General features: G+C 38.3%; 3 protein-coding genes across 6 annotated transcripts in view; 2 read left to right on the plus strand and 1 right to left on the minus strand.

Annotated features, from left to right (window-relative positions):
• Positions 1-9,097: 9,097 nt before the first annotated feature.
• Positions 9,098-17,742, plus strand: LOC117408807 (guanylate cyclase soluble subunit alpha-1-like). Its single transcript, XM_034014128.3, has 8 exons — positions 9,098-9,528; positions 10,060-10,121; positions 10,774-10,874; positions 10,973-11,682; positions 11,995-12,474; positions 13,275-13,418; positions 14,284-14,438; positions 17,210-17,742. The coding sequence occupies exons 1-8, from the start codon at positions 9,283-9,285 to the stop codon at positions 17,415-17,417; spliced, it is 2,106 nt and encodes a 701-aa protein (XP_033870019.1). The 5' UTR covers positions 9,098-9,282; the 3' UTR covers positions 17,418-17,742.
• Positions 17,743-20,912: 3,170 nt separating this feature from the next.
• LOC117409573 (guanylate cyclase soluble subunit beta-1) lies at positions 20,913-54,483 on the plus strand. 4 transcript variants are annotated; one of them, XM_034015830.3, is made up of 13 exons: positions 20,913-21,034; positions 21,396-21,469; positions 27,937-28,037; positions 28,353-28,471; positions 30,360-30,557; positions 35,247-35,477; positions 36,228-36,344; positions 37,057-37,190; positions 38,789-38,986; positions 46,940-47,177; positions 47,721-47,861; positions 52,660-52,814; positions 53,625-54,483. In XM_034015830.3, the coding sequence occupies exons 1-13, from the start codon at positions 21,032-21,034 to the stop codon at positions 53,755-53,757; spliced, it is 1,842 nt and encodes a 613-aa protein (XP_033871721.1). In that variant the 5' UTR covers positions 20,913-21,031; the 3' UTR covers positions 53,758-54,483. The 4 variants fall into 4 exon arrangements, with proteins under 4 accessions (XP_033871721.1, XP_033871722.1, XP_058858266.1 ...); XM_034015831.3 differs by having other exon boundaries at positions 27,941-28,037; XM_059002283.1 differs by lacking the exons at positions 20,913-21,034; positions 21,396-21,469 and adding an exon at positions 24,324-24,423 and having other exon boundaries at positions 27,941-28,037.
• Positions 54,484-68,706: 14,223 nt separating this feature from the next.
• Positions 68,707-72,089, minus strand: part of ctso (cathepsin O) — an 8,077-nt gene continuing 4,694 nt past the window's right edge. The window contains exons 6-8 of the mRNA XM_034014110.3: positions 71,845-72,008; positions 70,887-70,979; positions 68,707-69,031 (exon numbers count right to left, since the gene is read on the minus strand). Coding sequence (XP_033870001.3) covers positions 68,997-69,031; positions 70,887-70,979; positions 71,845-72,008 — 292 coding nt within the window. The 3' untranslated portion in view covers positions 68,707-68,996. The remainder of the gene's footprint in view (positions 69,032-70,886; positions 70,980-71,844; positions 72,009-72,089) is intronic.

A 72,089-nucleotide genomic window follows, 5' to 3' on the forward strand; every position in this document is an offset into this window, starting at 1 on the left:
TGAATAAAAGGACACCATTTCCAAGATGCTACTGTAAAAAATGGATTTTAGGAAGACAGTCAAAAACCCCTGATCATGGGGGAGTATCCCACTGAAAAATGCTTAGTCCTGAAAGCGTTAATGGCAAAGAACAACTACGGCAAAATATACTCCTCCTATTTTATGAGGTTGTCTAGATGCAATGCACTACTAGTCAATTCAAAAAGTATTTTCCCTATTCACTCCCTTATGCTGGGTGTGAAAAGTGACTGACATGTCAATATGGGTATGTGGCAAAGTGGCTGAGTGGATACAGGTGCAGGAGTGATGCAGTGCGTTAATGAAGCAGACAGAGATGGTTATAATCCAGTTTGGAAATGGCTTTATTGTTGTATCTTTTTTTATATCCGGGTCTGGTGACCAAACAATAATACCCCGGCAATACACAACAATGTGTACTGCACGGGGTAAATAACAACGGGGTTGCAGTCCCAAATAATAAACAATATATATATATATATCCACCCCACAATATACCAACACGGTCACCAGTCCTGGTTGCATGCAGTAGTGCTCGTGGTGGGTGTTGCAAGTTTATTAGTGACAGTAGTGGAGCTTTTGTGCTGGTCCTCGGCGACAGCTCCGGAACGTGTTAGCCGTCTAATGATCACAAACAAGACACTCACAATACATATAAGTCACAGGGTCTCTCACGGTCCTTTCAGGTTCAACAACACAAACCAAAACGGGTTGCGTCTCTCCGCCCCCATTTATGCCGTTACACATGACCCCTTGGTAAACGAGTGCAGCCGCCCCTCCAATCTGCGACTGTCATGTCGTTTCCCTTCCGGGTCAATGAGTTAATGCAACGGAGTTCTGCCCCCTTCCTAGCTGGCCGACTTCCCTTGAACCTTGGAAAAGAACTGCCAGGCCAGCCCTTCCTGGGAACTCTGTTCTCGCTGCTTAGCGTCCTCACAGGTGGGGAAGGAGATTTACTACCAAGAATCATTGTATTTCTGTCACATATCCCACCGCTCAGAGCGGAGCCGAAGCAACACTCGGCTGAATCTATCTTTCCCATTACTCCCCCCCTACATGAAGGGCTGCAACAACCATTGCTGTCCTTCATTGTGCTTAACCACTTGAGTGGGGCATGGTCTGTTACAAGATTAAATGAATGTCCTAGCAGGTGATATCGTAAAGAGTAAGTAGCCCATTTAATGGTCTAACACTCCTTTTCGACCATGGAGTAGTTGTACTCCCAAGGAAGTATCTTTTTTTTTTTTTTATTAGCTACTTGCCTTACAGACATCAAGCATTGGATGTCACAGAATTTTCTAATGTTAAATTCAGATAAAACAGAGGTTATGCTAGTGGGCTCACAGAACCAACTAAAAGGAAATGTGGGATTACATGAGCTTGACCCTTTCAAACTTAAACTAGAAATTAACAGTTTGGGGGTCATCTTTGATCCTGATCTCTCATTTGAGGCTCGTATTAGGGAAGTTACTAAAGTCTTATTACCATTTGAGAAATATAGACAAACTTAGACCAATTATTTCTGTATCTGATACAGAGAGACTAATGCATGCCTTTGTTTACTGATTATTGTAATGCACTTTTTTCTGGTGCCCTAAAACGTGTGATATCCCACTTGTAGCTTGTTCAGAATACTGCCTCTAGAATTCTGACTAAAACCAGCAAAGTGAACATATTACCCCTGTTTTGGCCCCTGTGCAGTATTGAATTGATTTTAAGATTTTGCACGTAGTTATTTGCAGGTGTTACTGACCCTGTATCTTCCAAACCTCACTCTGAGATCGGGGCTGCTGGTTATTCCTAGGGTCAACAAAAGCAACACAGGAAGAAGGGCTTTTTCCTAAATTATAGAATGCTCTGCCTTCATTTGTCAGGGAAGCTGGGACTGTTACAGTTTTCAAGTCAAGACTAAAAACGCACTTTTATAAAATGGCTTTCTTATCTTATCTTATAATCTCGTCACGCCCCACTCAAGTGGTTAAACACGATGAAGGATAGCAACACCCGGCATGCATTTCATGACACACCGTGCAGGAAAAGATCACCAAAATGCGGATTACTTTTCCCAGGAGGGGGGTGTAATGGGGAAAGTAGATTCACCTGAGCATTCCTTCAGCTCAACTCTGAGCGGTGGGATATGTCACAGAGAGCGAATGAATCCGAGTCAACAATCTCCCTCCCGACCTGTGAGTGCACAGTATAACAGGAACAGTGTGCCCCGGACTGGATGATTTGACAGGTATATCAGGGGATGTGGCTAACTGTTATTATTTGTCATTGTAGATGGCTAAATAAACGGGAGCTGTCGCTGTTAAGCCAGCATCAAACCCGGACTGCACTCCACCACTGTAATCACTATTACTGTGTATTCACAACATCACTTACACCCAGAGCACAGACTATTGCACTGGTGACCGTGTAGGTGTTCTAAAGTGTGTGTGTTGTTTTGGGACTGAACCCTGTGGTTTTGACTGGCTGCATACATCTTTATGTATAGTCAGTCTTATTAGATAAAAGCAATTAATATAGCTTTGTTTTCACCATTGTAACTGTTGTTGGGCTGTTGTTATTAAGCACTGCATCACCTCTACACTTGTGCACTATAGACCACTTTGCCACAGTACCGTACTCCCTTTCACCTTCCTGTGCTGTTTTTCTGAGTCCATAGGTGGCCACTGCGGGTGACGGGCTATTACCGAAGACGTGTACCCTCATCCTGTACTCAATGATCTTGTCATCGATGTCATTGCCATGGTACCACAGGAATCTTACTTATTTATATTCTATATGCATTTTTTTACTTTATCAATGTGGAGTAGTTTGTGTAGATTCTACACGTAAAGTCTAATTTGAAAGCGTCGTGGAGTACGCTCAGGTGCCAACAAAATGTGAAAACTTTGCAGGGGATGAATACTTCTGCAAACCACTGTATGTATATAAAACAAGCCTTCCATTGGACCTCCCTAATTTCACTGCATATGTGTTGTACACATGTCCCTCTCCAATATATCACAGTATAAAGTTATTTTACCCAATAGACGACCTACCTTACTCTTATTATGTTACATAACAAGATTCTACTATGAACTATGAACATTCAAATGAAGGATGTTGTAATATCACATTATTGTGACATTCCTACAACCATGTGAGGACATCCACATGACATTTTCACAACCTTCTGATGACTTATTTTATAACATTCCAGCAAGCTTATTGTTACTTCTATATGACATTTTTATTACCTTGTGGGGACATTTTAAATAGTTGTAAAAAAAAAAAAAAAGAAGTCTTGTTTTTCTTTTATTATATATATATATTTTTATAAATAACACAAACAGTAAAATACATTCAATACAGACTCTGTTGATTCCTGCATAGCAGTCAAAAGTATTCCCACACCATCTTAATCTTTACAATTATCTCTAGGTTGAATCTGTGTTCAACAAACTCTGAAAATATATTTTGTTGGCAAATATCATATATTTTAATAAATGGTGCTGACAATTTGAACAGCTACTCTTATTTAGTTTCATAAAGACTGCCCCTGTTTTCATTTACGTCCCAAATTCTGGTCCGCTTTGCTTTTCAGATAACGTCCCAAATTCTGGGCTGCTCTGATAACATCCCAATTTCTGGGTCGCTCTGTTTTTCAGATAACGTCCCAAATTCTGGGCAGCTTTGCATTTTCGAATTCAGCCCAGTTTTTGAGATATTCTGCTCAGCTGACAGCTGAGTTTTTAAGTCATGCATGCACAGTTTACCATAAACTGGATTGTGAATTCATTTAGAGTAACCCTTAGTATATGAATCAAAGTTAAAGTATTTTTCACTCTCCCCAAAAAACATTATTAAACAGGAATAAAATGTAAATGTTAAAAAAACAAACATATTTATTACAATTGTGAAAAAATGAAAAACTACATTGCACTGAAATAGATACATGAAAATGAATTAAAGCAGTCATTTTCCTTTATTAACGGATAATATTAAAACACATTTCTGAGAAGGAACATGGTATTCCAAAAGAAAGGACATCTCATTTTCTTATGTAATGTCCATCAATATATTGTAGCGTTTCAGATTCTTTTTTGGACAGAAATGAGACTGCAACCGTGAATAGATGAAGGCTGTTTAGTTTTACAATAATGTAATAATCACAGAATAAAATCATAAAGTGAGGGAAAGGGGACTGGGAGTCGAAAATGAAAATAAATGATTGTAGTAGTTTTTATTTTACCCTACCCTTCCCAGTCTTTTCCCTGCACCCCCTTATATGCCCTTGCTTCCCCCTCTTTTGTGCCAAACCTGCACTCCAATTCCCCTCCACACACATCCACATGCAACCCCTGCATGCATACACCACCATGCAACCCCTGCATGCATACACAACCATGCAACCCCTGCACACACACACACCCTCTACACGATCCTGATTTTCTCCCATCCCCCCCCAGGATCGCTACAATATAGTCATGTGTAGAGGTTTGTCAGATCTCAAAATGAATAGAATGGCAGAGATCAATATATTTTATTCACCTATCACATGCAAAAAAAAATAAAAAATACAATAAAGGCCTATATCAGCGACCAGTTTAAGAGACCAGTGCCCTTCAACAACTTAACATGAGTATTATTATATTGTACTGGTCAAATAGTCCTTATCTATTTCTGATAGTTTATACTAGGCGATACATAATGTTTAACAGTCGGACTATGCAAATATAATGGCTAAATTCCAATTCAGGCACTTAAAATCTGGCCTACCTAAATTTCCTCACGTAGTTCAATTGGCTAAGCAATTCTTCACTTCTCCCACTTTAACTGCTGTGTCAATGTGCTGGCAAAGTAAACAGCTGCCGCGTGTAAAGAGCTTTGGTATCCTATGGGATGAAAGGTGCTATATAAATCCAAGGTATTATCTTTCATTTAAATAAAGAGCTTTTTAAAACTAGGGGTATGGTAATTTCGGGAGTTCAAAGTGTTTGAAGACCCTGGGTCAATCCAATTCCTACTGTACCCTAAATTACTTAATTAAGTAATTTAGGGTACAGAGCACAGTTGGAACAAAAAGCAGGAGGGACACCAGCCTTCCAGGACCAGGATTGAAGACACCTGATCTAGACAGTTATTAGATGGCACAGGTTGATACATTTAACCTTGTTTAACCTGTTGTCATCGACGCTGTTTTTGGCTATTTTTACAATGTTATTTCCCATTTCAAGTTAAATACACACAAATATACTTTTTTTGTTCTTGCAATACCAATGCTCTTTAAATGGAGACATGCTTAAAAACATGGAATTGTGAGGGTCTGGAACCAACTCCCCAGTAATGTTGTTTGACACCCTGGGATCCTTCAAGAAGCTGCTTGATGAGATTCTGGGATCAATAAGCTACTAACAACCAAACGAGCAAGATGGGCTGAATGGCCTCCTCTCGTTTGTAAACTTTCTTATGTTCTTATGGAATTTTCAACTTTAATCTTTTTTCTTTTTTTTTTGCCTGGGAGGTATGCATGGGAGGTAGGGTGGGCTCTTATTTGAACCCTAACCCTGCAACCCACTGGTCTTAGCTATCCATAGAGCCCACGATCGAGCCTCTACGCACGTGCAGTGCGGAACAGCGTGCGCGTTTGTTTATTTAAAGTGACATACACACAAAAAACGTTTTTGTAAAGTATTGTTCTGAAATTGGGCGTGCAAACTCAGGCTTTTGATCACAAAACACTTTGAATGGAGCATCTACATGCCACAGTTCCAGAAATAGGCCTGAAAACTTGCTTTTTTCATATCACCCTTTATGTAAAAACAGTAGTTTGTATGTTGTATTTCTGGCTGTGAAAGTGTTAGGAGGCTGAAAAGAGCACCTGTAGTACATGCAGATAATGAATCCAGAAGCGCCTGTCCTTAGGTGGCACAAATCACACGATCTCCTTATACTTAAAACTATCACTTTCAGTGCAGATTTCTGGAACAGAACCACCATTTAAATGGATCTAGACTCAGAGTACCAGCCTGAATTTAACATGGCCAATTTCGTAGCAATGCTTTGCAAAAAATATTTTCGGGTGTTTAGCCCAATTCATGTCTAAGGCAGTGTTAAAAAACACATTTTCAGGCATATCTCTCGAACCAGAACACCTACAACCACCATTCAAAGTGAACTAGACTCAGGGGAGTGCCCCAAGCCAGGAGTGCCCTAAAAACTCGAGTTGTCACAAAAATCACTTTGCCAAGCCATCCTGGCACCTAGAACTGTGAAAATGGTGACTCCTTGTGCAGGGACCTCATTCTTAACCCCCACAGAGATATGCCCTGTCAAAAATGTCCAAAAACGACCCTTCTCGGGGTCATATCTCCATGACTCCGGGGCCTAGAACCCAGGTTGAACTTCCTATGGTTGAACTTCCTGTCTGGGGTCCCTCTTTCACAGGGAGCCATCCGTTTTCAAATGCTACATTTTCAACAAATGTTCACGTTTCAGCATGATGGGGTGTCAAGGTTGGATTTCCAATAGCTTTTGAGCTACAGGTTGGCAAAAAAATTCTAAATTGGGGTCCTTTCCAGCTGGGGACACATTGCTTGGAGAGATCGACAGGGGCCCTGAGGTGGACCCCCGTACCAATTTTCAAGTCTCGGGGACCCCCGGTATCCAAGATATAGCGCCCTGAAATGGGAAATCCAATTATAAAACACCTTCGGGGCAACGCCCGCCATCTGGCGGAATGGTGGCATATGAACCCGTGGCTGGTGATTTTCTTTAGCTGAGTGTTGTGTGCACATGAAGAGAGTGCTCCCAAGTTCCTTGGCCCAGGGGTCGTGGAGATATGGGGTACGACAGGAGGACCCACCCACCCCCCCCACCGCAAAAAAAAAATTGCAAACAGCATTTTGCATTATATGCAAAAACGGGCTTGTGTCAAACAAGCTCTAAATGTGGTGGGAGGCTGAGAATTGCTACAGAGTACCTGTGGGACATGCAGATAATGAATCCAGAAGCTCGAGTGTCAAGCTTATGTGGTTCCCATGCAGTAGCTGTCCTTAGATGGCCAAAACCACTGTATCGCTGTATAAATGTGTACCCTATAAATATCATTTTTTATTGTGTATGTGAGGAACACAACCACTCACGAACTTCATATTGCTGTGTTATCAGAATATCAGTGTACAACTTTGCTGGGTATTGCAGTGTATGCTGGGTATCTAAAGGCAGTCACTTTTATTTGAACAGCTAAAATTAGACAATGCGACATATAGAAGAATAAAAGAGGGTAAATGGATAAATAGGCTGAACACAATTATGCCAGCAGGACTCAACAGAAAAGAATGAACTAATTAACTCCAATAAATATATAATATTTAAATAAAAAAATAAACAGAATTCACTCAAAAGTTATGCATGCTGATGCACTGGGGAGGCCAAATCAAGGCTGATCCTCAGAGCCAGCATTGCATGATAATATAAATATATGTTTATATAAAATAATATTAATTAGAATTAATACAGATTTAAAGATAGAAGTAAAATGATGTCACAATATATAGAACATCATTATATCATGGATTTGAACAACAAGAAGTAGTTGTCATTGCCTTCAAAAACCTATAAATACTTCCAATGATTTGATTCAAACACATGCTCCCTTGAGAACGATATGTACACATATTGAAACGCTGGGCAGCTGCCTCTTTGAGCTAATACACACACACACACACACACACACACACACACACACACACACAGACACGTTTTTGGTCAAATGCATGATTTCCATTACACGAGAGTAGATGTTAAAACTTCATTCTGATTTGAACCTCGGCTCTCGCCAAGATAAGCACCAACTAAGACGTAGCTTTACAGTAAACTAATGTGATCCATCTGTGTCTCCATCCATTTGCGCTTCCTTCCATATGGTGATGTAGATATCCTTGTGCCTGGTGTTGATGGCTGAAGTGTGATGCTGGCTCCAGGGATCAGACGATTTTGCCTCCCTAGCGCATCAGCACACACAACTGCTGCGATGCTGGCTCCGGGGATCAACCACATTGCGGTCTCCCTAGCGCATCAGCATGACAATCGTCTGGATTGAGCTAAGTAGGGTACCTCTGTGGGGTCTTCAAGTGGGCACCTTCCATCCTCGTTGTTTCGTCGACTATCCCACGACACCTCAAGAGGGCTCGACGGTGATTCTGGCGTCCCAGCATCACCCCCCTCCGCCCACACTCAACTCAGCCCAGCTTACTTACCCATACATCAGCGTTTCTTTCTTTCTATTGTGCTTGAGATCCCCAGCCAGAGAATATTTATAGTAAGCAGCAAAAATGTCTGTTCTCAATAATTTAAGCAATATAGAATCATCTTTTGACTGTGTTTCAATAAGCTATTAGATTTCTTTCATACTTCTTTAATATTACTTTTTTCATTCTTTTTGAAAATGTATGAAAGTGTATTTCACCGCTCGTTTTATTCAATGCAATTCTAAATCTCTCGGAGTGAAGGATTTCACTGTCTGAAACAGGGAAACGATCTATACAAGTTAAGCAGCTGATTTGTGATTTCCAGATAAGTGTCTGATAGCTTGACAGCAGCAAAATGTTTAGGTGTCACTTTCGTTTGCGGGAAGTCAACAAAATTGAGTTACAATGTATTGTTTTTACCATGAAATAATAATAATAATAATAATAATAATAATAATAATAATAATAATAATAATAATAATAATAATAAAACATTGAGTTACAATTTAAATGTTACCTGCACTTTAGCAAATCATTTTATGAAAACTGAGAAATCGAATGGAGTGCTGTTTTGTAGTATAAAGGGTCGTGTCTTCTATTGTTGACTGCGCAATTTAAATCTGCTTTTTGCACTCATCTGCCGAAAGACATCGCCGTTCACTGCACTTCATATTTTCTATCAGTTTCAGTTAGCTCTTCTTGTTTCCTTACATGGAAAGCTCCACCTAGAGTACTCTTGATTTGTCCGATTGGGTCCTGTGTCGTCTTTCATTGGCTTGTGACTTCGGCGATCACTTGCCTCTGTCTATGAATATGTGTATTTGGTTTCTCCAGCGATGTTTGCTCACTGGAAGTAGAGACAATGCTACATAAGAGAGTAGTGCAACATTTTGGGTTTACTTGATAGGAAATGCTGTTGTTTGGGAATTGTATTTGCCATATATGGGACAATGGATTGCGTTTGAAAAAAGAACATTTACGTTTTAAAAAATAGTATATACAAGGGAATAGGACACAGGTTGGGATGTTTTGTGCTAAACTCAAAGAACTCAAAATTACCGGAGAATGTCCATTCTCCATGCTGGTGGGAAATGAGGACCCTGGTGATTTTGAGGAATGTACTGGTATAAATCAACTAGATGTCACGTTACCAATTTCGAAAGAGGTGTGTGGAACTGTGCCTGGGATACGACCACAGCGCAAAACAAGCCAGAGCAAAGTTAATCTGCATACACTTGGAGAAAGCATTCGCAAATTAGTGTGTCCCGAGGTAAATACAATCACAGTAACATAATGCTGTCTTGTAATTATGATTAATAATATCCTTGTTGCATTTCTGTCCAAAAATCTCATCGATATGTATTCCTATGTGGCTCTGCTTGTTATTATCCATAGCATTATGTAACATTTAGCTTCACCGATAACTGTTTGTTTATGAACTCTTAAAAAAAAAAATCCTTTTAGCAAAATAGTTTATTTCATATACGTGCTCCACAGCTCAACTATTAATCGTATTTCAAGTAATAATATTTAGGGATTAAAAAATTGCATTTACATTTGCCAGCAGTCACGTCAAAGCAAAATTGATGTCTTAAAATGATGTGGTACTGTTACGTTCCTCAATTGGAAAGGAAACAAAATCTATATAAAAATGTAATAACTGAAAAATATCAATATGCCTTAGATGGAGAGACAGGCAAGATATATATATCTATAGGCATATTGACATTTTTATATTTTTATATATATGTAGGTAGATAGTTAAATAAAAGCCTTTGATATATAACAATATTTCTTTCAGTTTCAGAGGTTGCATATTGCCTTTCAAAGAATACTTAGACAGCATAAAACTGAAGCAACATGGTAAGATTGATTAATTTATGCCCTTATGAAAATCTCACCTACTGAAATTTTGTCTTCATATTTGTTTTCATTAAGTGTAATGTGGGAAAATACATGTTTAACATTATCATGGCAAAATACTATTCTAATATTATTTACTATATATATATATATATATATATATATATATATATATACATGAGCAATTCAACATGGTACTGAAGAATATTGTGATCCACTTAGGACCTTTGGTTTTTCAACAGAAAATCACACTGGTTATGACTCAAAACGCAACAAATGCGAATACATATATTTACTTATTGTAGCATGGTAGACTCTTGTGGCACTTGGAGTTCCACAGGACGCCTGAAGCCTTACAATACCTTAAAGCGAGACATTCAGTCATTAGCCAAAGCCACTTGGTTATTCTTGAGAATTTTCATCATTTCAGTACCTGGCAAGATCTGTGGTTGTTTGGCAAACCAGTTATGGTTCATCATGACCCAATGTGTCTCAAATCCTAGTAAGCATACATGTGTTTATTTTTTCAGTTATATTTAAGTAAAACATGAGAATACAGTATTGGTATTCAGCTTATATATTAAATAAGCTATATAAAAACAATGAATACTGCTATAGAATAAAACACATTGTATTACCCTTTTTTCTGCAGTTCTGATACTGTTTATGTAGATGTTTGTCAGGATGCTTGCAGGAACCTTGGGAATACAGAGACATTCATAGAAGTAATAAACACTTACTCTGAAAAATCAGGTAAAGTACTGGATCTTATTCTTCAGATTTTTGAAACTGTATCATGATCTTTAATTCTGTTTTTAAACAATGTATTTCTTCCTTCAAATCAATTTCAGGAATACCAATGGATGCTATCAAACTTTTACTTGGTGAAGAACTGTTTAAAATATGCTATGAGGAAGATCATCATATTTTAGATGTTGTCGGGGGAACTCTTAATGACTTCTTAAACAGTTTCAATGTCCTGCTTAAACAAAGTACAGGTACTTCACAAAATGCAGACTGTAATGAAAAAGAAGCCTCAATACTTTGTTTGGAAAAAGACCCAGGACTTCTAACTGTGTACTACTTCCATCCTAATAAAACAACAGGGTTATTCTTCTCAGGTATCGTTAAGGCAGCAGCCTGTATACTGTACCAGACAGATGTTGAAGTTTCTTTGGATCAAGCATGCTTCAAAGAGCGCCTCCATGAGTTTTACCAGCAGCCCTATTTGCTGTATTCTGTTTTGGTTAAGAGCACCAAGAGCTTTGCTCCTAGTCCATTAAAGACACACTCTTCGGTTGAAATCCCTGTGTCTCTGTTTTGCCAGACTTTTCCGTTTCATGTTTTGTTTGATCAGGAAATGACTTTACTTCAAATTGGAGACGGTCTGAGGAGGCGCTTGCACCGAAAAGATGTTCAAAGGAGGCCTACTTTTGAGGAATATTTTGTCATTGTGTCCCCAGGAATCCAAAATACCTTCCAAGGGATCCTGACCATGTTAAACACACAATTCATTTTAAGGATAAAGCAAGGAAACAATAACACTGACGGTACTCCTCAGGTATTTAGACATGCAGTGAATGATGTGGAAATCGCCACAGCTGCTTTACTTCATATATTTGAACTAATTCTGTTTAATGTTGGATAAGACTTTTTGAACTTATAAATGTATACCAAAACATTTGTGGGTTAGACCTATAATATATATTTTTTTATGTTGGTTAATAAAAAGGTATACAAAAGAAACTTGGAGAAGTGGACACTACAAAAACCACAACACATTTAACCTAATTATTTTAAATTACTGTGTTGTATCGTAAACCAAATCAAAACATTATTCACATACTCTCTTTTTTCCCTTCCCCTTCTCAAGCTCATGGATCTGAAGGGTCAGATGATCTACATTTCTGAGTCCATTTTGTTCCTGGGATCCCCTCGTGTTGACAAACTCGAAGAGCTGACTGGTCGAGGATTGTATCTCTCAGACATACCGATCCACAATGCACTTCGGGATGTGGTTTTGGTGGGTGAACAAGCCAAGGCACAGGATGGGCTGAAGAAAAGGTTGGGAAAAGCTAAGGCAGCTCTGGAACAGGCCCACCAGGCCCTGGAAGAGGAGAAGAAAAAGACAGTTGATCTTTTATTCACGATATTCCCAGGCGTGGTTGCCCAGCAGCTATGGCAGGGGGAACATGTTCAAGCCAAGAAGTTTGACAATGTCACAATGCTTTTCTCGGACATCGTAGGCTTCACTGCCGTCTGTGCCAAGTGTACACCCATGCAGGTGGTCACCATGCTGAATGAGCTCTACACTCGTTTTGACTACTATTGTGGAGAGTTGGATATCTACAAGGTGTGATAACATTGGTCTTAACACATATCCTTCTCAGTTTAGCAACTTTGAGTCAGGAAGGTTTGCTTTTTCAAATGTGGGGGTGAATTTAGTGAATATATTTATATTTGATATTAAGTACTGTTACTAATGTATTTTGAGCATGCAGCCATTCTCAGAAGTGGTGGGGAGTAAAATGACTTGAGTAACATTATTCCAGCTGATAATAACCCACGATAAAAAATATCAGAACAATCACAATGTGCAACAATATGTAGTGCACAGTAGCAGTAAGTAGTGAATATGCTGTGAAAGTAAAGGGGTGGTCACTAATTAATTCATGTAACAGAAGGAAAGTAAATATATATTTTTAACATTAGTAAATTATCCCATATTATCATTATGATATTATAAAATGAATATACAACGTTGGCCTAAACGTATTTTCCATATGGGACAAGAGAAAACTTATTGTAGGTTAAGAAGATGAATTTTTTTCAGAACACAATAATGTAATTTATCCTTTGCTTTTTTTGTTTATTGTGTTTCCCATGATTTCCTACAAGAATAATATTTGAGTTAGTGAATAACTTTAACAATCATAAAGGCATGTTTTTTTTTTATTTTATTTTGTTATTTTCAAGTTCAACTCAAGTTCAAGTTTTTTTTTTGTTTTTTTTTCTGGGAAGGAAGACAAAACGTATATCTCAGAATATTACAGAGTGGAAACCTGGAATGTAAATGTGTTGATAGTCAACCAATCCGGACTGCTGTCCACTTACTTTACGTGCCATTTGCAGCTAAAACATTATTTATTTCAGGTGGAGACAATCGGGGATGCATATTGTGTGGCTGGTGGATTACACAAGGAGAGCCAGACTCATGCTGTTCAGATAGCGCTTATGGCTTTGAAAATGATGGAGCTATCAGGTGAAGTAATGACCCCTGAAGGAGAGCCTATCAAGGTCAGTACAAAGCACCATTAAACAATAATCATGCTAGCAGTATGCACCTACTAACAAAATATATTTTTCGAAGAAATAAATGTACTGTAGAGGTAGGTTGAAAAGTTAAGAGGAGCTGTGCAAACAGACAGATGTGGTACATAATTGAAAGTAAAATATCAAAAGCATTACAGTTGACTGTAATAAGCCATAAGGACAGTGTACCAGTATGTTTTAAAAGTCATTGTTCAAATACCATTAAGCTTTTTATACTGTGTATTGATAATGTTACTCCAACTTGTGTTATATTTATTTTAACAGAGTACAATTGTATATAATTATGGAGCTGCTATCTTCATAGCAGTTTTTAAAGGAGTACCAAATAGCAAAACAAATAACAAACTGATAATGATAATTAAAGCTGTTTAGCTAGCATAGCCTGATTGCAATTATATTTATCACGGCTTCAGTTTTTTATTTATTTATTATTGCAAGTTATGAGTTTAGCCAGCCTAATTACTGTAAATGTATCATTCTAAAGGGTTCCAAGTTATGTTACTCGAATATTAAGATTCTAATCCTATTCTGTATTGCTGCAACTGGCTGCCTTCTTGTTAGAAGGCCTATGTTTTTTTGCCATGCTTGTTTGCTTCCTCTTTTCTCAAATCTTTGATGTGTCACATTGTAACTCTACTGACTCCATCACTTTCTAGATATTGTGTAGGAGCATATAGGGGTCAGCAGATTTGAAAGCTCACAATATGAATTCATTTCTGAAGATATGAAATGTAAACCTCAAAGAAGTTGGCATGGTTAGTCGGAGATCAGCTTTCTACTGTATTATGTGGTAAGAATTTGGTAATGAAGTGATGTGCTTTGTTTTCAGATGCGAATAGGTCTTCATTCTGGCTCCGTTCTTGCTGGAGTTGTCGGGGTTAAAATGCCTCGATACTGTCTCTTTGGAAACAACGTAACACTGGCCAATAAATTTGAGTCTTGCAGTGTTCCAAGAAAAATCAATGTTAGTCCAACAACCTACAGGTACTGTACAATACATAATGTAATCAATCAGTCAATCCATTTTATTTTAATATAGCGCCTTTCACGACAGGTCACCACAAAGCACTTTACAAGGATAAAAACAATAAACAATAACTAAACAAAATAAAAACAAAACAGTAAAATATATAAAAAAGGTAAAAAAAAAAATATAGGATATATAAAAATGCGTTTTATTCTAGTTTTAAAAAGAGCAACAATGGGAGCAATATGGAGACAAGAGCATATCAGCTCATTAGATGAGAATGCCATGCTATAAAAATTGGTTTTTAGTCTAGATTTGAAGGCATTGGCTGAAGGGGCTTCTCTAATTGTGATTGGTAAGTTGTTCCATAATTTAGGTGACATATAACTAAAAGATCTACCACCTGAGGTTTTTTTTTCTTTTTCTGAATAATAGGTACAGACAGTAACCCAGCATCCAGTGATCGGAGCGGGCAATAGGGGACATAGGGTTCCAGAAGATCTTTGTGATATGGAGGAGCAAGACCATTTAAAGTGTTATAAGTTAACAGCAACACCTTAAAATCTATTCTAAAACTATCAGGGAGCCAATGCAAGGATGCCAGCACAGGGGTGATATGCTCTCGTCTCGTGACCTGAGTTAAAATTCTGGCAGCAACATTTTGGAGGCGAGAAATAACGTTGTGGCTAGTCCCAATGAAACGACCATTATAATAACCAATCCTAAAGGACATAAAAACATGCATTAATCTATCTGCATCCTGCCTGGAGAGAATACCTCTCAGTCTTGCAATATTGCTTAAATGAAAAAAGGACATTTTTGTAACATTTTTAATGTGTGCTTCGAAAGAGAGGTCAGTATCAAATATAACACCTGAGTTTATTTTAACTTTTGCCCTACAAATCTGTGTATTTTTATGCTTTTTCTGAGGTCCCAGTATCATCTTATCTTTTTTGTCTGAATTTAACATTAAAAAGTTATTAAACATCCAGTTATTAATGTCAGCAAAATGTAAGTAGTAGATACATAGTCCTGTTTGAGGGACAAGTAAAGCTGAGTAGCATCAGCACAACAGTGGAAGCTAACTCCATGTCTATGAATAATGTCACCCAAGGGTAACATAGAAAGAGAAAATAAAATTGGGCCAAGAATTGAACCTTGAGGGACCCCACTTTACCTCTGATAAAAAAGAGGTCTCCTCCTCAATTTTTATAAACTGAAACCTGTTTGAGAGATAAGACCAGAACGATGACAAGACAGTACCTGACAATCCCACCAAATGTTCAAGGCGATCAATTAAAACAGAGTGATCAATGGTGTCAAAAGCTGCACTTAAATCAAACAAAACAAGGATTGAAGGTGAGCCCAAGTCAGAGGACATCAGAACGTCACTTACTACTCGAATTAGTGTTGTCTCAGTACTATGATAAGGCTTGAAACCAGACTGAAATTTCTCAGAAATATTCAATGCACCAAGAAATATATTGAGTTGGCCAGCCACTACTCTTTCTAACACTTTGGACAGAAAATGGAGATTGGAAATAAGTAGTTATTAAGAACAATGGGATCAAGGGTGGGCTTCTTAAGAAGGGGTTTTACTTCTACAGTCTTAAACGAGCCTGACACAATACTTGATAAAAGCAAGCTGTTGACAATATTTAAAATAGTGATATTTATTTTTGGATATATCTCTTATAAACGTATAGTAGGAATAGGATCAAAGGTGCAAGTTGTGGGTTTCATTTTTCTAAATAAGGAATCCAACTCTAGTTCAGACGTCAAGGAAAAATACTCAAGGATTTGTTTAAGTTCAGTATCAGTAATTTTGTTTTTTTGACAAGTCTTGATTTAATACAGAGTTACTCATCTGATTTCTAATGTCACTTTTTTGTTGAAGTGATTCATAAACTCATCACAGCTTACTGAGGGAATATTCCGATTGAGGATTTGTTAATTTTGCTATCGATTGAAAGAGAAATCTGGGTTATTCCTGTTTGTATCAATACGATTTGATAAATAAACTGATCTAGCTTGAGACAGTGCAGCCCTATATTTAGAAACGCTATATTTCCAATTGAGATAGTGTACCTGGAGTCCAGTAGCTCTCCATCTGCGTTCTAGTTTACGACAAATATGTTTGTACATACGTGATGATTCATTATACCAGGGGGGAAATCTTTTTGTTGATAAGTTTATGAGGTGCAATACTATCTAGTGTATTTGTTGCGTTATAATTATTCACCAACTCTCCAACTGCTCCTGAATGAATGAAAGCTGGAATAGACAAAGCTTCCATAACACTTTGGGTTTTTGAATAGGTGAAATATTTAAACGGTAATAAACCTGTACCAAAATCAGGGTATTTTGGAAAAAAAACATCTAAAACAAGACTCAATGGATTCAATGCCTAACAGCTAACATCCGTCAGAAAGCGTTTTTGCAGAAAGTTTTGAAGAGCAAAGCTTGTTTAGAAGTTGGTTGTTTTGGTTGCTGTGAAGTGGTGTTAAAGAATGTAGATGGTGGACGATTATCAGTCCAGATGGATACGTTTACATTACCACACTATAGTCAGTTTGGTATATATATATAAAAAAAAAAAAAACATTAAAACTTACCATGGTAAAAGCATTGCAAAGCGTACACCTGTTGGAAATCTGCAATTGTGCAGCACAGAATTTGAGTTTGGAATAGATTAATTCCATGAGTTATAGAAGTTAAGTTCCTGTGCAAATATATGGTAAATATGTATCTCTTGACCACAAGTAATGTGTCTCAATTTTATTTTCAGGCTTTTAAAAGACCACCCAGGATTCCTTTTTACACCGAGAACAAGACAGGACCTCCCATCAAACTTCCCCAGTGACATTCCTGGTATCTGTTACTTCTTAGAGGCATTCAACCAATCTTCTAGAGCCAGCTCTAGATCTGAAAGTGGAGACCACAGACTCAGCGATTCAAACTTTATGGGAACAGCTGAAAACAGCTCTAAGGACTGACTGTACCCAAGAATAACTGTGTTTGAAATTACTGATTCTAATAAAGAATACAACAAATCTACATTTTAAAGTAACAGAGGCATATTTGAGCACTTTAATATTCCATTCACCCATGCTATAATATAGGAACTATAAAATATGTTGTATTGTTTCATTGTACTTTCCCCAGTGTAAATACATATTTTGTATAGTTTTATTTCATATTGCACAACATATTTTACTCAATTTATTTTCACAATGGAAATAAGTATTTTCCAGACTGATTTGGTTCATATCATTGTTTCTGACAATCCAATATGAACAGTAATAAATATGTTTGTCAGTACCACATTTCCAGCCAAACAATTATTCAATAGGACTCAGTTAATCTTTGTTTTACGACTATGTTTTTAAACAAATAAAGAGATTTTTTTTTTTGATGAGTATAAATGAGCAGGAGTTAAGTATTGAATCCTTCTGAAGAAGAACAATGATGAGACTGCAACTATGACTGTCCCTAAGGAAACTTTTTTGGTAAGCCATTAAAACTGAATGGCTCAAAGATTTTTAAACTTTTGTATTACCATAGAGACTCTAACTTCACTACACACACACTCACTAAATATGGTAAAGCTGTATAAAAACTATTGTTAGCCAGTCTAAAGCATGGTACTGCAGAGCTTAAACGTGTAAAACCAGGTTTCTGGCTTTGATAGATTGAGATATTATTCTGACCAGTTAATGGGTTTAGTACCTTCCTTGACACAATTTACTTGAGTTCAATGCCAACTGTATAAGCTAATTACTTGAAAGACTATGTGTTATTTCAATTCATCTATACTTCCTGGCATTCATACATATTTCAGGTAGGGGGTACTTTAAGTCCAATTGGAACTCTTTAGGCTTTCATCAAGCTGAAAGACTCCGTAGCCAAAGTAATTGTGAGTGCATTTTTCTTCTTGACATCATACTGTGGACAATTGAAAATGATGAAATAATATTGATTAGTATTTAATATGAACGTGTTAACGGCTGAGAAACATCCTGTTATGTAATGTTTAATATGAAGCAAATTGGTATTGTCACCATAATTAGCTGTATCCTGGAGACAGGAGAGAAAAATAACCATTATCCAGTCATACTATTTTTTCCTCAGTTGAGGAGGATATAGCAGAGGCAGTCATATGTACATAAGCAGCGCTCCAAATAAAGTTTTGGATCTGGGAGTAACTTACCCTTTAATTTTAACACAGAGAGAGTGCAACATTACCTTGAAGTCACGAGTAATTGCGATAAATACTGTACAATCTTTAATGTTACTTTGAACTACTGTACAACCACATGATGTTCTACAAGGTTCTGTATCTGTCATCTCAACGCATTATTTTTTTGAGGTATCACACTGACTGCAAATGAATTATGTTATATTTTAACATTAAATGTTAAAACTTCAATATAAAGCCATACAGATACATAAAATAAGGAAGTGCATTAATAAGTTATAAAACAGTTTATGTAATATTATAGGCATCTTTTCCTAGTGGTTGCCTCTGACGGTGGTTCCAATTGAATTTGTAGCTGAATTGGGGTGTTCATGCTTCAACCTGAGTAGCTTCAAATTTTTCTTATTCTTACTGTGATTGGCTGCAAAGACAACAGGGCTAGCCAGAGATTGGATAATGTTTGTTAGGTTGGTTTTTCTTATGTACAGTTTCCTAGTAACTGATGACATTGTATTCTGGGAGATGTAATTGTTAGTGGAAGTTTTAGGGGCGGCGGGAGGGGAGGCAGACAAACTGCAGCAAAATTGCTATGCATATTTTTACCCATTAATTTTAAGAGAGAGAGAGAGAGAGAGAGAGAGAGAGAGAGAGAGAGAGAGAGGGCCTGATTATCTAATTGTCACAAAACTTGGTATTAACATAATTTAGTTTAAGTTAATATAAGACTCTGGGGATACAAGTCCGTGTCTGTCTGTCCGTCCATCTGTATGTCACAATTACATTTTTGCATATATCTGGAGAAACATTTCATTTCTAATTCTTATTCAACCCTGTTGTGTACATACTGTTGTGTACATACTGTTCTAATTTTGAGTTTACAGCCATGGCGTGGGATGTGTGTTACTGACATATTTGGTAACACAAATCAATGCATTAACAAAAATGTAAGCTGGGATGCAAACATGGGTTTATGAAGCTGTTTTTAGGACATCTTTCATTATTATTTATTATTTAGACCTGGTACAAATTCAGCACACTGAAGCCAATCATATTATGGGCACATTTAAGCCCCCTTTTTAAATATCAATTCTGTATACTATTCAAAATGGATTTCATTTATACAAAATGACATCATGTAAACAAAAGAAAGAAATGTATTTTCCTTTCAACCTTTCTAAAAACAAAGTGACCTTTTCACTTGTATCACTGTATTCAAATGCTGTTGAAAAAGAATTGTGTGAATCACATTTCTGGCATGTTGACCTTTAAGGTGTTCTGTTTTTCAGTGCTTCATAGGAACTCCTCAATTCTCTAAGTGTCCGCACGTCTAAAGAAATGTGGGAACATGTTATTGGTGTTGTAATTTTGGGGTTATGCATTAATTCTAAATCAAAACAACAGAGAATCATATCTAGACCTTTAGGGTGCTTCTCATGACAAGGCATTGCACAATTATGAGCTGTACATCAAGCCTTATGGTGGCATAATCTGCATTAAAAAAAAAATAATAATAATAATAAATAAATTAAACCCTTGCACGGTTGATTTTGCAACTCAAAATAAAATACCAGAGGTTAATTTAAATAATGAAGTTTTGAAGAATCTTAGTTATTTGTTTTACAAGCTATGTCGTTTTATTTTCTGTTCACAGTAAATGGTCACAAGGCTATGGCTATCCATATGAAAAAAAGCCTAAATGTTACTATTTATTAATTGTATAATTTATTAGGGATCAAACGATTTAGTTTACAATACTGGAACACTAGTGTAGTACGCATGTATTTCTTGTGTAATTAAGGTAACTGCCCTGTTTCTTTCTAATACGAGTACCACATACACCATACTGTAACTCAGTGTTTTCATGTGGTATTACAGGTTGTTAAACCTTTGCTGTCCGGTGCATCAATAAACTAGTCATTAAATAGATATGAGAACATACCCAGCGCAGTAAAGCTTTACAATGTTACATTACGTGATGTATGGTCAAAAGACTAGTAGAGCAAGGATTAGACGGTGTAAAAAGAATCACGTTTTTATGTTGTTTCTTTCCTTGTTAATCCGTTATCTACAAATAAACTGTTTACCAGTTCATGCAAACATATGTAACCGTCCTTAAGCTTCTCGTATGATGATTTGTAGTGGAGCGCTAATGCGCCGTCTGAAGAAATTGCATTTTTTAGGAAACATAATTAAATCAGACTGTTGTTTAACTCCCTCCCCATTTCTCTCACTGGTTGCCAGACAACTGCACTGAAGTGTCCGTGAGCGCTAATTGGATGGCATGAGATGCCAATCGCAGAAGGGGCATTTGGAGAAGGGAATGTTTCTTTACGTAGACGCTGAAATTGTGATAACATTTAGAGGCGTCTGAATTTGGGCACAAGGGAACAAGAAATAACATTCTTTTATAAAATGGTATGTACATGAATCATTTATAAAGTGAGGAACGCAATATGTATATGGAATCTATAAAGAATAGTAAGCATTTTGCGATTCTATGAAACAAAAATGTTTAAATATATTTATCAGGGATTGTATATTATTCGTTTTATTAACATTGAACTGAAATTGCACGAACAATAACATGTAATGTAATGTCGTCTATTTAAAAACGGTTTACTATATCAAGTTATATTTATTAAACGGCTATTTACGATAGTATTATTAGCAAAGCAGTATAGACTGCTGCTTTATACTTAATAAGCAAAATATATTAAACAAATTAAATTATGAATGGTAATACCAAATGTTGTTTTTGTCTTTATTAAAATTACAGTATGGTTTTGTGAATCATGCCTTGGAACTTTTGGTATTAAGAAATTACGGCCCTGAAGTATGGGAAGATATCAAGTGAGTACCTAAATAACTTGCTTTGTAATGAAACAAAAAATAAACAAATAAAGCCCTGCAAAGGATGTACAGTACTCGGTTTTGCAAGCAAATGCAAGCAGCTCAGTCAGTCAATGTGTTTTCTTTTAGTTTTACCTCAGATTCTATGATTGTGTTTTTAAACATGCACTGTGCGGTTTCTTCTGCAGCGTTATATATATATATATATATATATATATATATATATATATATATATATATATATATATATATATATATATGTATATATATATGTTATTGCAATTATTTTACAAAGGTTACAAATACATTTTAAAATAACTGCTTGTATTAATCCAAATATTACAGTATAGTAACATCAAATGCATTTTTATATTGGAGAAATCTGACTTGGCCCAAGCAGGAAGTTTAATGTCTACAATAATTGAACATTTCATCAAATAAAAAAAATAAAATAAAAATAAAATAAGGTTTGCACAGACAGATTCACAAAAAATATATACAATTCATAAAAATAGTCTGCATGTTTTAAAAAAGCATAGCCTTGATTACAAAATCGGGCAGTTGGTAGACCTGGCAAAAAGATTGTCTTGTCAGAAAGAACGTTTTTCCAAGCAAACAGGGCCTAAATACTGGTGTATTAATTAATAATCATGTTCCTTAAATGAAGATGTACTGCCTGTTTCACGCTATTTATTTAACATTAGGGGTTTATTTTGAAGCAAGTTCAAATCCTGACTGGAAAAAAAACAACAACAATATTATATTAAATAAACTATCAAGAAACAACTGAATTGCCGATTGGACCAGTTAATTGTGTTCCTTTACTTGTGTTATAACATGAAAATGCTTTTGACTAGAAAAAAGTACACCTTAAAAAAGAGGCCCCTTGGTGGCTCACACTTTCAGCAGACACTTTATTATCCACAACCCACCACTTTATCTATTCTGCTGATAGTAATACAGCTGTTCTTCTGTAAACCGGGAATTATTCTTACAGCACATTAGATTCAAATTAATTACAAATGCAGTAATGACAAGACTATAATTTTTTTTTTCAGGGACTGAATAACTCAAACTAATCATTGATTGGAATCCTTAAATCCCAGTATAAACAATTAACACAATAACCTTAAAAAGGCTGCATCTTTTCCCAATCAGCTCACCGAGATGACAGTCAGGACAAATGTAGCTGCTAGCTGCAGCCTTATCAAATCAATAATGCCTCTGAACTAATGGGAAAATAGGGTTGCATGAACCAACCAGCAATCAGGTCAGCCTTATCCAAGCCTAACAAAGCTAAATTGTAGTCCTGCCTAAGTTTTCATCTTTTAAATAATAGCAGGTTGGCAAAACACACACACACACATACACTGCTGTGCAAAAGTCTTAGACATGTTGCATTTTTCTACTCTGATGCATTATGAGCATCAACAATTTACTCAAAGCCTCCACTAGTGTTTTCTACCATTATAACAGCCTTGACTTGCATAAAGAAGGAAAAACATTGAGTGAAATAGCTCGCATCACTCGATTTTTCAAGGTGTGGTATCAGAAGCATAATCAAAGAGTACAGAGAAACATCATCTGTAGTTGACAAACCCAGGACAGGAAGACCCAAAAAGCTGTCTAACAAGGATGAGCAATACTTGATGATAATATCCTTAAGGAATAGAAAGAAGACAAGTGTTGAGTTGACAACAGAACTGGCAGAAGGCACATGTGTCGTTGTCCATCAGATCAACAGTATGAAGGTCACTCTTGAAATCAGGACTTAAAGGATGTGTTGCAGTAAGAATACCTCTGTTAAGAAAGGGGAAAAAGACTAAGGGCCCTATTTAACAAATATGTGCGCAGCCGCTATCGCTTGGGGCAAAAATGACCGTATTTGCGAAGCGCTGCGATAACACACGAAAACGTGATTTAGAAGTCGGGTCACACGTGTGGACTAACGCACATCAAATAGCAAATCATGCGCCCAGCCAATCAAAACACCGTGGGAGGAGTAAGGTAAGAGGACCTATACATTTGCAATAGCGAACTGAGGGTATTTTTAAACCAAAAAAAAAAGAAGGAAGAAGACACAAAAACCTCAACCAAAGTTATTTTTTTTTAGCAGTCTGGGGGTAGCAGTGAATACTTACGAAATAAAAAAGTCATCTATAAGTTCTGGTGTGCTAACTGTCCACAAAAGTGTTTTGCGATTGCCTTAGGGGTTTGCAAACGTTGCTAAATATAAAACGCAATGTTTGACAGTAAGTGGCTATAAAAGTTAATGTCACATTACATATTTTTTTCTACAGAGGTGTTTTTACTAGTAATACTATGTTGTAAAACAAATGTATACATTGCTGTCAAGCACACAATATAATACTACATTATTCTTTGTATTCATTTTCTGAAGTAAATGCAACAAGTAAACAATACCTGTTCATTTTTGAGACATTTACAATGCAAAAAAGAATCCATCAGAATTAAGATAGGGTGTAACCGAGTCAATTTGAGAATTACACCAAACCAATGAACAAGGAACAGAAACTGGCAAATAGTCCAGCTCTGAAAGCATTCAGCACATGTAAGCAGCTAGATGAAGAAATAAATGCCTTCATACATAACTTTGGCCTGGGTGAGAAAATCCATCACATAGAACAAGACATGTGGCCTTCTCAACTGTGTTACTATATATATATATATATATATATATATATATATATATATATAGTAACACAGCAGGGAGGGGGTTAAAATCCTCCCTGCATAAAACATGTAAGCCTGCACATTTTGTTAATTGTTTTATTGTTTTGTTTAATTGTTTTATTAGTTAATTATGACCTGCACCTGGCCGTTATTGTAAATTAGAGCCCGGTGCAGGATATAAAAGAGAAGCAGTCAGTCTGCACAAGGCTGCTGTGTGGAGATCCCGCTTGTTAGTGTGCACAAGCGTAGGAAAAGAAAAGGTAGTGTAAACCTATGTGGTTTTGTTTTGTTTATATGTTTTGTTTTCTATTACAGGTAAACAGCTTAGCTGTCCTGTTTGATAGTTAAGTTCCTGTTCTGTGTTTTAGTTAAGTGCTCAAAAAGAGCTAGGTGTTTGTTTTGGTTATTTTGTTTTGTGTTTATTAAAAATAGCGCATCTGCACTTTAAAAAAAAATCAATTTCTGTGTCCTGGGTCTGCTTTTAAAGGGGCAACGAACCCGGGTGCGGTTCATTTACACATGGTGGCAGCAAGTGTGGGCGCCCCTTCGACCCAGAAAATGGAAAATACTAAAGAGTTGATTGCTAGGATCAACTGGAATACCACTGCTCAGTTGGAGCAGAATAAGAGATGGAGACTGGAGTTAGGGCTGCTGGAGCAGGAGCCGAACGAGTTGGAGCTGTTGCTCCAAAAGTGGGAGCAAGCAAAAGATGCCCCGCTGTCTCCAGTGCAATCAACCCAGCTGTCTCCTGCACCAGAGGGGGTGGAGCTGCCTTCCCAAGAGCCAGAGGGGGTGGAGCTGCTGTCCTTAGAGCCAGAGGAAGGACAATACACTGATTGACTGGTCTCAACCCAATCGGACTCTCTTTAATAGATTCTTCAGTGGTCTCCATGCTAATGCTTGCGGAGTTTGTGCTTCCACCACCCATTCTAGGAAAGACATTAGGATGTGGTCCTCTCTCTTACAGCACTGGAACGGCCTTTCTCTGTTTTACCATGAGTTAATTTCTGGCCCCCATTACCTCTCACTCCATATGGATGCTTCTGCTATCGGTGTTGATGGAATGTTTCTTAATCAGAGTTTCTCAGATGTCTGCCCCCCAGAAATCAAGAATCTTTCTCCTCAGCTTAAATCCACAGCCTTACTCAAAGTATTCCCTATCATCATTGCAGCCTATCTTTGGGGCCCATTTTGGCAGAGAAAATCTATCTTAAACTTTTGTGATAATCAAACTGTTCATATTATTAATAAAGGCTGTTCCTCTTCCCCTCTAATTATGCAACTTCTCCACCAGCTAGTCTGGATTTCAGTTACCAATAACTTTATTTTGAAAGCCCAACACCTTCCAGGTATCGCTAATAACACTGCTGACGCTCTTTCTCGTTTACAGATTGTGCAATTCAGATGTCTGTCTCCTTCAGCTCAACCTTTCTCTGCCCATTCCTCCATTCAGCAAACTGGTTTTCAACTAAAGTCATACATTCACAATCTTTTGTCTTCAGCTCATTCTAAGCTGTCCTTCCTCCCTAATCTCCTTGTCCCATTCATCCGTATAGGTGCAGCAATATCAGCAGCCAACGTTAAAATCAACCAGTCCTTCCTCAGCAGTGGAATATTACATTCGCTCTTCTCTCCTCAATATTATTCCACTCAACAAAGTATTGCCAGCACGAGTGGGGGATATCTCTCTGCCAGGACCTCCCACAAAAAAGGCAGGGTTTTTCCTCTACGCTAAGCGGTTAGATTAGTTAAATTAATTATAAAAATTGTAATTAATCACTTTTTTTTTTTTATATATAAAATTTAGTCATTGCCAATTTTTATTTTCTCCCAATTTGGAAATGGCCAATTATTTTATTTTTAGCTCACCGCTACAACCCCTGCACTGTCTCGGGAGGGAGAAGACTAACACACGCTATCCTCCGAAGCGTGTGCCGTCAGTCGACCGCTTTTTTTCACACTGCGGACTTACCATGCAGCCCAGCCAGACTACAGGGGTCACTGGTGCACGGTGAGCTGAGGACACCCTGGCCGACCTAACCCTCCCTCCCCCCGGACGGCACTCTGCCAATTGAGCGCCGCCCCCTGGAAGCTCCGGTTCTCGGTCGGCAAAGGAATAGCCTGGACTCGAACTCGCGACGTGCAGACTATAGAGCACATCCTGCGCCACTCGGGAGCCCCTTAACTTTGTTTTCTAACTAACAATTTTCTCTCTTCTTTGCATTGGTGGTGCAGTTGTGGGAGCCGGGAGTCCTCTTTTGGGGGCAAGTGAAGCTCACTTCCCGACCTTAGAGGAAGGTTCCCTGCTGGCCAGAGGGGACTCCTGGCCAAATAAGTTAACTATATTTAATTTTCCATTCTCATGCTAATCTATTCATTTGCGCCAGTCTCCCCCTTCGGAGAGCAAAGCTTGCTTCCAACTTTCAAGCTAGTCTTGTAAGTCAACTTATCGAAGGTGGCTCTTATAGCTGGGGGGGGACCCCTGGCCCTCTATGTGTTTATTTGTTATTCTCATTTCCAGCGCTTTTGTTCTCCCTGTGAAGATCGCAAGGCTCTCCAATGCGGCCTCGACTAGACGACTCAGTAAGCCAGGGAGAGCTTGGTTTGTCCTCCGATCCTTCCTTGGTTTCCCCTTGAGGGAAATCCGTCGCTTCCCGGCCTTGGAGGTCAATCGATTCAGCCTCACCTCTGCGAGGGCGGTTCTCCTAGTAGTCAAGGGGAAACCCCTGTTCTATTACTAAGTCACAAGCACTTTGTCTTTATTCTAGTAGTCCCTTTACGCAGGCCTGGCTCCTGCCTCGTGAAAAAATACATAAAGAAACTCAATAAAACAAATATGCCGTGAACCAACTGAAAATATCAAATTGATTTTTACTTGTTAGCCTGACATTTTCAACCTCCTCTGGCATTGATGCAATTTCTTGCTTCTAATCAGGTGATAGAGGATGTCTTGGGGGATCCTGTCTCATTCTTCAGGCAGTGCAACATGCATGGTTTTGGCAATTGAGTTGCCAAGCATAAATTATACTAACCCAGGTGTCTAATACAGCATGTTGGGTTCCTGATCTAATCAAGGCAATGGTAACATGCATAAGGGGCCTGGTTTCCTTACATGTGGCATTCCTGGAAAACCTCCTCCATGTACTGAAAAGGACTATGTTTAGCATTTGAAAGCTACTGATATCATATGCAAGGTAGTATGGATACAAAAATAGATCATATCCAGACTACTGTACATCCAGACTGTACATTTTATTATTATTTGTTTATTTAGCAGACGCCTTTATCCAAGGCGACTTACAGAGACTAGGGTGTGTGAACTATGCATCAGCTGCAGAGTCACTTACAATTATGTCTCACCTGAAAGATGGAGCACAAGGAGGTTAAGTGACTTGCTCAGGGTCACACAATGAGTCATGAGTTATGATTGTGTTTTTAAATGTGTAGTGTGTGGTTTCTTCTGCAGCTCCAGTCTTAGAAATAGATTTGTTACTGCAATGATTTTACAAAGGTTAAAAACTTTTAAATGTCTTGGGGAAAAAAAACTGTTTGTATTAATCCAACTATTAAAGTATCTTTAACCCTTAACTGCTATAACTGTCAAAATTCAATTTTAATAGCTTCCTTTTACTATTCTCAAACTGCACTTCAGATTACAACCCCTTAATCATTTCCCACAGTTGAATTCCTTCTCATATACATTTAGTTTATTATTAGAGTCGTATCATTTGTTCGATTTGGTATGGAATAAATTCATCTGAATGTGTTGCCAGAAAGGAAGCACAGCTGGATGTGGAAGGACAGTTTTTGGTCAGAATCATTTATGATGACACGAAAACATATGACCTAGTTGCTGCAGCAAGTAAAGTCCTCAGTAAGTACTTGCATTGTTCATGTGCATGCTTTTATTTTTATTACTCTGTTAATTAACATCTCAGTCGCATGTTATGGTATGTCAGAACATTTTGCATTGGAATAATATAGTACATGGTGAAACAGAAATCGATTTTTGATGTGATAAATGGACACAAAAGTAATACATTGTTATATAATAGTGCTGTTGTTTAAATAAATAAATAAATAAATGTGAACAATAATTAATAAAAATAAGTTCCGTAGTATAATATGAACAGTCCATGGAAGAATCTATCTTTAAAAATACCTTTTATTTCTTTTTTCTTTTCAATAGAGATAAATGCCGGTGAGATTCTACAAATGTTTGGGAAAATGTTTTTTGAGTTTTGCCAAGAGTCTGGTTATGATACAATCCTGCGTGTTTTGGGATCAAATGTCCGGGAATTCTTGCAGGTAACCTTTGAAGTATAATGTTGAGAAAAGAATGGAATAGAGTTCATTTAATGTTTACATGGAGCTGCAGGCTTTACAGATTGCTGCCATTTAGATGTTGCATTTTGAGTTAGCCTGTATTGCCAATAGTCAAGTTAATAATGTGCTTTCAGCAATGAAAAGGCCTGCATGGTTTTAATACTGTATTGTATTTTTTTACATAACAAATAAGTTTAGAGCAAACAAGATTTTTTTTTTTTTTTTTTTTTAATACTATTGATTTAATTTAGTGATTGTGCACAAGGGAGGACATTATTAAGGTGAGTTAAGTGTTCTCTTTAGTTAAAAAATTGCCTTCAGAGGGAAGATGCAGTTGGTAAATTAAAGATATGTACCTAGGACACTTGAAAAATGGCTTAGTAATACAATCTAATACATACAAAATCAGCAGCATTTTAACAGTACAATAATAATATTGATAGAATTTCACATCAAGTATATTATTCACAAAGTACAAGTTGTTTTGTTAGATTAAATAGCATTTGATGCTGTGTTCGTTGATTATGTTCAAGACTTGTTAAATAAGCCAAATCTATATTGCACAGATTCACAAATATAAAATGTTTTTGAATTCTGCAAAATGTGACCTTATTCTGACCTTATTCGTAATTTATTGTGAAGGTTATTCAGTAATTCCTTTAATAAATTAGCTTTGTTTGGATGATCTTAGTAGTTGTTTTAAAACTCCCTGGGTACATATTGAAACCGATAGGACTGTAACTTTTGACTAGGTTTTATTCCATTGAAATCTAATTTAGGGTTTTGAAGAGGCCTGTGGGAAATGTCACAGATGCTATGAGATGAGTTGTAAGGGATATCTGAGAAACTGCATGTTGCCCATTTTTTACTAAGCTATCAAAACAAAATCAGTACATCCGTGTTAACACTTCAAGCATCTATTCAGGGTTTTGTTAGTGAAGGCATTGTTACATTGTATTGTATTAAAATATTCTGATATTAGTAATGGGGTTTCTTTCTTGGACTGTATCATTGCATTTTCTGTACAGTCCCCCACAATCATGGGAAGTTTTACAACATAATATAAATAGTTTAGCCTTCTGTGCACTCACTATGTTTCATCAGAAAATAGACATGGTTTGTTTACATTACCTTACAAGTTTTTTTCAGCTGCAGGTTTTATCCCTTCTTAATGCTTTCTGATCACTCTTTTACTCTGTGAACTAAACAGCCCCCCCTCCTGCTACTGCTAGAGCACATGCAACTGGTGTATTACTTTTTATATCAGTGAAGCAACCCTCATAAATCCAGTGAAACCTTGCTACTATTGCTAGTCAAAGGAACAACAAAATGAGGCCTTAAGACTGAAGTTACACGGTCGAAATATTTGTCAGGGAATTTTACTAAGATGTTATTTTACAGCAGTTTTATTTATATGCAAAGGGTGCGAATTTATCAAATGTGTAAAAGAGTTACATAGTGTTGCATTTAAGTTTTCAGAGTGTTTGGTAGTTTACTGCATGTGGGTCTTATTACAGGGTTTTTTTTAGTTTTTTTTTTTTTTTTAACAGTGGCTTGGTTCATTTGGGACTGCTGAGGGTGGCCTTAATACTGAATGCAGGGGTGAACAAAATATTGAAGGTGGCCTTATATTGAAATCAATAGGAGAAAATCAGAACTGCAAAAATATAGCCTAAACTGAGGTGGCAGTTTTACTGAGGATTTACTGTATGTAATAATAATAAAAATGTTACCGGGCTCCGTACCTTTAATACCACAGGCACAGTAAATGATCAACTTTTCATGCTGATTGTTCTCAATCAGAAATGTTACTGTATAGAGCAACTATAGCAATGCAAAAAAAGAAGGTAATTTGTCATCATCTTTTTAGAACCTTGATGCTCTACATGACCACTTGGGTACCATCTATCCCGGAATGCGGGCACCATCCTTCCGATGCACAGATGCAGAAAAAGGAAATAACCTAATTTTGCACTATTACTCTGAACGAGAAGGACTGCAAGATATAGTTATTGGAATCATCAAAACAGTGGCCCAGAAGATCCATGGAACTGAAATAGAAATGAAGGTATTACTTGCTTACATTTTTGCTTTTTAAATGCCAATGTTCACAATGAGCCTCATTTTTTCTTTATTAAACTGTAACTTTGTAACACATTCACTCAGCAAATCTATTGTCAAAGTTAAGACGCATCCATAAAGGTTGTCTGCAGAAGACGATTGTTTTTGTCTGTGGTGGTTAAGGCCAATGTATTTGCACTTTACTTTCTAAAAACAATTAAAAAAAAAAAAAAAAAAAAAACTTTTGTTTGTCTGACATGGCCCCAGATAGAATTGCATTCATATTGCCTGGGAAAAAAAAACAAATTAAAAATAGGTTGGGGTTTCCTCTCTCAAAGATGTGAGCCAAGGTCATATCTTAAGGCTTCAAATAGTCTATTTTTTTCCACAGCACAGTGGAACGTCTCAAACCGACCATCACATAACCGCGCTGCCTGATTAACAGTCCATGCTTTAGTACAGGAGTAATAAGGAGGCTGTGTGGTCCAGTGGTTAAAGAAAAGGGCTTGTTACCAGGAGGTCCCCGGTTCAAATCCCACCTCAGCCACTGACTCATTGTGTGACTCTGAGCAAGTCACTTAACCTACTTGTGCTCCATCTTTCGGGTGAGACGTAGTTGTAAGTGACTTTGCAGCTGATGCATAGTTCACACATCCTAGTCTCTGTAAGACGCCTTGGATAAAGGCATCTGCTAAATAAACAAATAACAATAACAAATAATGGCGTCTGCAGCATCCGCGATGGCAACAGAAAGAAAGCGTGTTGTTTTAACAATCCAACAAAATTGGAAATCCTCTTAAGACTTGAAAAGGGAGAAACTAGGGAAAGAATAGCAGCTGACTCTGGGATAGGCTAAAGTACCGTGACAGATATTAAGAAGGCATCAACAGAATCATTCAGTGCTTACAAACAGAGAAAAATACAAGGTGCTCAAGATGATCAACTGGACAAAGCAGTTTTTACCTGGTTTGTACAAAGGAAAATCGAAAGGGATGCCAATATCTGGTCCATTTCTGAGTGATAAAGCTAAACAGTTAAACACTATGCTGGATGGCGATCCTCAGTTCAAGGCTTAAACTAGCTGGCTGAAACGCTTTCAGCTTTGTCACAGAATATGACAGCTGTGTATCCAAGGCGAGAAACTCTCTGCTGCAGCAGAAGCAGACGAGGCAGATCCAGTGCAACTAACGCTTGTCCGATCATTGGTTAACATGGCTGCAAAAAAGAGATCCTTTAAACAGAATCTTAATCTCGTTTACATTTGCTTACTTTTAAAGTAAAGCATTTCCCCATATTTAAAGCAGTTTCTGCTTTATTTTGGTCCAGTAACCTATTTGTGCATGTGTTAATGTCATTTTCCATAGATGCTCGCAAATCCCACATTCACATATCCGCCTATACCCCAGTTCATAGTGAGTTGGATATGCGACGTTGTACTGTAATTAAATATTGAGTCTAAACTGTTTATATACGATATAACAATAACACGTGGCATTAAAACTATTTAGCAGTCACATAAATTAAAAATAAATATAAAACACAAAAGTTATGTTTGGGGGGCCAGTGAGGGTGTGTAATCTGTGTTGTGACCGTCATCACATTGTCCTGCCCAATGTGATGAGCTTGGCCTGTCTTTGATAAAAGCAACCCTCACCTACATCTGAGAGGCATGCCCAAACTAAAAAGAGTAACTTGTTTAAATATTTTTATTTAAATGTACTATATACATCAGAACATTTTTACAGCATTCATCAATTTTACAAAATTCAGAAGCCATAATAACACAAAGCCTAGTTGTCAGTTTCCATTACTTTACTTGCTATTGGTCTCATAGAGCGTTGATGTTGCAACTGAGATACCAAATGTCATCTATTAAACTTGTCCTTTATAACACAGAGTCAGCAGGTGGAAAAGTTAAAAATAGTAATGAGGCTGTTCTTATGAGTACTAATGAGAAAAGTTACATTTATATATACATTATTCCAAAAGAGTGCATTCCACCCGATTCTAGATTTTTATTAATCCAATGCAGGATGTGTTTTTTTTTTTTTTATCATCAATGTGTACAATGTGCTCTAAGACATTTAGAATCCATTCACTTGCTACTAAAACATTCACATTCCTCATTAGATCATGACCATTAGGTAAGTGTAAAACAGTAATTGCCATTCTAGCAGACTATTACACCCAGGAGACATATTCTCTGTGTGATTAATTACATGTATTGGATGGTCCATGGCAGTGTTTTTCATTTCTTTGTAGTCCTTTGATATTCTGTGCAGGAATTGAAAGGTCATGTTGTTCTTTCATTTTAGTAAGTATTTGCCCCATAGTGTGTTGGTATTTACTATTCTGTGAACGAGTAATGTGTTTATTTTTAAAAAGCATTCATTTAGTTTGTCTATCAATATCATAGAAATGTACCTTTTTCTAACACTATCATAAAAATTAAATTGCTTTCATTGAATGCACATTTTGCATAATATAAGATTATGGTCATAAATAGTTTTAGATATAGGATTACATACTTTTTGTAAGTCAAAGTACTTTGTTTTTGACTGTTCATGCCAAAGGCATTTCAGTTTAATTCTGTCTGTATATTACAATCTAATTATCCTGTGAGTTCAAAAGGGAAGAATTGATTTGATAATCATTCCAAATATGACGAGTGATTTATCTAGGTTAACTGGGGTTGCCATAGTGACTGTGTTCTCAGACACAGCAGGTTCACGTCACTAGCAAAGGCCACAGCACAGTAACCCAGTGGACCTAACCTTGATTAGCTTGATTTGTCAGTGCATGTATTATTTCTTCATTTACCTTGACAGCTGACATTTTATAGTTCTTATTTATTAAGCTACAGTTCTTTTCTGCTCTGAAATTTAAAAATTACAGTGATGTTTTTTTTTTTCCCCCTAACTGCAACTTTATTTTAAATTTGTTCAGCATTATTATTATTGTTCCAAATAATTTTGTTTGATTTATTAGCATGGACAAGGTTTTTCTTTTATGAAACTGTGTATGGATACTTGTATCCTTGCCAGAAAATGTATATGTTATGTATTATTGACAAACTTCTGAAAATGGTGTGCCTGTATGATAGTATTCTTCCCCAGTGCTAAAGAACCGTTCTACACAATTTCAGATCTGCTGACCACAACATAAACAGATTACAGCTTTCTTTATGACCTTATTAACAATTTGTAATGAAATATAACCTAAATGAGCATAATCACCTCCTTCCTTTCCTGTAGTGAATGAGAATCGATTTGTTGGCATGCATGCTATAGGTATCTCTCACAGATAGCTGAGTTGGGTGGAGGTGTAAAAATAACAAAATCCAGACAATGGTGTGATATTCCACAAGTTCTTTTCCTTTTTCCTTTATTCTTGTCCACTAACAGTGGTAATCAGGACAGGACAATAAACAAAAGAAAATGTCCAAACAAAGGAGAAACGCTGACTGAAATGTGGATAGACAAAAACAAATAAAACAACAAAGTAAAATGATCCAGGCTCTGGGTGGCTGTTCTTGCCTTTCCGGTCGTTCTGGTGTCCGCCATCCTGGTTGGTTGTCTCTCTTTTAAAGTAGTTTGTTTAGGTCTTCCAAAATATCACATTTAGCATTTTTTTCTTTATATAACCCTCAGTACCTCTCCCACACTCCTTCGTGCTTTCAGATACCAGCCCCCGACTGCTCCAACACGGCCCTCTTTTATGTGCCGCAGAACGCCCCCAATCAGCGAAACACCTATCAGGGATCGGCATTTTAATCGCCTCCCAATTCTGGGACTTTCCAGCACATTCCGTGTTGTTGCCCTCAACAAAGATGGCGACCGCCCTTTTGGGACTTCCGCCCCAAAAGTGGAACTGCCACTTCACACCATCTCTGTTGGAGCCTTCTAGGCTGGCTCACAGCCCCCTGGCCGCTGGGAGGGTGGATTACAGCACGGGATTGCTTTACCTCGTCACAGTATCCTTTATAATGGTTATGGCACCTCAATAATTTTGATTTTATTCAGACCCTGAAGGGCCCAAGTTTCCCATCTTTGCTTGATGGGAAAGAAAACTGTGGTTTCTGCAGCACGTCTATTTAGTGTGTGTAAAGTTGGTTCTTTGATTTAAAATGTAATGACTCAATAGCAAGACAGTGGCAGAGGAATAGCTGGTGCAGCCAATGCAGATGCACAGGGGCCCACGCACTTAAGGGGCCCCAGCAGCCAAACCCAAAAGTTGAAATCATTATGTATTCATTTTCAGGGCCATCCACCTCGGTGATTATTCATTTAATAATCTGTTCATTCATTCATTCATTCATTCATTCGTTGGGGCCCGGGGTGTGTTCTCCTTTCTGCAGTTCTGACAGGGGCTCAGGACGATGCAAAAATAAAATATGTCACACAGTTGCAACACGGTCAACTGTACACCATAGAAGCGAGTGAGTGAAGACAGCTTGAATCCCATTTGCGATTTTCCGCCGCATACAATCTGATTTATTTTATGATTTCCAGTAGTGTATTTTAAATTGTAAATATATGCCTCCAAAACAGAAAAGTGGAGTACAAAAGTGTAAATTGAAGGGGACCCACAAAAAACCTACACGTGGGCCCATCTTTCTGTTCCTCCGCCACTGTAGTAGGATCATGTTTAACACTAAATTCTGGTGGATTGAGTATTTTCTTTTTCTGTGTTTAAGGTTATACAACATAAGAGTGAGGAGTGTGATCATATTAAATTCCTTATTGAGGAGAAAGACTCAGAAGAGGAGGCTTTTTATGAAGACCTGGATGGGTTTGAAGAGAATGGTACACAGGAAACCAGAATCAGTCCGTATACTTTCTGCAAGGCGTTTCCCTTCCACATCATGTTTGACAGAGACCTTGTACTGACTCAGTGTGGCAATGCTATCTTTCGTGTGCTTCCACAGGTAGGGGTTCTGGCATGTTTGAAATGTAACACTATTGGTCAAATAAACATGTAATTGAATTTTCAAATTTATCTGAGATCTAGATGTTTCTTTGGTTCACACTGATGTCCCACAGTTGATGTCTTGTAGTTTCTAGGACGTATTTTGGAAAATAAAGCTGTCTGTAGGACTCGAAGTGCTAAGCATTCCAGGATTTCTTTTTTATAATCATACTGTACATCATACATTTTTATAATCATACATGATGTACAGTGTTTTTGTATTGATTTATTGTTGACTTTAAATTCAGCAGTGAGTTCTGAAGAGAAAAACAAAAAGAAAACAATGACAAATGCCTAAAATCCCTGACTTACTGTATTGGAATGACAGCAGATAGCTATTATTTGACTTATTATCCCGACAGGTATATTGTGAAGGCAGTCAAACATATGTCACACTTTGCATTTTTCAATAACCGCTTATCCAAGTATCATGAAACTGGGCATTAACATTATTTGTCATAAGTTATTGAGGGTATTACATTTTATACAGGTAAGTGTGTCTGTCCGTACATTTGTCATCTCTATATGACACTTACATATACAGTGGATTTTGTGGAAAATTTAAGCATGTTCCTGTCAGTAGTCTTCAAATCTAATTGTGAAAAGTAAGGACATTCAAATTGCCAAATCATTTTAGCATTATTGATTACGGTTTTACTTCATATAGACATTTATTTGTTCTAAATACATATTTCTCTCTTTTTTCCAGCTCCAGCCTGGAAGCTGCAACCTGGTCTCAGTTTTCTCGCTGGTCCGCCCACACATCGACTTCAGTTTCCATGGAATCCTATCACACATCAACACTGTGTTTGTTCTGAGAAGCAAGGTAACCTCTCGATTCATAAAGACATGGCTTTTTACAGGATATGCATTTTTTTTTTAACAGTACAGGAAGGTATTCGGTAAATACGGTAAGCACAAAAAAGAGGACCAGCAATAATGTTATACTCTTATAGCTCAGTCTAAATGTCTCTACTGGCATACCAGCTGATAGAATGCAACAGTCTTGGGTGTTGGGTAATCAGAAATGCTGCGTCTCAAGGCATGTAACAAACTGTAAAATAGTCTCTTTCCCTTGGCAGAATTGCAATAACTTGTCCCTCTGATAAATTTGATATGTTTTTGAAAATGTATTATAAAAGAAGGTATTTTTATCTTAGCCATCCTTGTATACTGTTTGAATGTGTTGTTCACAGTGACACAAGCACTAATATTTTGTAGGTGGGTGCTGTAACAGGGCGATGTTACATACGTGGGTCGCCACTGAATCGGACAGAGCAGTGGGTGATGACACGCCATACAGGCACGCAGATTTAATAAAAACACAGACCCCAACGCTAGGGTACCAACAATGGTTGGTACCCTTTCATTTGATACTGTACAGGGTCACATCTATTGCATAAATTAATAGTTTTTTTTCTGTCTAAAGAGAAATCCATTTTACATTAACGTGTACCGTATATGGGTGCTTTGTAGGTCTGACTAAATAAATGAGTAAGTGTGATCACAAATTCCTCACAAAATATGTTTTTTCCAAGGAGGGTTTGCTGAATGTTGAAAAGTCAGAGTGTGAAGATGAGTTGACTGGTGCTGAAATCAGCTGCTTGCGGCTCAAGGGCCAGATGATCTACTTGCCTGAAGCTGACAACATCCTCTTACTTTGTTCCCCCAGGTACGCTGCTCTTGAAGTGTGTTTGTGCGTCTGTATATGACTTGTATTTATACCACTCTAAAGATGGTCTGATATGAGGAATACAAAAAAGCTAGTTATTCGTTTTACGCGTGCTGTTTGGAGAATCGATATCCAGCTCTGAGAACAGTTGTGTGAATTTCAGTGGGTATTTCGTGCAGGTGATGCTGTTCCTTACTCCTCCTGGAGAACTGCTAGGATGCTTGTTCATTCCAGACCCTGTGGTGTGCTTCACTTAAAGTATTTTGTTTTTTTTGTTGCATTCTGTTCATTTTAAATAGTGCTGCACAGGCTTTTAACATTTGACCCGTGAACAGGTTCCTGTCTTAACCTCAAAAGCTTGATACCATTCACAACTAGGCTCCTTATGAGCTCAATGGTAGTCTATGTGAATTGGAGCTTGAGTTAAAAAACAGACAAAAAAAACCAACTAAAAAACCCTCTTTCCACTGCAGTGTTTTACACTATGAATTGATTCAAGCATCTCTGACTTCATAGTGGTTACTTTTTTTTACAACACAGAGGTGAACAGTGCTCCAGATAAGGTTCTGGTTTTGGGATTAACTTACCCCTCTAATTTTAACACAGAGAGAGTCAAATGTATTTTCAGGGGGTAAAATGCAACCTTGAAGTCATGTGTAATCTTGATAAATACTGTAAATCTTTAATGGTAATGGGGTAGGCATTAAAAAAGAGCCTTCATTTTTAACGGCAGTGTTACTCTGAACTGCTGTACAACCACGCCTGTGTTCTACAAGGTTCTTTATCGTCTCAGCACATTCTTTCAAGGTATCACACTGACTGCAAAGTTTTACGTATTCAATTAACATTTAGTGCATATTTCATACTTTTTAATGTTTAAAAACAGCAGGTACGCAGCTTATCTGGACCGCTGGAGGAGAATTCAAGTTATTTAAGGCTACTCAAATGTTTTGATTAAAATCTATTGATCAGGTTTTAATTTGAGGTGCATGCCATAAGATAGAAAATTCCAAAGGGCTTGTTCAAAGCTGTTAGAATTCCAGACAAAGCTGTTCGCTGCAGCTCTAATTTTAAACTTCCATTTGAATCAGCCCTTTTTCCTATCTGCATGCATATTGCACGTGCAGAACCAGATTGCCACATTTATACATCTCTCTCTCTCTCTCTCTCTCTCTCTCTCTCTCTCTCTCTCTCTCTCTCTCTCTCTCTCTCTCTCTCTATATATATATATATATATATATATATATATATATATATATATATATATATATATATATATATATATATATATTGTAAAGTTGTAGTTTGTGGTTCAATATATTCTACCAATAAGGGCAGGAATGCACAGGTCCAGACTCCTTCTGGTCTTTGTTCCACTTGTACCATAAATTACTTTTAAACCAATTTAACTTTAAGGACCAGATATGTGCACTACTGAACTGGGATATTTGGATGTGTAATATATTCCATAAACTATGATATTTGATTGGCAATGAATACTAAAAATGAAATAAAACAATGGCTTAAAAAAAAAATGGTGGCACTGCTAAAAGAGAAATGGTAGTACTGCTAAAATGAAGGTGCATTCTTTATTATAGTGTGATGAATCTTGATGACCTGACTAGACGAGGACTGTATCTGAGTGACATCCCGTTACACGATGCCACACGTGATCTCGTCCTCTTAGGGGAGCAGTTCAGGGAAGAGTACAAGCTGACCCAGGAGCTCGAAATCCTAACTGACAGACTGCAGCACACTCTCAGAGCACTGGAGGATGAAAAGAAGAAGACAGACAGGTATTTAAATGAGTTGACCAAAACAGACATCCACAACATTGTAAACAACAACATCGAAAATGACACCAGATTAAAACCAGAAATAATATAGCTACAGTTACAGATGCCAGATTTAAGATTCATTAGTGAACAAATGGTGATACCTTGGGATAATTATCAGAAATGCTGACTATTAAAATCTGTGCATTGTAAGGGGCCTTTAAATTACAACACCAAGCAAAAAACAGCTTTCATTCGGTTGAACATGCAGTCAAACCAATGCAAACCACACAAGTACAAACCCACTCAAGCCAAGCACAATCCTATTCAACACACACCACTGTCCAGTGAATGACACAGCAGCAGAGGTGAAAGTAAGCCAGTACACCCAGTACGGTGTACCGGCAAAACATTGTCAAAGTAATTTTATATTTCGATTTTATCGAAACGATTGTTTAGGCTACGTATTTTTTTTCTTTGTATTTGAAGTCCTTTCCCGCCTCCCGGCTTCTTCTTGGTTATCCGGTTACAATTGATGTTTATGCAAAAGAACTCGTAGCCACTCAGGTCCCGTTCACATGATTTAAGCTGACAGAGGGGTGATCGCCATGGTAACCGTCACTCTTGCAGTGAGAAACACTGATTGCGAAAGGAGGTTCGGGGGGTACCTGTCAAAATTGAGTCTTCAAAATAAAGGACCTTTAGTAAACTGAAATCTTAGTGGCCTGAATTGAAGTGAATACCTACATAAGACAAAATCATGCAACTATTCCACTTTATTACTTGGTAGAATGATACTGCTCCTTCTAATTGCCTGTAAGGAAAAATATTAAACAGAAAAACAACCATGAGATGCTTCACAATCAAAACAAACTATACAAGGTAACAACCACTCAGAAGTAAAAAACTGCCTCAGCAAGATAATACTAGCAGAGTAGGCCTAATTTGTTAGGTTGTGCTTGTGTTAGCCCCATTCAAAAATAAAATAAACAATCTTATGGATTATTTGTTTATTCATTCTGATAATGTGTTTAACACGTTTAAATGGTAATTACCAATAGCTGATCTATTTTTTAAATCTGGCTTTTTGTACATTTATCTTGTTTTGAGATGACAATATAAAGAAAATAATGAGTTGTTGTCATCTGCAATAAATATACCTGATGTTTAATTTTTAAACTATTATTGTGTTATTATATACTGTAATTTTAATGCCTTCAGAGTTGCTACAGCGTCAGTGAATTGAAGAAAAAAATCGAATAATTATACAGTATCAGTAAGAAATGAAAGTTACTTTCACCTCTGCACAGCAGGTAGTCTTAAATTGTGTAGTATCTCTTACAGAGGGTTTTATTCACAAAATGTCACCATTAATGCCACATTTGACTCATTAGAAATTCAATGCTAACCTTGCATTTTGAGTCTCTGTGTAATTACTTTTTGTATTTCAAATTAAAAAAATCACCTCATCTGTTCTGTAAGTTTAACACGGGCTTTCAGGCAAAATTGATAACTCAGATGTCGTATACAGGTTCCAAGATTTTGAATTTAGGGCAGAACTGAAGAAGTATCGTAACACAGCGTGACAAGTATGGCGTGTGTGGTGATGTCAGACCAGGAAATGAAACCACACAACAGCAGACTGGGATATGAAACGCGCTGATGGTCATATTTATTACTTAAATTATAAGTTTAAACAAACCAAAACACTTTACCACACAAAACGGCACAAGGGCCAAAACAAACAAATGGAACAAGGAACAGACAAGTATTGTGCTAGTTTAAACTAGCACGCGTAGCAATTGTTTACTTTCTAGATATTTATTTCTTGACCTCCTAGTTCTTCACTCTCAAACACTCAACCCCGTGCAGCCAAAGCTGCTGGTTCTTATAGTGGTGACCGAGGGATTAACTAGCTATCAATTATCTTGTTAACCCCTCGTCACATTTTGCACAGGTTTACTAAAGATGCGTGACTTTCAGCTAATTCAATAATTACTCGCCGACAGCCACACACTCTCACGAGGTATTTTAAAATACAAAACAATAACAAATAATAGCGGACGGCATTTCCACCCTTCCTACATTTAAACAATAGGGGCTTTTCATTTTCAAACGCAGCAGTTCCGGTCATAGTCTTGGGCCAGGAAAGGAGGCTTCAATGGGCCCATAAGCAGCACTTCGGGCCACGGACTGGCTGACAGTGGAAATGCTGTCCGCTTCCCAGCGGAAATTCTGTCAGCAGAGCCATTAACGGCTCCCCGGCTGGCTCCTCCAGCCCCAGAAAATCCCTGTAGGTCAGCAGCAAACAACTTGCAGGGCAGGCATTAATAGATCACAGGCAACCCCAGCCGACGGCAAACAGACGACCCCAGGCGATGGCAAGCAGGCGACGGCGAACTAGCCTCCCCAGGTGACAGCGAACTGGCCTCCCCAGGTGATGGCAAGTGCAACCCCAGGCGATGCGGTGCGGGGCGGGACAGGCAACCCCAGGCAGTGGAGGTGTGAGTGGCAGGTATTCCTCCCCTGGTGGTGGAGTTGTAAGTGGCAGGTATTCCTCCCCTGGTGGTGGAGGTGTAAGTGGCAGGCAGTCCTCCCATGGGGGTGGAGGTGGGAGAAGCAGGTAGTCTCCCTCTGGTGGTGGAGGCGGGAGCAGCAGGCAGTCTCCCTCTAGTGGTGTAGGCGGGAGTGGCAGGCAGTCTCCCTCTAGCAGTGGAGGCAGGAGCAGAGGGTAGTCTCCTGGCGGTGAAGGTGGGAGCAGCGGGTAGTCTCCCCTTGGCGGTGGAAGCAAGAGCAGCAGGCAGTCTCCCTCTATCACTGGGGACTGATGCGGCTCTCCTTCGGTCGCAGGGGACTTGTGCAGCTCTCCTTCGCTCATGGGGGACTAGTGCGGCCCTCCTTCGCTCGCTGGGTAGGTGTGGCTCCTCCCTCTGACACTGGAGACAGCGGGGCTTCTCCCTGTAGCTAGAGGAGGGCACAGTTGTCTGGGAAGTGCCCACACTCCCAGTAGGCGGGGCTTCCCCTATTTTGGGCACTGGATACTCGGGCTTCCCCCTTCTGGGCGCTGGATGCTCGGGCTACCCCTTTCTGTGTCGGCTGCGGGAACGGCTGCTTTTTTTCTTCATCCACCACGGCGGGATAGCTTGCACTCCCTGCTGGCAGTGGAGGGGACAGCACGCAGCTAGGTGCCTGAGCCTTCTTCAGTCCCGCCACCATCCTTGCGCATCCAGCAACGCGGAGAGGACCTCTGGGTCGCCATTCCAGTTCCTCAGGTTGATCTCTGGGTTTGGCTGATCCTCACCAGATAGATCCTCACCAGGTAGCTCTCCTCCTGCCGTGCCTGTGGTTCTGGAGACAGCGGGACTTCTCCCGCTGTTTATTTCTCCTCCTCCTTAGGTATGACACACTTTCTTTAAAATGAAAGAATACACTGTAATAAAGTAAAAGAAAATGTGCGTATATAATCGTGAATGTGTGTTTTTTTCACGACTTGTTTTAAACCTCCAGATGCCCGTGTAGCTAAACTGTTTAATGAATAAATAAATAAACACAGTTTAAATATGTTACAAAATCTATCAAATGCCCAGATTCTAATAAATTGTTATAATATCTATACTGTTCAGGGATCAGTGCCAGAAACGGAAAATCTGTGTCTGCCCGGTGAGAGCCAGATATCAAGAAAATGTCATTACATTTTTTTCCGAAATGATTTGGTTAAGTGTACTGGTAAATTAAAACCTAGAATTGTATTTACACTTATGAGTTCTCCGAAATAATATTGAAACAATTCTTTTATATGTATTCACAGGGATGTAAGGGCTAAATAAATGTCAGTAGCCATGTACAGCATTCTGTTTATTAATCTGCTAATGCGTACTTTGTTGTAATGGGATGAGCAATTCAAATGGTTAATGTAATGAGATAATTGTTTAATGATTGCTCATTACGTGGCTTACTGTGGAGGCTATATCGATATCGTTTGCCTGGCGGACTAAATTACAGGTTAAAAAAACAAGTTGTGAAAAACGCAGGGCCCTAATAATAACAAATTATTCAGATGGGGACTGGGAACTAAAGACATTTTTTAAGAAATGTGTGTAATCTTAGTTCTTATTAATTGACTGTACAAGGCGGGTCTGGGTGGTGGCTTTTAAGATATAGGGCTAATCATGCATTTTTTAAAACTGTGAGAGAGGGAGAGAGAGGGAGAGAGGGGAATAATAGATTGGGCTTCAGTGAGTTACAGGAAAATAATTCCATCTAGGGTTTATGTGACATCGTAAACTATGAGACCATTAGGTCGAGTAGTTTATAAACTAGCAAGAACTGTCAACCTTTTGTTGCTTAGTAACTGTGACTCAATCATATGAATTAACACCTGTATACACAAAAGTAAAAGAAACCAGGGGTGTACCGTCAGGCAAAGTCCTGCAGTGGGTCGGGTTTGTGTCGGAATGTGAACTTTTTCGTGGTTTGCGGGTCAGGATTTTGTGAAGGCCCTGTGGTGCAATCAACCAAAAGAAGATCCTGTTTTTTCTCTGCGTTAGTCCAATCATGAGTGAGTAGAGGCAGGACATAAACCTTTGAAGGGTATTCCCTGTTTCAGTTAAAGGTGTTTAATTATTGTTAATTATCACCTGCACCTGGCAGTCATTGTAAATTAAAGCCAGGTGCAGTTTTAAAGGGAGACAGCCAGTCTGTTTGGGGCTGCTGAGTAGAAGGAAGTAGAAGGGTGTGCTCTGTTTCCAAGCAGTCATGAATACAAGTACTGTGTGTGGTTCTGTGTATAAAGTATCAAACTGTGTGTTTATGTCTACCAATAAACAGCTTAGCTGTCTGGTGTATAGTCAAGGTGATCCTGAATGTTTGTTTAGTTAGTGCTTGAAAAGAGCTAGGTGTTTAATTTATTTTTGTTTATTTTGTATTATTAAACATGCGCATAAGTGATAAAAACTGAATTCCTGTGTTTGGTCAGTTGTTAAAGGGGCGAGTGAAGCCATGTTACTATATATATATATATATATATATATATATATATATAATATATATATATATATATATGAGAGAGAGAGAGAGAGAGAGAGAGAAATTTTGCATGCCCCTTGCATTTTTAGTTTGTGTAAATGTACAGTGCCTTGCGAAAGTATTCGGCCCCCTTGAACTTTGCGACCTTTTGCCACATTTCAGGCTTCAAACATAAAGATATGAAACTGTAATTTTTTGTGAAGAATCAACAACAAGTGGGACACAATCATGAAGTGGAACGAAATTTATTGGATATTTCAAACTTTTTTAACAAATAAAAAACTGAAAAATTGGGCGTGCAAAATTATTCAGCCCCCTTAAGTTAATACTTTGTAGCGCCACCTTTTGCTGCGATTACAGCTGTAAGTCGCTTGGGGTATGTCTCTATCAGTTTTGCACATCGAGAGACTGAAATTTTTGCCCATTCCTCCTTGCAAAACAGCTCGAGCTCAGTGAGGTTGGATGGAGAGCATTTGTGAACAGCAGTTTTCAGTTCTTTCCACAGATTCTCGATTGGATTCAGGTCTGGACTTTGACTTGGCCATTCTAACACCTGGATATGTTTATTTATGAACCATTCCATTGTAGATTTTGCTTTATGTTTTGGATCATTGTCTTGTTGGAAGACAAATCTCCGTCCCAGTCTCAGGTCTTTTGCAGACTCCATCAGGTTTTCTTCCAGAATGGTCCTGTATTTGGCTCCATCCATCTTCCCATCAATTTTAACCATCTTCCCTGTCCCTGCTGAAGAAAAGCAGGCCCAAACCATGATGCTGCCACCACCATGTTTGACAGTGGGGATGGTGTGTTCAGGGTAATGAGCTGTGTTGCTTTTACACCAAACATAACGTTTTGCATTGTTGCCAAAAAGTTCGATTTTGGTTTCATCTGACCAGAGCACCTTCTTCCACATGTTTGGTGTGTCTCCCAGGTGGCTTGTGGCAAACTGTAAACGACACTTTTTATGGATATCTTTAAGAAATGGCTTTCTTCTTGCCACTCTTCCATAAAGGCCAGATTTGTGCAGTATACGACTGATTGTTGTCCTATGGACAGAGTCTCCCACCTCAGATGTAGATCTCTGCAGTTCATCCAGAGTGATCATGGGCCTCTTGGCTGCATCTCTGATCAGTCTTCTCCTTGTATGAGCTGAAAGTTTAGAGGGACGGCCAGGTCTTGGTAGATTTGCAGTGGTCTGATACTCCTTCCATTTCAATATTATCGCTTGCACAGTGCTCCTTGGGATGTTTAAAGCTTGGGAAATCTTTTTGTATCTAAATCCGGCTTTAAACTTCTCCACAACAGTATCTCGGACCTGCCTGGTGTGTTCCTTGTTCTTCATGATGCTCTCTGCGCTTTAAACGGACCTCTGAGACTATCACAGTGCAGGTGCATTTATACGGAGACTTGATTACACACATTATCATCATTAGTCATTTAGGTCAACATTGGATCATTCAGAGATCCTCACTGAACTTCTGGAGAGAGTTTGCTGCACTGAAAGTAAAGGGGCTGAATAATTTTGCACGCCCAATTTTTCAGTTTTTTATTTGTTAAAAAAGTTTGAAATATCCAATAAATTTCGTTCCACTTCATGATTGTGTCCCACTTGTTGTTGATTCTTCACAAAAAATTACAGTTTCATATCTTTATGTTTGAAGCCTGAAATGTGGCAAAAGGTCGCAAAGTTCAAGGGGGCCGAATACTTTCGCAAGGCACTGTATGTACAGCCCCTAATGAGTCCCTGCTTGCTGCCATGAGTAAGTGCCATTTGCTTCTCCTTCCCAGAAGCCTACTGGAAAATGATGTTGTGGTGCTGTCGAGAGTCTTGAGAGGAATACAATTAGTATCAACCATTTTTAAACTAAATGAAGTGATTTGACCTCTTCAGAGACCCTGCAGTTGTGAGGTGTGAAAATAGCAGCTCACTCCATGGGGTAAAAGGGCCCATTGAAAGCATTGACTCTCCACATAGTCACAGCTAAAATGATTAAGGGTTTGATGCTGACAGAATTCACGAGAAGGGAATTACATTAAACTAGCTAGTTAGCTGGTAAGTGCAAACATCAACAGAGGTTTTTGGAGCTAAGGAAAGTTTGAGCTGAGCCTTTCATGTTTATATTGCACTGCAGTGTCATTTTGCTGAAAAACGTGAGAGCTCAGCTGCACCACATGCACCTGCAGCACTAAAGTTATGGTTGTTATATAATTTATTAAAATATAAATAACTTGGCTTGCAGTCTAAATGCATGAGATGCTGTTTCAACATGTTTACAGGGATTATATTCGACATCTATGAATACCTCATGCAATACCTAACACCCACCTTTTAGCTGACTTTAATTTAACTCTGACTAAGTTTTATCTGCTTCGCAGGACTGAGAAATGAGTCCTGATGCTGTTTGTAACCATGCATAGGTACTTGGCCAAAAGAGAGATGTTACTAAACTATTCAACAGCAGCTTAGTAATTTATCAAAACTGTCAGAAACTAATACTGCCTAAATTAACACTTGGGCATTTTGAGTGCATATCTTGCTTGGTACAATGTGTTAATTAACCACAGCTTTAATTATTTTTTTACTGTTGGAGCATATCATTACTGGAAGCAAGGGTTTTTCAGTTACTCCTACTCACATCCTAGCATTGCTAATGTTCGTAATACAAATATCCACGAGTGACCTGTCAAAACCTCCACTCCTCATTGAGGTTGAGTGCCTTAAAACTTGAGCATTACATGAGCTAAAATGCCTCAGTAATTTCAATGTAATGAAAAAACAATGGAGAACATCATTCTTTTTTTGTGTCGAATGTAGGTATGCTGGCAGTACATTATTTATCTCTTTAAAAAAAGACCTTTGACAATAAATGTACTTTTTGTGTGTGCAGGTCGTGAATATTCTGCTTAACAACGTGTAACAAACACTGATAGTCTTTTCTGGTTTTCTAGGCTGCTGTATTCCGTTCTTCCACCTTCTGTGGCCAATGAGCTGAGACACAAACGTCCTGTTCCAGCAAAGCGATATGACAATGTGACAATCCTCTTCAGTGGCATTGTGGGATTCAACGCCTTCTGCAGCAAGCATGCCTCAGCCGAGGGAGCTATTAAAATTGTCAACCTCTTAAATGACCTTTATACAAGGTTTGACATTCTGACAGATTCACGAAAGAATCCCTATGTTTACAAGGTAAGAGATGGACATCGCTATTCGCTATAATGAGTCTCAGTTTCAAACATCAAAGACAGTTTATAACAAATGGACAGGTGTTAACAGAGTTAGCAGAAAACATTGGTGTATTAGAAATGAACAGATAATGGATTATATTATGTTGTGGCTTCATGAATAATTTTTGTAAATAATGTAATGATTCACTGTGATTAGAATTTCTCAACAAGATCAGAATGGAACCCCCACTGACCTAATATCACTTTCTTTTATACTATACCAGTGTGTTTTTTTTTTCAAATCCTATTCATTATTTTAAAAATATTTTTTTTTCCTCCTCAATTTCCTCTTTTACAATGTGTACCAAATAAGCTCATATATAACCTATATCAATAATTTATTATATTGATATCCAGCCCGTACACTGCCCCCCCTTAATCAGTTAAGAATCCAGTGCTAGACATGCAGTGTCAGGCCTGGTTGCAAGACTCATTTTTCATTAAACCTATGACGTTATGTAAAGAAGGCTGATGGCTACCCTCAACTAATGAATCACTTTGACAGGTGGAGACTGTGGGGGACAAGTTCATGACTGTGAGTGGTCTGCCGGAGCCATGCACCCATCACGCTCAGTCCATCTGCCACCTGGCCCTGGACATGATGGAGATAGCTGGGCAGGTTAAGGTTGATGGAGAGCCAGTACAGGTATGGAGAAGCTGTGGATGAAAGGTTTAAAACTTTGAGTTTTACGCTTACTTTGAGTTTTATGCTTAACTAAAACCGACTCACCAGTGCAAAGATCAAGGGGTGCCTTTCATTCATGTTGTCAAGCCAATCAGTTCATTTAACCAGCTGAACCCTGGAGGAAAGGGCCCAGCCTGGTTATTCTCCGTCTGGACTTGTTGGGCATGTGACCAGTGGTGGTCGATGAAGCTTTCTGTGGTTTCCCAGCCAAGATCTTTAATTTGGTGAGGCTGCCCTACACAAATGACATGTGACCCACTGGGGAGTTTATTTATGATAAAACCTATTTAAAAAACAACCAATCTAAGTTTCTGTCAAAATAAACATAATGCCTAATAAAATATGTTGTGGTGTGTTAGGCTGACATTAAGGTTTAGTACATATTTTAACACACATAGGGGTAGATGTTCTAAGATGGGCCAGTCGCAGCGCAAACATTCCGCAATTTGCATTTTCTTTGCGACAGCTCGCAAAATATACATTTTGTCGTATGTACTAAGAGAAAATATGTTAATGAATATTTGTTGCGTCTCCTTAGCAAGATCTCTCACATACATTGTGAGTGTTGCGTGACATTGTTCAAATAAATAGCGGGAGTTGAGTTGTGGTTTTAACATTTGTTTTTTTAAAATGTAAACGTCATCTGTACAATGTATTCTGTTCCGTCTTCATTTTACCTATTTTAATACTGTTTATATACAGTGCCTTGCAAAAGTATTCAGACCCCTGACCAATTCTCTCATATTACTGAATTACAAATGGTATGTTGAAATTTCGTTCTGTTTGATATTTTATTTTAAAACACTGAAACTCAATCAATTATTGTAAGGTGACATTGGTTTTATGTTGGGAAATATTTTTAAGAAAAATAAATAAACTGAAATATCTTGCTTGCATAAGTATTCAACCCCCACACATTAATATTTGGTAGAGCCACCTTTCGCTGCAATAACAGCTTCAAGTCTTTTGGGGTAAGTATGTACCAGCTTTGCACATGGTGTCGGAGTGATTTTGGCCCATTCTTCTTGGCAGATTTGCTCCAGGTTGTTCAGGTTGGTTGGACGATGCTTGTGGACCGCAATTTTCAAATAGTGCCAGGGATTCTCAAAGGGATTGAGAACAGGACTTTGACTGGGCCACTGTAGGACATTCACCTTTTTGTTCTTGAGCCACTCCAATGTTGCTTTGGCCTTGTGCTTGGGATCATTCTCCTGCTCAGAGGTGAATTTCCTCCCAAGCTTCAGTTTTTTTAGCGGACTGAAGCAGGTTCTCTTGCAGTATTTCCCTGTATTTTGCTCCATCCATTCTTCCTTCAATTTTAACAAGATGCCTAGTCCCTGCTGATGAGAAGCATCCCCACAGCATGATGCCATGATACCACCATACTTCACTGTAGGGATGGTGTGTCTTGAGGCATGGGCAGTGTTAGGTTTGCGCCACACATAGCGCTTTGAGTTTTGGCCAAAAAGCTCTATCTTGGTCTCATCTGACCACAAAACCTTTTCCCACATCGCAGCTGGGTCACTCATGCTTTCTGGCAAACTTCAGACGTGCTTTCAGATGGTACTTTTTGAGTAACGGCTTCTTTCTTGCCACCCTCCCATACAGGCCAGTGTTATGCAGAGCTCTTGATATGGCTGGCTGGTGCACCATTACTCCACTCCCAGCCACTGAACTCTGTAGCTCTTTCAAAGTGATTGTTGGCTTCTCTGTGGCTTCTCTCACAAGTCTCCTTCTTGTTTGAGCGCTGAGTTTTGAGGGACGGCCTTTTCTTGGCAGTGCCTGGGTGGTGTGATGCAGCTTCCACTTCCTGATTATTGATCCAACTGTGCTAACTGGGATATCCAAACACTTGGATATTATTTTGTACCCTTTCCCTAATCTATGCATTTGTATTACTTTATCTCGAACTTCTGTAGAATGCTCTTTGGTCTTCATTTTCCTTCAGATTCGCAGCCTGACCAGTGATCCTTCAACAGTGGGGATTTTATCCAGAAAATGTGACAGCAACTTTAATGGTTCACAGGTGGAGGCCAATGGTAAGGTAATTGTGTCCTTGTTAGGGCAATTTCTTTCATCGGTGTAAACTGGGAGCTTCCACAGCACGGGGGTTGAATACTTATGCAAGCAAGATATTTCAGTTTTTTATTTTTCTTAAATATTTCCCAACATAAAACCAATGTCATCTTACAATAATTGATTTTGAGTTTCAGTGTTTTAAAATAAAATATCAAACAGAATGAAATTTCAATGTACCATTTGTAATTCAGTAATATGAGAGAATTGGTCAGGGGTCTGAATACTTTTGCAAGGCACTGTATATAAAATGAAAGACAGTTTAATCCCATCAGATTCTTCAGTGGGGCCCCAACCTTCACCCCAAAAAGCTTTTCATAATGATACAGTAGCCCCTCGCTAAACCGGACGTGTTTGTCCGACATAAGGAGATGTCGAGTTTAAAAACAATACAATAAAATCACACATACATTTACAGTACTCTTGCATTTCAAATATAAATCATTGTGCTGAAATAACAGTAATGTGTTTTGGGTAGGCTGCACATTACATTATGTAAAAATATAAATCTGTACAGTAGGCCTATACAGTACAGTAGTAATCAAATGAATACCTAGTGCACTTTCTTTTTACTTTAGCCTGCTGGTAACACAAAATAAATCATGCTGCTGCAATGTAAGTCGCCTTGGATAAAGGCGTCTGCTAAATAAACTAATAATTGTACACACTGGTAAATCAGCTCTACTGCTGATAATAATAATAAAAAAAATAATAATAATAATATTAATATCTTTATTTTTATATAGTGGCTTTCATAGCGGACCACCATCACAAAGTGCTTTTACAGAGGTTGGCTGTGATAATTTGACCCTGTCTCTTTATGCAATGTGTGCAACTTGCTTCTCTCTTGTCCACCCAAGATGCGCATAGGAAGACTTGCACCATATGCAGTAAAAGACAAGGTCAACTTGTAACTTGTAATGGAGAGACCGATGAATCTAAGTTACCATGTCTTTATTAAGAATGGTGGTATGAATGGGTATTGTGATGTGCTGATATCACAGTGGCTGTGAGCGTTGTTTCACCACTTTACAAATACCATCTTTCAATTATAAAATGGCATTTATCCTCTTTAAAATACTAATTAGGCACTTGCACTCTTTGATTTTGATTTCCATTGGGGTGTCTTTCCACTGTTTTTTAAAAAAAAGAAGAATGTTCTATTGAGCACTGCTGTGTGGGTGTGTGATATTATTTTACAAACGGTAATAATAACTTTTCACCCCATGTGTAATAAATTTAAATGTTACTGGAGAATATTAGATTGATTAAGAACAGTTTTTTTTTTTTTACTTGGCTTGACTTGTTCGAGCCACAGGTTACATCCCTAAATAAAGATTACATTGGGTTACAGTATATTGATTTGCTTCTGTTATTATTTTGCTCACAGAGGATGTAGCACTTCAAATTAAATTAAGGCCCGAGTCATTTTAATGAGAGTGTGTGTCAAAGCTGAAGCCTTGCTCTTTAATACACTGAAACTCCAGTCAGGTACTGGAAAGGAGGTTTAACAGAATTAATGAAGCAGTAATGACCTTGGTATACTTTAAGTATATAGCACATCTGCTGGCAAAATTCATATGCAATTACAATATGCATTTAAATACAAAATAAGCACATACAGAGGTTGGACAGAAAATGTGAAACGTGTTTGCAATTGTCCCAATGTAGTTACTGTGAACATTGTTCTGATAGCAGGAAGCTTTACAAGCCAATCTATAAAGAAAGACATCTGTGATTCTTCTTCCATGTGCACATGATGAAATCCATTCCTAAGTAACTGTAGTTTGAGTCAAGTCTTTTGCACAATATGGTTTTCCAAATAGCTAGTTTGATTTTAAAAAAAATATTCTACTAAGGACAGCAGGTACTGTATGTGGTGGATTGATTATGTGATTTTCTCAAGGCAGAGGAAAACCTTTGACTTTAACAAAAGCAGACAGCCCAAGTCTCCCGGGAATGCCTGGAAATGACTGAATCAATAGGACCCTTGCTTACTTCCTGCAGAGTACAGTACAAGAAGCTTCCAGGAAATTCATGTACATGAGCCACCCTGAGAGTTCTGGAAATCAATTTTAAGTTAATGAAAACTTTTAACAAAAGTAATCTGATTGCAGTCACGTGATGAATATTGGGTAAGAAGCACTAATTTAACTGTAGCTTTAGCAGTAAAACAAAATAGTTTTAATTACAGTACATTCAAACTATTGGCTCATTAGTCTGTATCGCGAAGGGAACAGAAATCATTTTGTCCTCCAGCATAGATTTTGTCCTTGGTCTCAGGTGCCTTTTACTTTGAACAGTTAAAGAAGCTGTTTAGCCCTACTTCAATGGACTTTGACCAGGTAGCTAATTGCCACCTTTTTTTTTCGGCAAATGCTTTTAATAAAGCTATTAACCCTTATACAGTAGGATGACATTTCTGATGTCTTTTGAATTGTAAATGTAATACCGTGACAACTACCAGCCAACAATAATTTATACAGGCTTTAGTTAACTATTTTGTTTAAAAACTACATTCTTTGGCCTGTTTGAGGACTCTATTCTGTGTGCACAGTGGATAATAAACACAGTACAGCTTAGACAAACCAGTAAGCAACTTGCCTTGACTCCTGTGAGTTTTTGCAATAATTCTTCTTTAAGTTTAATATTATTAATGCAGGCTATATGTTTTCTTTTTTAGATCACTATTGGTATACATACTGGAGAAGTGGTTACTGGTGTGATTGGGCAAAGGATGCCTCGTTACTGTCTGTTTGGAAATACTGTCAACCTCACAAGCAGAACGGAAACCACGGGAGAAAAAGGGAAGATCAATGTTTCAGAATATACCTACAGGTGAGAGAGTACAACTCTTTTGTTTTCATTGTGTTATGTATTGCATATTAAGTCATGTGATAAGCAAGCCTGCAGAAATGTACGCATTTAAAACATTGTACTGTTGACCATGATATTGACCTCTGACCCATTCTAGATAGGGTGACTTGTTGGTTTGTAGAGGATAAAGGTCAAACATTTTATGTGTTTTTCTTGTTTGGTTCACAGCTGTATTCTATGCTTCTCAGCTAAAAACAATTGACATTTGGCAACCATATTTGCTTCATGTTTCTTCTGCATATTCAGAATATCAGAAAGCATGTATGCATTCCAATGAATTGCTAGCTCAAGCTGAATTTGCATCAAAGTGTCTGCACCTACAGCTATGGCTAAAGGTTTTGCATCACCCTATAGAATTAATTAATTTTGCTTCATAACATATCGCTTTGTAGTTTTCCATATACTTCATGAAAAACTGACAAATGTTTAAATGTGACATTTCAAAATCTAGCATGAAATACTGTAGTACTATTATGGCTTCTGGTATACATTTGAGATCTAATTTTGTAGTTTTGTTGATTTACATGATATTAAATAAAATATTTAAATTGTTCCTATAGTTTTTGTGTCTCAATCCTAAAAATCTAGGTGATGCAAAACTTTGAGCCATAGATGTACAATGCTGAAACACATTTTCTTAACAAAAGTTGGTAATGGTAATGGTCCCTTGAACATTAAATATGACTTTGACAGGAGTTCTCTCAGTTAAGAATTGATTGCTCATTTTCTCTGTGAAGATTCTTCTGGTAATACGGAAGTGTTCTGTTCCAGGTGTTTGTTGTCAGCAGAGAATGCAGACCCCCAGTTCCATCTGGAATACAAAGGGCCTGTGGCAATGAAGGGCAAAAAGGAACCAATGAAAGTCTGGTTTTTATCCAGAAAGTGCACAGAAACAGAAGTGTGACTCATCAATAAGCACTGTCATTTTTTTTTGAAAAAAAAAAAAAAAAAAAAAAGAAATTACAAAATGCTTTTAAGTTGCCCATTTGGAAATTCCACAGCCAAATTATTTGTAAAGCTATTTAATTAAACATACAGAATGAGTATGGGTAGTCGGGTGGTGGGGGGGGGGGGGGGTAAAGTAGGAAAGTTTAGTTTAAATCCTATTACTTAAATATGTTTTTACAACACCCTCTTTACCCCCTTTGTGTTCATCAATTGGGAAAAGGTTAAGTAGAAAAGATAGTTTAATAGTTAATCAAGTATCACTGTTATATGAAGCAAATTTGGTAAATTAAAGGATGTGCTGAATTGAGGACTAAGGGGACCTTGCCACAAGTACAGAGCATGCAAAGCAAAATAGACACATTTTACCTCACCTGACTTATAAAATGAGGTTTTTAATCCACACCTGTCTGATTTGTGTGCCATTCTAAAACATAATTAGATTTCCTGATAATACATGAACTATAAACATGTGCCATGTTTAAGATTTTACAACTGATTTTTCTTGTTGGTCTTACAGTGAGGTGCAAATAACCTCTGTTTCATTTTGCCGAAAAGAAATGTTCCATTAGTATAGGTGCATTTTTGATAATCACTGTCATAACTTCATGCATAGTTGTATTTTAACGTTTGTTTTGTGAAGAATTTTTTGTACACTGAAAAAAAAAAAAAAAGAAACATGAAAGGATGCAAAGTAATCAGAAATATGTAAACACTGCACACACTTTGTATCTTTTACACATTTATTGTGGTCAATATGACAAAGGGGTCTATTGTAATCTAAATTGCAACCATATTGATGATGCCTGCTGTCACCAAATATCATGATTATTTAAAAGGGTTCTCCTGTAAAAATGTGTGTTTTGAAGGATTTTGTTCATATATATATATATATTTTTTAAAAACATAAATAAACTTAGGCCTGGATTAAGTCAAAATTATGGCAGTACATAGTCATTATAAAGTTTAGCTATTCTTTTACTTCAGGCCTCATTTTGCCGACAAGAGTTATATTCTGAACCACTGCTGTTTAGATCACTATAATATACCACAACATTCACATTGTATGTGCCAAGTACTTTACTGTAGATAGTGATAGGTAGATTTCTGCTGTAATTGAATTGTTTGTTTTTAACTGGTACTTTTATTGTCTGAATTTTGTGATGCTGAGATGCTTCATGCATTTGAGCTGTGTACTGGTGTAACCTTATGTAAGTTTAACACAAATGTCTGTTGCTAAAATGAATCTGTAAAATGACTTTATTATTTTTAACTGTTTACTTCACTTGCAGTTTTTTGTATATTTAACAGAGAATCTAAATTACCACACAAATAAATTTGAAAGAAAAAAAGAAGACATGATATTGCAGTGTTTATTGCTCCGCAAGTACATCTCAATCTACTAGTTAAAATTCAACATGGACATCTGTGTCCATAATTACTCGTAAAAACCACCATGTTGAAGTGGTTATTTGAACAAGCAAGAGATTTCATATAACCCTTTCTCCTATGAAACTGTAACAGATAGAGAACCCCATTAGTTTCTAATGTGTTTTGTTTTCGATTAAGATATTCCAGTGAGAAGCTTAAAGTAACTGATTATTACTTTATTCTTGGATCCTTGTTTTTCTTGGGAACAATTTTGCGCCACATTCTGAATTGTAATACGTAGGCCTTTTTTTATTTTTTTTTTATTTTTTTTTTATTATTCTCAATTAAAGATTGAAGGTAGAAAGCATGTTTTGGTGTTTATACAGTAATGGTTATACACAGCGTAATATAGGCCTCCTAAACTGCCATGATATACGTAAGGAATAAGAACCAACACGGAGGGCATTGCCTGGCCTTATGTACCGTTTGGGTAACTTATAAGGCTACTTTCACTTAATTCCCTGCTTTGTAAACCAGTGTTGGACAATAACTGGATTGTTGTGGACCTAATTGAATGATTTCTGTAGAGACAGCTCAAACTTGCAGCAATACTTTTTTTTGCCATCAATTACACTTTTTGCTAATAGCCTGCAAGTGTACCAGATCTTTTTTTTATCGCTCACATTAGTTGGATCTAGTCTGGTTTGTGTATAAAGATAGAAAGCTGGTTTGTGTTCGGACATTTCATTATGTATTTCTTCAGTAACTTGATGGGGCAGGTTGAATCAATGGGGCAGTCATACATTTTCCCTTGGTAGTTGGATTTTAAAGTGTCCGTGGGGTTATTATGGTTTTTTGTAGCCTAATTCAAATGGAGACTTGCAAAATTTAAACCATTTTCATAATTTCTTTCTATTTAAAAGTAAATCAAGTTGCTGATCGGGAACAATATTAAGGCCAGCCTTGTGTATTCAGTATTAGCCACCATCAGCAGACCAAAACGTATTAAACCAGTATTAAATTACCTCTCTAATATGCCAAAGTGGTGTAAACCACCAAACCCTCTGAAACCAGAATGCAACAGAATGTAACATGTGCCCATTTGATTTAAAAAAATTTAAAAAGTCTTAGTAACTATAACAGTAAATCAGGATTAACAAGCCAATTAGTGGGATTCACATAACCTAACTGCTGGGATGGCTGCTTGTTGATGGAGCTCCTGTCGCCACTTCACTATTTCATTTATAACTGAACAACTTACACTCTTCATGTTATTTTTTGATTATTTTTTACATAAAAACTGTTTACTAACCATTTTTGGATGGCTACTTCACACAAGGGACTTGTTGCTTCCCCACAGTCCACACCGGAGGGAGAGCGTATGAAGAAGTCACTGGGTTGTGCATTGAAGGGTTTGCACGAGTTTCAACAAAAGGGCAAAAGCTACCTGAAAAGAATTTGCAAATACTATAGAAACATGTCAACCATCTGTAGATTAGCATGATATAAAACTTACTCTTGTATTAATCCCTATAGACCAGACAGTCACTTAAACCCACATTTTGTTTGTCCCTTGACTGGCCTTATATACATAAAAGACAATAAAAAGAATGGTAATGAGGATTTAAGAACATACGAACATAAGAAAGTTTACAAACGAGAGGAGGCCATTCGGCCCATCTTGCTCGTTTGGTTGTTAGTAGATTATTGATCCCAGAATCTCATCAAGCAGCTTCTTGAAGGATCCCAGGGTGTCAGCTTCAACAACATTACTGGGGAGTTGGTTCCAGACCTTCACAATTCTCTGTGTAAAAAAGTGCCTCCTATGTTCTGTTCTGAATGCCCCTTTATCTAATCTCTATTTGTGACCCCTGGTCCTTGTTTCTTTTTTCAGGTCGAAAAAGTCCCCCGGGTCGACATTGTCAATACCTTTTAGGATTTTGAATGCTTGAATCAGATCACCGCGTAGTCTTCTTTGTTAAAAGACCCAGGATAATTCTGGTTGCTCTTCTTTGCACTCTTTCTAGAGCAGCAATATCCTTTTTGTAATGAGGTGACCAGAACTGAACACAATATTCTAGGTGAGGTCCTACTAATGCATTGTATAGTTTTAACATTATTTCGCTTGATTTAAATGCAGCACTTCTCACAATATATCCGAGCATCTTGTTGGCCTTTTTTATAGCTTCCCCACATTTCAGTATCTCCCATATTAGTTATAATGCACATTTTTATTGCCTGCGTGCAGTATGTTAAACTTTTCTCTATTAAATGTCATTTGCCATGTATCTGCCCAGTTCTGAATGCTGTCTAGATCATTTTGAATGACCTTTGCTGCTGCAACAGTGTTTGCCACTCCTCCTATTTTTGTGTCGTCTGCAAATTTAACAAGTTTGCTTACTATACCAGAATCTAAATCATTAATGTAGATTAGAAATAGCAGAGGCCATAATCCCTGTGGTACTCCAATGGTTACCTCGCTCCATTTTGAGGTTCTAATCAGTACTTTCTGTTTTCTACATGTTAACCACTCCTTAATCCATGTGCATGCATTTCCTTGAATCCCTACTGCGTTCAGTTTAAGAATTAATCTTTTATGTGGGACTTTGTCAAAAGCTTTCTGGAAATCTAAATAAACCATGTCGTATGCTTTGCAGTTATCCATTTTCAATGTTGCATCCTCAAAAAAGTCAAGCAGGTTAGTTAGACACGATATCCCTTTCCTAAAACCATGCTGACTGTCTCCCAGGATATTGTTACCATATAGGTAATTTTCCATTGTGGATCTTATTATAGTTTCCATAAATTTACATATAATAGAAGTCAGGCTTATTAGTCTGTAGTTACCTGGTTCGGTTTTGTCTCCCTTTTTGTGGATTGGTATTACGTTTGCAATTTTCCAGTCTGTCGGTACAACCCCTGTGTCAAGAGACTGTTGCATGATCTTGGTTAGTGGTTTGTAAATAACTTCTTTCATTTCTTTGAGTACTTCTGGGAGGATCTCATCCGGCCCAGGGGATTTGTTTATTTTAAGAGCTCCTAATCCCTTTAACACTTCTGCCTCTGTTATGCTAAAGTTATTTAAAACTGGATAGGAACAGGTTGACATGTGGGTATGTTGTCTGTGTCCTCCTTTGTAAAAACCTGTGAAAAGTAATTATTTAATTTTTTTTTTTTTTGAGTACATGATATACTATTAACCATGTATATCATGTAAAAGAATGATGTTTACAGCCAACATGTTTTTATTATTTTAAAGAAACAGCAAAACATCTTTGTACGTGCAACATTTTAAAAAGTTTCTTGTTTGTTGTATTGAATTATATTGTAAAACAACATTTTTTTCTGGAATCAGGTTGCACTTCACCTAAAGGTGCAGGCCAGTAATGTTCTTATGCTCAATTTTAATTATTAAGATTGAGATAAAAGTTGCAGAATTCAACTGCTTCATAACAGTGTTGGTAATGGAAAAATGTTAATTTACACATTCCTTGTTGAAATGTATCTTTAAGAAAAGTAGTAGACGAGCATTGAGCTAAAAAAAAAAAAGAACAACACTTTGACTTAAGGGTAACCACAGGAAATGAAGCTGTATAAATTAATAAGAGTTTATTGACGCAAGCAGACATCTGGCTTAGTTTATCAAGAAGCTGTGGGAAAGTTCAGATTATGCAGCTAAAATTCACTGTGCCAGAATTTTCAAAGGGTTCTATTTTGATTAGAGTTCCTTCTTACCTCACAGTCTGGGGTGGCAAGTCAAAAGGCCCAGACTACTTAAATAAAACCGTGTTTTCTGTTATGGTGGAGCACTCATTATAAGGCACATTTATGCCCTTCATACTGCCAGGGCAATTAATTATAGATATCCAATTCTACGCCAGGTAGACAAGGATTATACTGCATCACAGATGCTGTTATGAAATGTTGCTAAATTCTACATACTGTAGTACCAATACTGGTGTTTGTGTTTGGCTGCCAGAAATGCCAAGAAATCTACAATGAATATGATTTATCTGTCATGCTAGATTTTCTTAATTTGAATCATGTTTCTTACTGTATAAGTTTGCTGGGTGACCCAAATACATTTCAATGATTAACAAATGCCTGTACATTTCAGTCTTTGCCTGATGGAGGATTATGGGCAGTGTTTCATCCATGTGGTGTCATTATTAATATACATATCATCTCCCCAGATCTACAGCTGATAGTACCCTGGCCTTTCTCTTCTTGAAGACAGAAAACCCCTCCTTTAGAAAAAAAACAGCTACATGATATCAGGAAGTCAGTTAAATCAAGAAAGAAAAACATCCCCATTAAAAAGGGGACGTATTTTGTCTTCTCTACAAGTGGAGCTTATGGTAAAATAAACTGTGTATTGGATGTTGATAGTCTGTTTAGCCAGTCAGGTTTGCACAGCATAGTGGTGAAAAATTATATATTTGTAGGTGCATGTGAAGTAGCAGCGGTTATATGTGGCCACCTACAGCCACTCTTTCTAATGTTACATGAGTACAAGTAAGTGAAGTTATCCTCAATCGAGTCAATGCCCCATTGCAAAACCCAGAAATGTCACTCTGCCCATGCTGTCCATTTAGGTTACACAACCTATGGTAGGTGGAGCTGGCAGAGTTGAAAGGTGATATTGTCATGTGATTTAAATGGAATGAGGAAGTACTTAGGATTTCCAGCCCAGCTCAAAGCAAGCTAGTCAGGTAAAGGAAGAAAAATAATAATAATTACTGTAAAAACCTTTGTATGTCTATTTTCTAGGTATTTTAGGGGGTCCTAAAAAGGGGGGAGCGACTTATACACCGCTGTGACCTATAGACTTTTTTCTGAAATTGTTGTCTCAAAAAAAAAGGGGGGGGGGGGGGACTTATACACCAGTTTTTACGGTAAATATTGGAGCAACCGAAACCAGAACAACGCGGAACAATTGCAAACATAATACAATCGCAAGGGGGGAATCTATGCAAATTGCATCTGGAGCTACTTCGTCTTTCATGTTGTAAAAAAGAGTCCATTCTGCTTATAAATCTGGACTTGAATAACAGGACAATTGACTTGGACTTAAAATAGAACACTCAAATGAATTTTAATACTGGAGTAACTAGCACTCAAAATCCAGCATTGTGGGCTGCTTTGTGTCACTGTCAGAAACCCTTACCACAGGATGACTCACAGGCAGGCAAAATGTGTTTTTGTTCAAGAATTGCTAACTGGCTATCATTACTTGGGAATATCTGTATTCATGATTCATTTTCAGACTCCATCGTGTTAACAGTTGCTTGACACTATAACAGAGTATTCATATCTGTCTTAGAATAACACCTTTTTTGTCTTTTATCACCATGAGACATTTGTGCCAAGATATTTGAGTGACTTGTTATCTATCCCTTTTTACTGATGCTGTTTAGTGGCCTGGATCCACTATTTTGAAAAAGCTGATTTTTATTTGGGCCAGACTCAAATGTGTACCACTAGTTATACAAAATAGTTCTTATAATAATGAAGAAGAAGAAGAAGAAGATTGACAAGGGTAACTGTACAAGGTAAATATACAATATATATTTTTTAATGTTTAGTTCTTGAGCCATCTACTGGCAGAGAGCATTACTACATCCACTGTAAATTCAAAATTAGCTGTTAGTATGACAAACAATTGATAACCGTGATGTGTATTAAAAGTATGTACAAATTAGTATAGAATAAGAAATGGCAATACATAGTCTGATGAAAATTCAAGAGGGACTGAAGACAAAGATGGCAATAGGGAAACAAATTAGGTGTAGTACCATGGTAAAATATTTTTAATTACTGATTTACAGAATAACAGCTTGTGTCCTCAAGATACATGTACAAATGTAAGTGTAATATACAGATGGGTAAATGTACTGACAGACAGATATATCCACAGAATCTAATACACACATTAACCTAAATAATACTAATACTGTACCAAGCTTCATCCATTGGAAAAGCTTTAGATATATGGAAAAATGTGTGAAAGCATATAAGCTCATATGACCGTCTCCATTATTATTATTTTTATTATTTATTTCTTAGCAGACGCCCTTACCCAGGGCGACTTACAGTCGTAAACAAAAAATACATATCAAGAATCACAGTACAAGTATTGATACAATTAAGAGCAAGATAAAATACAATGATTTCAGTTCTAGTACGTACAAGTATATGACAAAATACGATTTAATTTAAGCCAGAGCAGATAACAGTGTCAGTGATAGTTACATCAGGATACGATTGAATACAAAATATTACAGATTGAATAACACTAGTGGCAGATTACAGTACAGTACTATGTAAAGTACAGGATTAAATGCAGTAAAACAGGGAGCAGATAAGTGCAAGTAAAGCGCATTAAGGAAGAGTGATAAAGTGTCCAGAGGGAAAAGAGAAGGTGGTCAAGGACTGGGCAGTCCTGACATCTGTAGGAAGGTCATTCCACCACTGCGGGGCGAGGGTGGAGAAGGAGCGGGCTCTGGAGGCAGGGGAGCATAGCGGAGGTAGAGCTAGTCTTCTAGTACAGGAGGAGCAGAGAGGTCAAGTGGCTGTGTAGGGAGAGATGAGAGTCTGGAGGTAGCTGGGTGCAGTCTGGTCAAGGCATCTGTAGGCGAGTTTTGAACTGGATGTGAATGGTGATCGGGAGCCAGTGGAGTGAGCGGAGCAGTGGAGTTGCGTGGGAGAAGCGAGGCAGAGAGAACACCAGGCGAGCAGCAGAGTTCCGGAATGAGCTGGAGTGGATGGGTGACAGATGCAGGGAGGCCAGCCAGGAGGGAGTTGCAGTAGTCTAGGCGGGAGAGTACTAGGGCCTGGACAAGGAGCTGGGTGGCGTAGCTGGTGAGGAAAGGTCAGATTCTTCGTATGTTGCTCAGAAAGAATCGGCAAGTGCGTGCCAGAGTGGAGATGTGCTGGGAATAAGAGAGGCAGGGGTCCAGGGTGACTCCAAGGTTCTTAGCTGAGGAGGAGGGAGAGTGTGGTAGATTCTAGAGGAATGGAGATAGAAAGATCGGAGGAGGAGGGAAAGAAAAGGAGGTCAGATTTAGAGAGGTTGAGTTTGAGGTGATGCGAGTGCATCCAGGTGGAGATAGCAGACAGACAGGTAGAGATACGGGAGGGGATGGTGTAGTCAGAGGTGGGGAAGGAGAGGAAAATCTGAGCATCATCAGCATAGAAATGGTATGAGAAACCATAGGATGCAATGAGGGGGCCCAGGGAGCGGGTGTAGAGAGAGAACAGGAGAGGACCCAAGACTGACCCTTGGGGGACTCCTGTTGAGAAGGCGAGGTGTGGAGGTTGCTCCACATCAGGTTACCTGGTAAGTGTGGTTGGAGAGGTAGGAGGAGAACCAGGCCAGAGCAGTGCCAGAGATTCCCAGGTCAGCGAGAGAGGATAGTAGAATAGAGTGATCGACAGTGTCAAAGGCAGCAGAGAGGTCGAGAAGAATTAGGACGGAGGAGAGAGAGGCAGCTCGGGCAGAGTTTAGTGAGTTAGTGTCAGACAGTAGGGCGGTTTCAGTGGAGTGAGCAGAGCTGAAGTCAGATTGGAGAGGGTCGAGCAGAGAGTGGTTGGACAGGAAAGCAGAGAGCTGGCGGTGTACTGCTCACTCGAGGGTTTTGAAGAGGAAGGGTAGGAGGGAGACAGGACGGTAGCTCTGGAAGGAGGTGGGGTCGAGGGTAGGTTTTTTGAGGGGAGTGAAAGAGGTTTGTTTGAAGGCAGAGGGAAAGAGACCAAAAAGGAGAGAGGTGTTGAGAAGGGAAGTAGGGCAGGAGCAGCAGCTTGAAAGAGGTGAGTGGGGAGGGGGTCCAGGGCACACGTGGTGGGTTTGTGGCCCTGGAGCAGGGAGAAGAGGTCAGAGTGAGAGGGGAGAGAAGGTGGAGAAGGAGGGTGAGTTAGTAGGGGACGCAGTGGGTGTAGGGGTTGGAGCATAAGGGGGTGGGGGGGAGGGAGAGGTGTTAAAGAGTTTGCGGATATGTGAGATTTTAGAACAGAAGAGGCAAAGTCATCACAAGAGATAGAGGAGGAAGGAGGAGGGGGGAGGGTTTAGGAGGGAGGAGAAGGTAGAGAAAAAATGGCACTCACTTTAGATCGTCTTTTAATGTCTGGCTCAATCGGAATGTTGAGCATACTTTGACATACAAATTAACAATGAAGAAATTGCAGGATTTGACACTGACTGAACCTGCAAGCTCTCCCAACCAGTTGAAGTAATATATTCCCTGTGGTACCGCTAGATGGCACTAAAACAGCACTTCTTTACTCGTTTTTTTCATAAACATTTCTGTATGTAAATGAAAATTACTTGATTTTTTTCATATTTTAGACATCAGAGAGAACACTGATATTAATGCATACCGAATAGGTTAAAAAACAACAGAATACTGATCCATTAACAAGGTGTTCAACCGTGCGGTTCAATGGTCGAATTATGGAAAAAGTAGGTTACAGAAGGATGGGTTGATATAATCAGTAAAAAACTAATCTCATACACTATTTTTTTTTTCTTTTTCAAAAATGTACTTGAAATGGTGAATACAATTATTTAAAATCAGTAAGGTATTTTGCTCTTTCTGCAAGTAAATTTCATTTATCCAATATGTATCCAGTATGGTAATTATTAATATTTTCTATTTAATCCTTCAGTGCAAGTCTTTCTTATTTTATTTTATTTTGCGTCATAGCTTGTTGAGATAGAATAGATTCTAAAATTGCTAGCCTGTTCAGTGTTTGTTTTTTTTCAATTGTAGGATGTAAGACAGGTTATTTTATGGAAAACGACCCAGAAGTACTTTGGCCTTGATCCCAGACAATCCTCAGGACTCTAATGTTGAAGATCAAGGTGATGACCTAGAACAGGGGTGCCCAATCCTGGTCCTGGAGGGCTGATGTCCCTTTTGTTGCAACTGTGCCCTAAATTACTTAATTGGACCAATCAGGCCTTATTAGAAGCTTAATATTGGTCTAATTAATCAATTTAGTGTACAGTTTGAACAAAAACCAGGAGGGCATCGGCCCTCCAGGACCAGAATTGGGCACCCCTGACCTAGAAGATGACCCAGACTACATCCCTAAGCCAGAAGACCTGGATGATGACCATGTTTACATCCCTAAGCCAGAAGACCTGGATGATGACCATGTTTACATCCCTAAGCCAGAAGACCTGGATGATGACCATGTTGTTTAACGTATGGAGTACGATGGGGATGTTTTTTCTACCCCTTCTTGCGCACCATCTTCCAGCAGTGCTTCACCATGCACTTCATCTGCTGAACCCCCCAAGAAGAGACAGAGAAAAGGCAAACACACCCTTGTAGCAGTCTCCACAAAGGCACCCAAAGACAGCCAGAGAAAACCTGGACTCTGTTCACCCTGATTCCAGCTCCAAGAAGTCACACTAGGCAGAGACTGTGGAAGAAAGCTGACAACCCCATGTTCCAGGTTCCTGACCCAGTCTTTGATGTCCCGGACTGTCAAGTCCCCATATTAGTATTTCAAGATGTTCTTTACTGACCAGATGAATGAGCATATCACCGAGCAAACCTACCTGTACTCTGCTCAAGAGCTGGCATCCTCAAGCAACACGAATCCTGGTGAGCTTCAAGATTTTTTGTCATTGCTGCTTTATATGGGTGTGTAACAGGGGAGGTCTGTGCTGACTGTTTTACGTATGCATAGTGCTGCAGGAAGAGGGCAGCAGCCTCGTAAGATCCGCTTGTCAGTCATGGCAATGATACGGAGAGGTGGGGAAGAGGGTGTATTGGGTTTCCCTCTCTCTGAGTGGCTAAGAGGTGGGCCTTGGGGGGATTGCTGGACCTATAAAATAACACTCTGTTGTTCCCTCAGATCGACCCCTCTAGACCAACAATGCGCTAGCGGAAGCATTGCTCTAAAAGACCGTGAGCGGACAGAGAAAGAAAAAAAAAAAAACAGAAAACTCAAAGAGAAGAAAATAAAAATATAGGGGGGGAACCTTGGGCAGACCCCAACAGTATATGAGAATAGGCAAAGGTAACGGTAAAATGTAGGATGGAGACCCGGGCCGTACGGCTAGCGACAGTTGGGGAAACGCCGAGTGCAGCACCTTTATTTTGTAGTTTTGATTAAAAGTGTTTTATTTTCATTTTTTATGTGTACCTTCTATTTTTGATTATTATTTGCTTAGGCAACTGCGAGTGTCTAGTTGGTCATTCTTAGTTACCATTCCTGGTATCTGGGAACGGCAGACCTATAGTGCCACCTACCGGTACATAATAAATAGTGCTCCCGAGTGGTGTTTAGCACTACAAATTTCTGTCACCGGTGTCAGTGAATTCCTCACTCTTCCATAGGGTGTCAGTTTCCATACAATGTAGATCTAATTGCTGTTGATCCCTGTTTAATAGATAGTTCTTAGGAGCAACCTGTTAAAATCGTGACCAGTGTGGTCGTTGCAACCTGTGCCCAAAGGGTGTGTCCCAATGGAGGAGCTCCAAGTGCGGCAATGGAAAGCTGGTCCTGTGTTGGAACAATAAGCAACAGTGTTCTGTGGAACACCACCAGAAGAAACAGCTCATTACATGTTGTATATAGTCTAAATAACAGAATTCTGATTGTAACTTAGCTAAATATGCTATATAACTTATATCAATTTGTATTGTCTCAGCTGTCATGTAAGTGTTATGCAATCATACAAGCCGGCTGCAAATCTCCGCTATGACTCGGGACTCGAAATTCAGGCCCTGGTCAGAGTGGAGCTCGAGGGGGACCCCGAACCGGCAGACAAAGCCATCCGCAGTGCGTCCGCCACAGTCTATGCTTCCTGGTTGGGCAGGGCATACACCTCGGGCCACTTTGAAAAGTAGTCCGTGGCAACCAGGACAAAGCGGTTCCCCCTTTCAGAGTGGGGGAAGGGGCCCAGGATGTCGACTCCTATCCGCTCCATGAGCCCATAGACCGGGAACTGCTGGAGGGGGGCTTGCGACTGATCTGCCGGTCCCTTCTTGGCTGTGCAGTCGTCACAACGGCGGCAGTAGTCCGCCACATCACGGAGGCATCACCCCCAGTAAAAGCCCTGCCGAAGTCGCCGCAAGGTTGTGATGACTCCTAAGTGGCCCGTTCCAGAGGTGCTGTAATGTGCACAACACACAACACAAAGCAAAAAAAGGCTTCACACGGTACCTTTGACTACTTAAGCACACACTCAATCGGGCTTCTTCCCACAGCAAAGCCCTAAGTAGACTGCCTGCTGTTCTTAAATACACTGCAGCTGGCTGCAATTTATAATGTTCTCCAGCTGACAGTAATTAACAAAGCAATTATCACTAATACAATGAATTAACAACAATGCACTTTTTCCCCCCCACAGGGCCTCGTGCCATCTCACAAGATAATATTGTAAATCTCTAACACCTGATGAAGACACGTATGGTCAAAATGCATTGTGTTTCGTGTTTTTAATAATAAATAATAGTTTTTTTTTAGATGTAATTAGTATTTTAAGTAACATGCATAAGTAAATGTATTCTTTTAAACTCTTATTTAAATGCAATGGCTCTCAAACATCGACACCTCCTCTCATCAGCACTTGGGAAGCAAAGCGTCAGCAAGTTTCCACAAAGCCATTCCCTGTAACTACATCCCTCTCCTCTGAATGGACAGCTAAATCGAGATCCTTGCTATCATTGGTTGTTTCAAGTGTCCATTAAAAGAAAATGACTGATGCCATGATTATGAACTGGAGTGATTCCACCCATCGCTCTCCTTTTTTTTTTTTTTTTTTAATAAAGCCTTGAAGCAGCCAATGATAGTGCTAGCAGGGATGGACTTTTTAGTGAACTGGAACCCTCCAGCCTTAAGTGAAATAGGGGGACTGGTATTTAATTATGGTGTGCGATAATAAACTCAGTTACCCGGAGATCGTTGACAGATCCCAATGATCTTGAGACTTGGAAGGTTAGTCAGGTATGGGTCACAGCCAGATAATATGCTTGACCTTGTAAGCGGTGAGCACCCTCCCTGCCTATATGAAAAATGCTTTCCTGTTAAAAATGTACTGACAGTATGCATTTGCGTGTTAAAAACAATACTGAAATCTGCATTTGTTTTTTATTGGTGCGCATGTGTACCTGTGTACCAGTTATCTGAACCCCTGAGTATAATGATTATCATGAGAGATGCTTCTCTCATGGTGTAAGAACACAGTTTGGGCAGGCAAAAGTTTATAACCCCAAACTACACAGAATGTGTCTCTTCTACCAGAAGGTTCATAAGGGGCATCTCTCACAGTACATACATATTTTGTGAAGTGTTGAGCATTTCTATGATATAAACATTTTTAAAATTTTAGGAAATAGAATTCATGGATGCATAGCACAGCATTTTAATTAAATTTGGGATTGGGATGATGTGGGAACTTTAACACCACACTGGATACAACTAAATGCAGCAAAAATGTTTCAGAGTTAATATTACCAAATTACCAGGGATTAGGCATTTCATGTAATTCCTAACTACTATTTTCAGATATTTCGCGAAATGCCTGATATTACAATATGCCTGTAAGATTTTATATATACAACAGAACAGGCAGAAGGCACAGGTGTCGTTGTCCATCAAATCAACAGTACGAAGCTCACTCTTGAAATCAAGACTTAAAGGATGCTGCAGTAAGAATACCTCTTAAGAAAGGGGAACAAGACTAAAAGGCTAAAATATGCACAAGAACACAGAAATTGGACTATGGAACAATGGTCAAAGGTGCTTTGGACTCTTGATGGATGGACAACGACACCTGTGCCTTCTGCCAGTTCTGTTGTCAATTCAACGCTCGTCTTCTATCTATTCCTTAAGGATATTATCTTCAAGAATTGCTCATCCTTGCTAGACAGCTTTTTGGGTCTTCCAGTCCTGGGCTTGTCAATTACAAATTATGTTTATCTGTACTTGTTGATTATGCTTCGGATACCACACCTTGAAAAACTGAGTGATGCGAGCTATTTCACTCAATGTTTTTCCTTCTTTATGCAAGTCAAGGCTGTTATAATAGTAGAAAACACTAGTGGAGGCTTTGAGTAAATTGTTGATGCTCATAATGCATCAGAGTAGAAAAATGCAACATGTGTAAGACTTTTGTACAGCAGTGTGTATCTCTCTCTCTCTCTCTCTCTCTCTCTATGAAAAAATCTTGTTTCAGCTTTAACGGTACAGTAATTGTATTAATCTCTTGCTTTTTTTATTATTGAAAATGATTAAACTGGGCAGTTTGTTTTATGTGAAGTGACAGCATCTTAAAGTGAAACCGAATCCCAAATTTTTTTTAAAAATCTGCAATTCAATCCATTCTGTCCTGCTAAAAGCGGAATTTACTGTTTGAGACCCATAATAAAATGTGCATTGATCACTTTCCATCAGTACCGCTCAGTTGGTAGCAGCATGTGTAAATGACACATGCCAGAGGCCCAATGGTTAACAGAAGGTGTCGTAGCTTACAGGATTGGATATGACAGGTCTTACTGTAAATGAAACGAGAGGAATCTGCTTGACATACTGGATCTTGCTTGATTTAATGGGCAATTGAATAAAACATCTTACTGGTACTGGCATTCCGAACCACATTGGAAAATACACTTTATGAATCCAAGAAAACAAAACACCTGTATTAAAACACATTATCAATATCTGCAAGATAGGTGCCACAGCTTTTCAAATGCAGATGCAATTGAAGTCAGTATTTAGTTTAATCCAGAATTATTGACTTATCTGGACTGAGATTTATTTACGGTAATATTGAAATTGTAAAACTGTATAAGGTTTTGAAGGGAAGTCCACTCACACAAATGCAGCAGACACAGTATCAGCAATGCCTAAGACAGAGGGAAAAACAAGATTCAGCATCATACATAATAACATTTACTCTGGTTGAGATGTATGGTACTTTTTACCTCCTTCTATGTTTGTGTTGATATATTAAAACCCTTCAATGTTTCAGGATAATCCTCATGACAGACATCATAGACATGTCAAGGTTTTTATTACAAAAATACATTCTGTAAACCACATGCAGTCAGAACTGATGTAGTTTTAATTCTAGAAATTCATGCAGTATTGTCTAGATATACTTTGTATAAATTACATGGTCAGTGGGAAATGGCATAAACGGTTTTGAATCCATCAAAGTAATATTATTTACATCGGGGTCATTCTACCATTAGAGTGTCTTTTGCATCCTGAGGCCATATTTTGGCTAAAACAAGTGATTTACTCAAACAAGTGGATGCATCATAATAGTATTATGTAATTTATATTCACATGCTCTTTAAAAAAAAAAAAAAAAAAATAAACACACACACACCACACAGTTTAAGCAAAATGTAGCTTTCAGCAATGTCCCTAATCAACATTTTACTAAATCCTTTCAGAAATAAACCAAATCCTAAACATTGATAAAATGCTACCATTATAACAGAAAACAACATTTTTTCTCAACTATACATTTACACAATTGAGATTATATATATTTATTAACATAAATTAAAATATTTAATACTTCAACCATGTTACTGAGGAGAACTACCCCTGCAAAAAAATTAATTATCCCACAAATAACATGACCTTCGGCATGCAACCTTATCGAGGAAGATACAGGAGAACTCCTCCAGGCATGTCCAACCCATTTTTTTCACATATTTCAAGCTAACTTGTCTTGGGGTACGTAGGGTATTTTAAAAGTGTCAGCCATGTTACATGATGTAATTAGACTACTTCAATGTTTCCAAAAATCTACAATTAGTTTTAGAAACCCTATGAAGCCCTTTACCAGAAGCACAACATGTACTCCCATTCTGTTTACAGCATGAGACAGAAAGGCAATATATAACTTTGTTGCAAATGTCAACTCAGTTATTGTCAACTCTGTTACATACTTAAGAGTTGACTGAACAATTATTATTATTATTATTATTATTATTATTACTGATAGTGTAAGGATTATTGCCCACAAAAGGTAACATAGTAATAACGACCCTTGTCATAGAGCACTTCTTGTTTTTTTTTTTTGTTTTTTTTTTCTATAAATCGCTCTTCCGGCAGTGATCAGAGGACAGACGCCTGATCTCAAACCCAAGAGCACTGGAACTGACATGTTGAAAAGAGCTTTGAAACAGACTACAAAATGTGTAAAAAGCAGTCAGGATGTTAACAATGAAGAGAGAAATGACAGGTAATTTATTTAAACAGTTGTAGCAACAAGTGGAGACATATAAAACTATATTTTCCAGAACCCCACAACTTATTCTTAAGACAAAATTCAGTTTTCTCCACAATATCTTATTTTTGGTTTTAACATAACTTGCTTTGTTGATTGACAAAAGGGAAGAGAATGATCCATTACAAAAATTGCATTTAGGGACATGGTATCCATCTAAAAATGTTCGCCAAATTGTTTGCCAAATTGTTACTTACATGTCCGTAACAGTTGACGCAAAATATGGTTTAGACAGGGACAAAAAGTGTTTTTGGTATATTTTAAATGCAGTTTTCTAATAAAAAAAAAAGTGTATTGTTAAAATGCATGTTGCTTTTCAATGTTTTTACAAGGTGCAAAAGGCACTCTAATAATAGAATGACCCATTAAGACATTTGATGGAATTAGTTGGATCTGTCTGGTGTACAGATGCTAATCACACCTGTGATTTTCATTTTAGCAGCAGCTTGACTTACCACAAATATTTCCTCCGATTTCAATGTACACATAGCCTTCATTTCCCCATGAGGTTCCCCATGAGTTCCGCACTATCCAGTATGGTACATCTCCTTTAAACAAATGCAAGAGATATACAAAATGGGCATTGTTTATGTAAGTTAAAACTGTATAATTCAGCCTGTCCATTATACTACACGATATTGTGATGTCCTACCTAGACCTTTTAATGCAGAACCACCCTGCCCATTTGTGAAACTATGGTTACATGTTGGGAATTATAATATTATGGGCTAATTGACAAGCACAGATCATTTTGTCATATTCTTTTTTCTTTTTTTAATTTAGTAGTCGCCAATTAATTTTTTTGTAGTTTTCTCCCCAATTTAAGTTTACAATTATTTTTGTTTAGCTCAGCTCACCGCTACCACCCCCACGCTGACTCGGGAGCGGCGAAGACGAGCACACGCTGTCCTCACGCGTGTGCCGTCAGCCGCACGCATTTTTCACACTGCAGACTCACTATGCAGCCACCCAGAGCTACAGCGTTGGAGGACAACGCAGCTCTGGGCAGCTTACAGGCAAGCCCGCAGGCACCCAGCCAGACTACAGGGGTCTCTGGTGCAAGGTGAGCCGAGAACACCCTGGCTGACCTAACCCTCCCTCCCCCTGGGCAGCGCTTGGCCAATTGTGAGCTGCCCCCTGGGAGCTCCCATCCTTGGTTGGCAAAGAAATAGCCTGGACTATAGGGCGCATCCTGCACTCTACGCGAGTGCTTTTACTGGATGTGCCGCTCGGGAGCCCCATCAATTTTGTCATATTCTGAGGTGATGTGATGGCAAACCTGTTTCCTATATCGTTATAGGAAAGCCGGACGTCTGAATATTGGGAATATCAGCACAAGCATGTAAATAGACAGAGGCTCAAATTCAATATAACCCATGACCATACTCATGGACACTGTATATGACTGCCTACCTGTTCTGTCGAATCCTGTAACAAGGACAGCATGATTAGCCTCCTGACTGGAACAGTGATGCTGTATAACACCCCCGAGATAGTCCTGCCAACTCACTGCATCTACTGTCACTACCAGGGGCCCCCACTGCACAAGCTTCTCCATCATTTCCTCTTCTTGGCCACTTGATAAAAGAAAAGGCTATAATGAAATACAGTTGTAGCTCGTAAAGTGTCTATCATGGTTACATTTCCAAACATTTTCA

Source organism: Acipenser ruthenus, chromosome 2, assembly GCF_902713425.1.
Source record: "Acipenser ruthenus chromosome 2, fAciRut3.2 maternal haplotype, whole genome shotgun sequence".
Lineage (NCBI taxonomy): Eukaryota > Metazoa > Chordata > Actinopteri > Acipenseriformes > Acipenseridae > Acipenser > Acipenser ruthenus.

What these genes read in the sequence shown, in the direction of transcription:
- LOC117408807 (XM_034014128.3), top strand. Translation starts at nt 9,283, where the DNA reads ATGTTTTGTGCTAAACTCAAAGAACTCAAAATTACCGGAGAATGTCCA. An exon ending in CATAAAACTGAAGCAACATG is followed by an intron (nt 10,122 to 10,773) that starts GTAAGATTGATT and finishes TTTTTTCTGCAG; the next exon opens with TTCTGATACTGTTTATGTAG. An exon ending in CTGAAGGAGAGCCTATCAAG is followed by an intron (nt 13,419 to 14,283) that starts GTCAGTACAAAG and finishes CTTTGTTTTCAG; the next exon opens with ATGCGAATAGGTCTTCATTC.
- LOC117409573 (XM_034015830.3), top strand. An exon ending in ATGTCCGGGAATTCTTGCAG is followed by an intron (nt 28,472 to 30,359) that starts GTAACCTTTGAA and finishes TCATCTTTTTAG; the next exon opens with AACCTTGATGCTCTACATGA. An exon ending in GAAAAGAAGAAGACAGACAG is followed by an intron (nt 38,987 to 46,939) that starts GTATTTAAATGA and finishes CTGGTTTTCTAG; the next exon opens with GCTGCTGTATTCCGTTCTTC.